The sequence below is a fragment of the Bubalus bubalis genome, chromosome 1, assembly GCF_019923935.1.
Source record: "Bubalus bubalis isolate 160015118507 breed Murrah chromosome 1, NDDB_SH_1, whole genome shotgun sequence".
Classification (NCBI taxonomy): Eukaryota; Metazoa; Chordata; class Mammalia; order Artiodactyla; family Bovidae; genus Bubalus; species Bubalus bubalis.
In genome coordinates this window covers 19,245,355-19,306,704 of record NC_059157.1, presented here as the reverse complement: position 1 = coordinate 19,306,704, position 61,350 = coordinate 19,245,355, and the positions used below count along the sequence as shown (strand labels likewise).

The 61,350-nt window shown below is 43.1% G+C and overlaps 2 protein-coding genes across 2 annotated transcripts; one reads left to right on the top strand and one right to left on the bottom strand.

The window, feature by feature from the left end:
* Positions 1-18,555: 18,555 nt before the first annotated feature.
* Positions 18,556-44,208, bottom strand: SARAF (store-operated calcium entry associated regulatory factor). Its single transcript, XM_006060712.4, has 6 exons — positions 43,928-44,208; positions 30,683-30,861; positions 26,810-27,227; positions 24,834-24,963; positions 20,596-20,747; positions 18,556-19,381 (listed from the first exon to the last, which is right to left on the bottom strand). The coding sequence occupies exons 1-6, from the start codon at positions 44,028-44,030 to the stop codon at positions 19,356-19,358; spliced, it is 1,008 nt and encodes a 335-aa protein (XP_006060774.3). The 5' UTR covers positions 44,031-44,208; the 3' UTR covers positions 18,556-19,355.
* Positions 44,209-51,282: 7,074 nt separating this feature from the next.
* On the top strand, positions 51,283-61,169 carry LEPROTL1 (leptin receptor overlapping transcript like 1). The gene is made up of 4 exons (XM_006060711.4): positions 51,283-51,439; positions 57,412-57,487; positions 59,704-59,890; positions 60,858-61,169. Exons 1-4 carry the CDS (start codon positions 51,424-51,426, stop codon positions 60,972-60,974), a joined length of 396 nt encoding a protein of 131 aa, XP_006060773.1. The 5' UTR covers positions 51,283-51,423; the 3' UTR covers positions 60,975-61,169.
* The last annotated feature ends 181 nt before the right edge of the window (positions 61,170-61,350 follow it).

Genomic DNA, 61,350 nt, shown 5'->3' with positions numbered 1-61,350 from the left:
CTCCAGGGAATCTGGTGGGACAGGTCTTCAGATAGTTGGATGTTTTTAGGAACAGATTTTATGATCCCAATCCTTGTATCTCCTCATATCTAGAGAAGCACTAAATCCCTTCATGGTGACATCAGATCCTCATGCCTAACAAAAAAACCTTTTGTAAAATGAGTGCTCCATGGTATTGAACTCCCCCTTCACCAAAACCTTATATATTGACTTTCCCCCACTACCGCTTTGGAGCAGTCTCTCAGAGCTATCTGAGCTGCTGCCTCCTGGGCTGCAGTCCTCATTTTGCCCCAAATAAAACTTAACTCACAACTCTCAAGTTGTACATCTTTTTTTAGTCAACAGAAGCCTGACTACAATAATGAAGTAAAAAATTCAGTATCATCAGTCATTAAGTAAATGCAACTCAAAACCACACTGAGATGCCACTTCACACCCAGTAGGACTGCTGTAATTTTAAAAAACTGGAACCCTCATACATTATAGGTAGAAATGTAAAATGGTGCAGCCACTATGGAAAACAGTTTGGTGGCTCTTCAAAAAGTTAGAGTCACCATACAACCAGCATATCTACTCCTAGGTATCACCTACCATCTGAGCCACCAGGGAAGCCCAGACGCTACCTAAGAGAGTTGAAAAAAAATGTACGTTGAAATAAAATCTGTACAGTGTTTAGAGAAGCATTATTTAGAGAAGTTATTATAATAGCTGAAATTTTCCACCAAAAGGCAAATCAAATATCATTAACTAATGAATGGATAAGCAAATGTGGCATACCCATACCACGGAATATTATTCTGCCATTAAAAGGCATGAAGTGCTGATCGTGCTACATGATAAGCCTTAAAAACAAATGAAAAAAGCCAGGCACAAAAGACCACATAGTGTGTGATTCTATCTTTATGAAACATTTGCATGTGCTTAGTCGCTCAGTTGTGTCTGATCTTGGCCACCCCTGGGACTGTAGCCCACCAGGCTCCTCTGTCCATGGGATTCTCCAGGCAAAAATCCTGGAGTGGGTTGCCATGCCCTCCTCCTGGGAATCTTCCCAACTCAGGATCAAATCCAGGTCTCCCGCACTGCAGGCGGATTCTTTACCATCTGAGCCACCGGGGAAGCCCAAATGAAACGTCTAGAACAGAGAAATTCACAGAAACAGAAGGACAATGGATGGTTGCAGAAAGCTGGTGGGAAGGGAAGACAGGAAGTGACTCTAATGGGCATGGAGTTTGTTTTTGCAAGGATGAAGTGGTCAGAGTTAGACAGTGGTGATGGTCACAAAGCCTTGTGAAGAGACTAAAAGCCGCTGAATAGTACACATTAAAATGGTTAAAATGGTGAATGTATGTATGTGAATTTTATCTCAATTGTTAAATGTGTGTGTGTATGTGCACACACACAACTCAAGTGGTGCTAGTGGTAAAGAACCCACCTACCTATGCGAGAGACAAAAGACGTGAGTTCCAGTCTTTTTGCCTGGAGAATCCCATGGACAGAGGAGCGTGGTGGGCTACAGCTACAGTCCATAGGATCGCAAAGAGTCGGACACCACTGAAGAGACTTAGCGCGCATGCACAACCCATAGCACACACGTGTATGTGCGCGCACCTAGCATAGAATTAAGTTACTCAAGCTCTGGTTAGTCTATAGGCTGTATTTGACACTCAGCTCTACCAGGTAGCTGAATGAAAGTGTCACACGAGTGTATGTTCCTCGGTTCTTTGTCTCGTCACAACAAAGATTTGGAGCAACGGACATTAAAGCCCTCGGAGCATCACAGCTCTCGGGTCTTGGACAAACTGTGTTACAGCTCTTAGGCAAATCAGTGTTACAGCTCCATTTTATTTATAAGATAGCAGGAGAATCCAAGACTCGAAGAGAAGAGAGTGGAGGAGTGCGTGGGGAGAGAGAAAGAGAGAGAGAGAGAGAGCGAGCGAGCACACATGCACACAGGAGAGAGAGTCCGAGAGAAAGCGCTTTGGCTCCTCCTTTTATATGTTTTTTCCTCCACCTGGGCCTGCCCTATGCAAATTGGGCTTAGCCAGGAGTGCTGTTTGTTCTGCCTGAAGTCTTCACTCTGGTCCTCGGACCTTCCTTGTCTTTTAGCCACTGCCATTTTGGACTCCTTTTCCCTATTCTACCTACCTAACATTCCCCCCTCAAGAGATGGGAGGCCCAATTCTTTGGGAATAGGGGCATCGAGGTCTTTCTGGCTACTTCCTGCTGAACTGGGGCGGCAAGGGGTATTGGGCCTCCCCCTCTTGCTAGTCTCAAGCCTCAGAGTCGTTATAGCGGTGTCCAAGGATGTGTGTGATATTTTCCGTGGTCAGCTGTAGTTTTATATCTTTGTTAAACTGGCACTGCATGTTGTAGCTGGTTGACCTGGGCAGAGACAAAACAGGTTAGACAATTGACAGTACATAGAATAATCATAAACATCATCAATATAGCATAACAAGGACTAATAGGGACATTGGTCAATTTTAAATTCACATCGCCAGGATAGCTCAAGTCCCTCCTTGTTCAGGGATCAGAAGATCTATCTCCTGTCTGTTTTCTAGTACAGTCTCTGTCAAGCTGTGTTGGCTCCTTAGAGTTATCCTGAGAAATCTTATCCCCAGAAACCAGATTTTGGCGGTGTTCATTAGAATGGCACTCATTGGTAGTTCTGAATAGGTATCTGAGATCTCCCGGGGGCTCACAGGTGTATCCTGTCCTCTTCTGTTTTCTTCCATGGCTTGACTCGTGAGTAGTGAATCCAGGAGTCATGTCCTGGTACCTTGACTGCTGTGGGGGTAGAAAGTATTACAGGGTAGGGGCCCTTCCATGTGGGCTGGAGTTGAGCCTTTGGGGACCCATCTTTCCAGACTTTAATTAGGACTTGAGTTCCTGGAGCATATAGTGGTGACTCTTTAGAATCTTTTGGGTCCTGGTTCATACCCCACAAGCATATATCCAGTTGGAATTGCCCAATGGCCATGGTATAAGACTGGAGGGTCTGAACCTCTGGATCTAGGAAGAGGTCATTGACACAAACAAAAGGTCTCCCATATAGCATCTCATAAGGACTAAGACCAACCTGTTCCTTAGGGGCAATGCGGGTGCGGAGGAGAGCTATTGGTAAAGCCTCCTTCCATCCCAGGGAGGTCTCCTGGGTTATCTTTTTTATCGCTGATTTTAAGAATTGATTGGCTTTTTCTACTTTTCCTGAAGATTGAGGCCTCCAGGCACAATGGAGATAATAAGTAATGCCCAATGCTCTCGAGACCCCTTGGGTGACCTTAGAAGTAAATGATGTCCCATTGTCACTTTGTAATGACCTGGGCAGACCAAATCTTGGGATGATTTCATGGAGCAGTTTTTTTTACCACCTCCTCAGCCTTCTCAGTCCGGGTGGGAAAGCCTTCAATCCATCCTGTGAATGTATCTATCATGACTAATAGGTATTTATACCCTTGAGAAACTGGCATCTGGGTGAAGTCCATCTGCCAGTCCTCTCCTGGGTAGGCCCCACGTCGTTGGATGGGCTGGGCCAGCTGGGGTCTTCGAGCTCCTTGGGGGTTGTTTAATTGGCAAGTGGGACAAGAGGAGACCACCTGTCTTATAGTTGTTTGGAGGCCTGTTCCTCTGAAGGACCTTTCTAGTAATATTTGGAGAGCCTTTTCTCCTAAATGAGTAGTGGCATGTAAGGAGTTAACCAACTTCCATTGGAGGTTTCCAGGCAGAAAAAGGAGTCCTTCCTTTTGGAACCACCCCATATGATCTTCTTGAAAGCCCTCGCTCTCAGCTTTAAGAGTCTCACCTTCAGTATATGAAGGAGTTTCTGGCAAATTAGTCTGTGGAACTAAGGTGGCAATCCCTATTAGGTCATGGTTCTGTAATGCTGCTCTCCTAGCTGCCTGATCAGCTGCTTGGTTCCCTCGTGCCACTTCCGTGTTCCCTTTTTGGTGTCCTTTACAGTGGGAGACTGAAACCTCAGTGGGCAGATGGACTGCCTCCAAGAGTCGAAGAATCTGATCACCATAGTTGATTGGGGACCCTCGGGTGGTCAAGTGGCCGCTTTCTTTCCAAACAGCCGCATGTGCATGTAGCACCAGAAAGGCAGACTTGGAGTCAGTGTAAATGGCTATTCTTTTTCCTTTTCCCAGCTCTAAAGCTCGAGTCAGGGCTATGAGCTCAGCTAATTGGGCTGAAGTACCTGGTGGCAGAGGCTTAGCCTCTATGGTCTCAAAATTGGAGACTACTGCATACCCGGCTCTTCTTTTTCCATCCAAGACAAAGCTGCTTCCATCAGTGTACCAGATTTCTTCAGGATTGGTCAGAGGATCTTCTGACAATCCCTCTCGGGGTTTTGTCCAGTGGTCCAAGGTTTCTAGACAAGAGTGAAACAGGAGAGCCCTCGGGGGTAGATAGGAGGGTGGCTGGGTTAAGAACCTCACAAGGGGATATAGTGAGGCCTGGATTTTCCATCAGCATTACTTGATATCTGAGGATTCTTTGATCAGACATCCATAAATGGCCTCTCCCATTTAGGAGTTGTTTTACTTGGTGGCTGGTAAAAATAGTTAGTTTGCCCCCAAAGCAGAGTTTTAAAGCATCTTCTATCATGATTGCAATAGCTGCAAGATTTCGAAGGCAGGGGAGCCAACCTCGGGAAGTTGGATCGAGCCTCTTGGATAAGTAAGCTACAGGCTGGGGCTCAGATCCCAACCTTTGAATTAACACTCCCAAGGCTATTCCCTCTCTTTCATGGACATAAAGTTGGAATGCTTTTTCTGGGTCTGGCAACCTCAAGGCAGGTGCCTGAGTTAAGGCCTGTTTTAGTGTAGCCTCTGCCTCCTTTTGAGGAGTTCGCCACATCAGTGGGATTGAATCATCTCGTCCCTTTAAGCTTTCATATAAGGGCTGGGCAATTAGACCATAGTTGGGTATCCAGATTCTACAATACCCAGTTAGCCCCAGGAAAGCCCCCAATTGTTTTCGAGTCGTGGGGGAGGGCAAATGGAGAATTCCTTGTACCCGATCAGAGGACAGCCTCCTGGACCCGTGTGTAATCTGAACTCCCAGGTAAGTGACTTTGTCTCGACCATCTGTGCCTTAGCACGGGAGACTTTATATCCCTTTTCTGCCAAGAAGTTTAGAACCTGAATTGCATGTTGTTGGGCACTTTTCTCATCTGGAGAGCAGATTAGTAGGTCATCTATGTATTGTAATATTTTCCCATTAGGTCCCAGGTCCAGATCTAGGAGATCCCAGCTAACGGCCTGTCCAAACAGGTGGGGGCTATCTCTGAACCCCTGAGGTAATACTGCCCAAGTCATCTGTTGGTATTTTTCTCCTGGGGCCTCCCACTCAAAGGCAAAAAGGTATTGGGATTCTTTAGCCAGTGGTATGCAAAAAAAATGCATCTTTGTGATCCAAGACTGTAAACCACTTGGCACTGGGTGGGATTTCTCCCAAGATTACATAGGGATTGGACACTGTGGGATGGAGGGGGACTACAGCTTCATTTATGATCTGGAGATCTTGAACCAGTCGCCAGGTTCCATCTTTTTTCTTTACTGAGAGGATTGGGGTGTTACATGGCGAACTGGTGGGGACCAATAGCCCACAAGCAAGAAATTTATTTATTAAAGGCTGTAGTCCCTCCCGAGCCTCTCTTTTGAGAGGATATTGTTTCCAGTTAGGAAACTGAGTGGGATCTCCGAGGACAATGACTGGTTCAGCTTGGTGGGCTCATCCAGGAATCCCCTGGTCCCACACCTGGGGGTTAATTTTGTCTTCCCATAGTTTTTGGTCCCCCTCTATTGAAGGTGTAATGGGTTCTTCAGTAGTAACCAGGAGCTGTAGAGCTCTAGGGGCTGAAAAACTTCCCATCACAAGGGTGGTCCCCAGTTTAGTGAGTATATCTCTTCCCAATAAGGGGGTAGGACACTCAGGGACCACCAGAAACTGGTGAGAAAATATTTGTCCATCCCAGCAACAAAGAAGTGCTCGGGTGAATCTTTTAGTAGTTGCTTTTCCTGTAGCACCCAAAATGGTACAGGTTTGGGAGGAGAAGGCTCTGGAGTAGGAGATCAAGACAGAGTAGGTAGCCCCTGTGTCAACCAAGAAATTCTTGGACCTACCTGCCACATCCAGTTGCACCCTTGGCTCCAGCCCCGTGATGGTTATCTGTGACAGGCGGGCTGGCTGGAGCGGGCCGCTTCAGTCCTCTTGAACCATCATGAGGGCAGGCTTGGCGCTTGACCTTGAGTCTCTTGGGTCCCGAGGGCAGAGTGCCACCCAATGTCCCAGTTGATGGCATTTGTGGCAAGCCGTTCTAGGAGACTTGTCACAGTTTGGACACTCTTTGGCCCAATGCCCCGCCTGTCTACAGATCAGGCATCTGTCTCTCAAGGACTCAGGGTTTGCCATAGGGTTTCTCTGGAGGGCGGCCAGCATCTGGGCATGCCTTGTCTCTTTCTTTCTCTCCTTCTCCTGGGCCTTGGCCTCCTCCTGTTCCCTGTTAGTTGCTGTAACTTAATTCTGATATCTGATGCACATTGGGACAGGAATTTGTCCTTTAAAATCACCCATGCCTCGTAAGAGTCTAAATCCAGGTTGGTAAACTTTTGGAGTGCCTTTTTTAGCCTCTCCAGAAAGGCAATGGGGTTCTCATTGGGCTCCTAAGTTATTGCTGAGACCCGGGCATAGCTAATTACTTTTTGTTGGGCTGCTTTCAGTCCTGCCTTCACACAGATTAGAAAATGATCTCTTTCCCAGATGTGCTCAGGGTCATTATAATTCCAATTAGGATCGGAGGAGGGGACTGCAGTTTCCCCTACTGGGTATCTATCACTGTACATGTGGAGCCCTGTTGCATACCTCTGGGCTTCCATTAAGACCCTGGTATGTTCAGGATCAGATAAAGTTTGACTAAATATGACCATGATGTCTTTCCACGTCAAGTCAAAGGCCAAGGTAATATGTTGGAATGTATCTATATATTTGCCTGGGTCATCTGTATAGCTTCCCAGGTCTTGTTTGATCTGCCTTAGTTCTAAGAGGGAGAAGGGCTTATGGACCTGGGTTGGTCCGAATTCTCCTCCAGTTTCAACTAAGGGACATACTCGAGCTGGCTTTTGTGGAGGAGGTGCTCCTGGATATGGGGGCACGTTTGGGTACGAGGAAGGAGCACCAGGCAACTCGGGAGCTGTGGGAGGTAAGCCTTCACGAGGGGGTTCCTTTTCTTGGTTGCCCGTGCCTAACACCATTTGCCTAGTGGGCTCACTTTTAGGGCATACTACAATCCCATACTTAAGACAGAGTCCCTTCATATCTCTTAGTCGGAAGAAAATTTGGACATAGGGGATATCTCTGTCCATTTCCCTTGTCTTTTGCAGAATAATTCTAATTGCAGGATGGTATTGTAATTTAAAGTTCCATCCTCAGGCCAGTGTTCCTCGTCCCCCAGTGGATACTGTGGCCACGCAGTGGCACAAAAGAATTTCAAACGACTTCTCCTTAGAGCTAGAGGATCGAACAGCTTCCAGTTATCAAGGATACATTTCAAGGGCGTCTGCCGGGAAGTGGATTTGTTATTTCCCATCTGAAAGACAGTCATTACAGGGAGAAAAGAAAAAGACCTCTTTCGATTTCCTTAAGGGTGAGTCTTTCTGAAGTTTATCCTACCCAGAACTGTTGCAACCTGAGAGCCAGGCATCCCCGGGTCAGGGTGCAGATCCCCAGGCAGGCTGAGGTGTGACAGCCTCCTAGAGATCGAATCCATGGGCAGGTCAAGGCGTGACGGCCTCCTGAGGATTGGGTCCCTGGGCAGGTTGAGGTGTGACGACCTCCTGGGACTAGAGGATCCCCGAACAGGTTGAGGCGTGACAACCTTTTGAAGACCGACCCCTAGGCAGGTCAAGGCGTGATGACCTCCTGGGACCCCCCGGACTGGAGTTTGGGTGTCCCCAAGATCTCCAGTGTGACCAGTATTGGGTAGGATTAGGGGTTGGATATTATAGAGTATTTCCCTCCCAAGGCCAGCTATTTTCTGGTTGTCTCTCCAGAAGATTGTAGAAACCTTGTGGGTCTGGATGGGGCTCAGGAAAAGAGCATGAAACAGGAGGGAAGGGGGCAGAGCTCAACCTTTGAAAGAATGACATAGCACAAGGGTATAATGTAAACCACTTAAAATCAATTGAGTCCAAGATGACAAGTCAACTTCAAGTAAACCTTAATCCCCAATCTATAAGCCAACAGACACACCCAGAGGTGGCAAGACAGCTCCAAGGCACAAGGTCAGAAGAGGGAGGAGTGGGTGGTTCCCCAATGGCTGGGATGATCCTCTCACTCATTAGCATATGAATTCCATCCCTTCACAAAACCTAGCCAGGCCTAATTCCAAGGTTGCAGCCCTTGCCCTCAGCAATGGTTCACACCCTGAAGGGTGGCTTCTCTCTGGATCCTAACAAATCTACCTCTCATTGCTTTGACTCTCAATTAATTTTTGCAATGAGACATCAGAGCCTGAGTTTCATTAGTTTTGGTCGGGCTTGAGTCCCGGGAAAGAGCTGAAGGACAGGAGGAAAAAGCAGTGGGGAAAACGTGCCAAGGAATCCCCTTCATAGCCCGCCAGAAAATTTGCTAAATATCTGACTGGTGCCCACAGTTTCATTGGTCTGATCTTTGGCACAGAGAAGAGAAAGGACAGAAGAACCCCCACCGGCTTGGGTAACAGCCACTGGGGCTCAGCAGATAGCACCTTTGGGACATGCTGAGGAGTAGCCTCTCCAGAGTCCCTCAATTGTGCCCCTGCTGCCCGCCTGTTCATGGGAGGCTCGAGGAAACAAGAAACGAGAGATTGTAAAGGTCCCTCCAGCCATAGGAGTGAGGACCTCTTACCTTAACTGAAGGTCTTCTGGAATCTGAGACTGGGCCGTGTGAGCTTTCTGCTGAGTTCATTTTTCACTGTCCCAGTTTCCAGCAAGATGGGCCTTCCCCTGAGCTGGGTTTCTTCGCCTTCCACTTCTAGCGCGGGAGCTTCGCTGAGTTGGTCTCCTGCTGTGCTTGGCCTCTTCCGCGTGGAGGTTGTTTCAGCCAGGTTATATCCGAGTCCCGGCACCATAGATGTCACATGAGTGTATGTTCCTCAGTTCTTTGTCTCGTCACAACAAAGATTTGGAGCAACGGACATTAAAGCCCTCGGCGCATCACAGCTCTCGGGTCTTGGACAAACCGTGTTACAGCTCCATTTTATTTATAAGATAGCAGGAGAATCCAAGACTCAAAGAGAAGAGAGTGGAGGAGTGCGTGGGGAGGGAGAAAGAGAGAGAGAGAAAAAGAGAGAGAGAGAGCACACGCATGCACGTGGGAGAGAGAGTCAGAGAGAAAGCACTTTGGCTCCTCCTTTTACATGTTTTTTCCTCCACCTGGGCCTGCCCTATGCAAATTGGGCTTAGCCAGGAGTGCTGTTTGTTCTGCCTGAAGTCTTCACTCTGGTCCTCGGACCTTCCTTGTCTTTTAGCCACTGCCATTTTGGACTCCTTTTCCCTATTCTTCCTACCTAACAAAAGCAAACCACTTAACCTCTCTAAGTCTCAGTTTCCTGTGTAAAAAATGGGGATGATAATAATGCTTGCCTCATAGAGTTGTCATGAGGATTAAATGAGCTAATGAAAGTACATATCATGGGACTAGAACATAGTAGTGAAGTGAAAGTGAAAGTCACTCAGTCGTGTCCGTCTCTTTGTGACCCCATGGACTATCCGCCCATGGAATTTTTGGAGTGGGTAGCCTTTCCGTTCTCCAGGGGATCTTCCCAACCCAGAGATTGAACCCAGGTCTCCCACATTGCAGGCAGATTCTGTACCAGCTGAGCCACAAGGGAAGCCCAGAACATAGTAAGCCCTCGGTAAACAGTGCAAAACATAACTAAATGCACAGATAATGATACCTGTACAGAGAGAGAGAGAAAGAAAGAGAAATAGACTGGGAAGAATGTGCTGATCAGCCCACAGGAACTTTCTTGTCTTGAAACTTTAGCAGTAGGAATTTGGTAATCTATCACACATTCTTTTTTAGATTTGCCTAGAATGACTCAGTCCCCTAAAGGCAAAGTACCTGATAAAATGACAAACGGAAGTCATTGAATTAAAATGTCAAGATCCTGTACACACACACACACACACACACACACACACACACCCTTGACAGCCTGTCTGACTTAACAAACTAGTTATGTTCCTCTAAATCAGCAATGACTGAAGAAAGCTATTCATTGCAAAGGAAAGCAAATGTGAATTTTCACTCTTAGATACGTTCACCAAAATTACAGCTCCACATAACTTGCAGCTTCTTTGCTCCTACAAGTCTTTCCAGAAAGTGAAAGTGAAAGTTGCTCAGTCGTGTCTGACTCTTTGTGACCCCATGCACTGTCAGAATACTGGAGTTGGTAACCTTTCCGTACTTCAGGGGATCTTCCCAACCCAGGTCTCCCACATTGCAGGTGGATTCCTTACCAGCTGAGCCACAAGGGAAGACCAAGAATACTGGAGTGGGTAGCCTATCCCTTCTCCAGTGGATCTTCCTGACCCAGAAATTGAACCAGGGTCTCCTGCATTACAAGCGGATTCTTGACCAAATGAGCTACCAGGGAAGCCCCACAAATCTTTCTAAGGCCAGCTCAAATCTCACCTCGTTAAGCCTTTCCAATCACTCCAGAAAAACTATACTTCCTCTTCCACTGAGCTTCTCAGTAAAAGGAAGGACCTGAGGAAGCAATGGAGGGAGGGAGGGAGGGAGATGAATTTAAGGCACTAATTCAAAGCTCAATCTCTTACCATAACCTTTGCCTTCACATCATTTTCTCAAGTTCCCCCCATCCCAAGACCAGAGTTCTTTGACCTCATCAATGTCACCAACGCACCGACACTTCCTAACATTTTATCAGTCGTGTCCCTCCTCATCCAGCTGCAGTTGCAGGGTCCAACACTGCATTTGCAAACACCTTCCATTCCTTGATCTTCTCCTTCCAAAGCAAAACCCTAACTATGCATGGATCCGAGACCACCTACCATCTCTGAGCCTCAACCTGAAGTCCTAGTTATTGCTGGAGAAAACCCCCAACTAGGCAGGATGCTACCAGGTCAAATTCATAGTGACCAAGCCCGAACTTATGCTCAACGATGGAGCAAATCTTCCTGCTCCTTCCTGCTTCCTTTCTGCTAAGCCCCTCTCCCATGTTTTACGATTTCTTACCTCTCCCCTCCACTGAAACTGACTTCCTCCTTCTCTCCGTTGTCAGCTGGTGCTCATTCCTGAGGACTATAGAGCACTCCATGCCAGGTCCCTCGTATTTCAGCCACTAAACCTCTATTTGCAACTACTATCTTCTTTCTCTATTACATAGAGGAAGTGTCTTTCCCTTAATGAGACTCATTTTTCTCCATGTGTACTCTGAGCTGAATCTTCTCTCCACTCAGGGTCAGACTGTCCACCCAAGGTGCTCATCAGGCCACATCTGAGTGATCATGGGGCAACCGACTCTGGTTTTTTGTTTATCTTTATCATGGAAGTTATTGCTGATGACTTGTGTAATTTTTTAAAAGAAGAATTTAAGAGAAAGTTATGAGCATTTGTCTTCTGGGAGATGTGGTAATACCCACCCTGTCATTTGAATCAACATTCAGCCCCCATTCCATTTGAGGGCAGGAATAGATACTAAATCCTGCCAGCCACGAAGATAGATGGGCCCAAGTCTTGAGGTAATTTTATTTTTTCTATTTTTTTGGCTGTGCTGCACAACATGAGGGATCTTAGTTCCCTGACCAGGGATCGAACCCATCCCCCCTGCAGTGGAGGTGTGGTGTGTTAACTGGTTACTGGTCTCTTAACTACTGAAAGTCCAGAGATCATATTCAGTTCAGTTCAGTTCAGTCGCTCAGTTGCGTCCGACTTTTTTCGACCCCATGAATCGCAGCATGCCAGGCCTCCCTGTCCATCACCAACTCCCGGAGTTCACTCACACCCACGTCCATTGAGTCAGTTCACTCAGACTCACGTCCATTGAGTCAGTGATGCCATCCAGCCATCTCATCCTCTGTCATCCCCTTCTCCTCCTGCCCCCTATCCCTCCCAGCATCAGTCTTTTCCAATGAGTCAACTCTTCGCATGAAGTGGCCAAAGTACTGGAGTTTCAGCTTTAGCATCACTGCTTCCAAAGAACACCCAGGACTGATCTCCTTTAGAATGGACTGGTTGGATCTCCTTGCAGTCCAAGGGACTTTCAAGAGTCTTCTCCAACACCACAGTACTGAATATACTAACTCAGTCTCTTCCATAGCAGATTTAATTGTCACTAATTGGGTTTCCCAGGTAGCACAGTGGTAAAGAATCCACATGCCAATGCAGGAAACCCAAGAGACTCAGGTTTGATTCCTGGGTCAGGAAGATCCCCTGGAGAAGGGAATGGCAACCCACTCCAGTATTCTTGCCCGGAAAATTCCATGGACAGAGGAGCCTGGCGGGCTACAATCCATGGGGTCGCAAAGAGTCGGACACAGCTGAATGACTGAGCACGCACACAATTTTCTAATTTACCTTAATCATAAAAACTGAGTCAGAGAGATTACCTAATTGCCAGTCTCTGAAAGAGGAGGGAATTCAAAAGGAGTCTGACAGCATGTGAGGGGCTCGAGTGTGGGAGGGTTTACCTCCGTGGAGCCACTTCTCTTGTGTCGGTGAATCACACAGTCAAATTACAGAGCAAGTGACAGGAGCTCGGCTAGACTCCAGCACCCGGTGTCAGAAGGTTATTCACCAGCCCTACAGCACTAGCTGTCTGTTTGGCAGGGGATGTTGGTTCTAATTAGGTACTGCTCCCCGTGGGCCACCTGGGAGGACCTTTATTCTCTGCACAATTATTAATCAGCTCTCCGGTGTTAACAAGATCAGATGGGGAAGTATGTAAATTCACTCTCAATTCTTTGTCCCCATCACTCGGCAGGCCACCTTACGAGCTCACTAATGAGGTCCTGGCCAACTAACTAGCAAGCTGGCCAGCTCCTGTTCCTAATGATAACTTCCAAAACGGGATTTTTACCATTTTGAATACATAAGCCAATCCAACACACTGCAATATATAATCTTTCTGCAACTTTCTGATAAAACTTTAAACTAGGTCATGTTAAAATACTGTAACTAAATTACAATAAAATTGAAGAAATGCCCAGAAATTGAAGGATTAAGGGGGCACAAATTCAACACTTGGGGACTTTTCTGTCTGTCCCCAGAGACAAAGCCCTCATCTATATTCTTTATCAAAATTTCATCCTTCTGCTGTTTCTTCCTCTCATAATTTCAAAATAGAACTTATACTCTGAAGCAAGTATTAAATGGAACCTTACAAAATTACCAATTTTTGATGATTTTTGACCTACAATCATGGCAAGTTCAACACATAATGCATGAGGCCTTGGAACGGTTTTTGAAGGGGATTGAGTTTTTCAAGCATAAAAATAAATAATCATAGGAATAAAATAGAGAGCCCAGAAATAAACCCATGCATATATGATCAATTAATCTACAAGGGAGGCAAGAATATACAATGAGGAAAAGACAGTCTATTCCATAAATAATGTTGGGAAAACTGGACTACATGTAAAAGAATGAAATTAGAATATTTTCTCATGCCATGTACAAAAGAAACTCAATATAAAGTCCTAAATGTAACACCTGAAATCATAAAACTAGAAGAAAATATAGATTGTACTCTCTTTGACATCGGTCTTAACAATATTTCTTTGGATCTGTCTCCTCAGGTAAAGGGAACAAAAAACAAAAATAAATAATTGGACCTAGTCAAACTTGAAAGCTCTGGCACAGCAAATGAAATCAATACTATAATATCCTATATATTAATAATAGTTACGTATATAATACATACATATAGATTGAATGCTGCTAAGTCGCTTCAGTCGTGTCCGACTCTGTGTGACCCCATAGATGGTAGCCCACCAGGCTCCCCCGTCCCTGGGATTCTCCAGGCAAGAACACTGGAGTGGGTTGCCATTTCCTTCTCCAATGCATGAAAGTGAAGTGAAAGTGAAGTCGCTCAGTCGTGTCCGACCCTCAGCGACCCCATGGACTGCAGCCCACCAGGCTCCTCCGTCCATGGGATTTTCCAGGCAAGAGTACTGGAGTGGGGTGCCGTTGCCTTCTCTGATAGATTGAATACATATATATATATATATAATAGATTATAATATCTATTAGATGGATAGATTGAGAGATCTGAAATAGATATGACAAAATTTTGTCATTTGGATGGTAGATACAAGGATATTTGATAAACTTTTCTCCATACTTTTCTCATACTTGATATATTCTGTAATACATTTTAAAATGAATAACTATTCATGAGAAATCCAAAACGGGCCACAGAGGCTGAATTTGCTGTTTTGATCTCTGCCGACACCTGACATGGGAGAGAGAACAAGGCCTCCAGATGTTCCACACTTCTCTTCACAAAATTTCCATGACATCACTTGCAAAACATCCTAGCGCCTGGGGTGGGGAGGAAATCGAACTAAGGAAGGTGGATATAGTATATACCAAGGCAGAGATTCTCATTCCTGTTTCCCCTACACCATATCTTGTAAAGAAAAGTCACATTTGAGACACTTTCAAGAAGAGGAACCCAGATGTTGTTTAATAGCTAAGATTAGCTATGGTTCATGAGCAGCATCATAATCGGTTGATTTGCCAGCTGTAAGTCCACTTTTCTCTTCCTCTGATCAGAGGGAACAAAACCCTGACCCAAGGTTTGAAAAAATAAGGCATTGACTTTGGATATCTGACCTTCTAACGGGATGGGACCAGAGGACCAGTCACATTCCTGGCCTGGGGCGTGGCTTGCGAGCACTGGTGATGCAGCCTCTGGGGCTTCCTGCCTGCTCCCCGTCTCGTTCCCTCCCACAGCTGCAGTTCGGAGAGTCAGTCGTCACCCCAACGCGAGTCAGGAGAGCGGGGCACATTAGGGACAAAAAAAACTGAAGGATTGAAAAAGGATGCCACTCCCCTGTGCTGGGACCAGCGGCTGACAGTGGCGGTTGGCAGTGGAGAAGGTGGAGGCGCAGCCAGAAGCGTGGTCCCGTCACCTGTCCTCTTCCTCTCACTACATCTTGTGCAGTCCTACCAGCACAGTCTCGTTACACTTCCCCAAGGCCCACTCTTTCACAGCATGAAAAGAAAGAGGAGTGGCCGCAGGCAGAATGAAGTGAGGGACCCAGAACAGAAGGCACTGCAGACAGGAGAGAAGGCCCCAGGACTGGACCTTCTCCCCAGGGGCCGTACAGTGAGCTGGGTCAGCGCAGGGTAGGGGATTATCAGACAAAACTAGTAGATAGGGAAGAATACACAGGACAGTTGTCTCAAGATACTGATGAAAACTTTATCAAATGGAGATTACATAGCAACAAGGATTTACTGCATAACACAGGGGACCACCAACATGAGTCTGAGTGAACTCCAGGAGTTGGTGATGGACAGGGAGGCCTGGCGTGCTGTGATTTATGGGGTCACAAAGAGTCGGACACGACTGAGCGACTGAACTGAACTGATACTTAATACCTTGTAATAACCTACAATGAAAAATAAACACACACACACACACACACATATATATATCTGAATCAGTTTGTTGTATACCTGAAACTAACACAATATTATAAATCAATTATACTTCAGTTTCTTTACATGGAGGTTGGAATTCATACTTTAGATGATGCTCATATATTTTTGGGCTTCCCTGGTGACTGCAGCCATGTAATTAAAAGAAGCTTACTCCTCGGAAGGAAAGTTATGTCCAACCTAGATAGCATATTCAAAAGCAGAGACATTACTTTGCCAACAAAGGTCCAGCTAGTCAAGGCTATGGTTTTTCCTGTGGTCATGTATGGATGTGAGAGTTGGACTGTGAAGAAGGCTGAGTGCCGAAGAATTGATGCTTTTGAACTGTGGTGTTGGAGAAGACTCTTGAGAATCCCTTGGACTGCAAGGAGATCCAACCAGTCCATTCTTAGGGAGATCAGCCCTGGGATTTCTTTGGAAGGAATGATGCTAAATCTGAAACTCCAGTACTTTGGCCACCTCATGTGAAGAGGTGACTCATTGGAAAAGACTCTGATGCTGGGAGGGATTGGGGGCAGGAGGAGAAGGGGACGACAGAGGATGAGATGGCTGGATGGCATCACTGACTCGATGGACATGAGTCTGAGTGAACTCCGGGAGTTGGTGATGGACAGGGAGGCCTGGCGTGCTGCGATTCATGGGGTCGCAAAGAGTCGGACACGACTGATCGACTGAACTGAAATGAACTGAGTGACTCACCGGAGAAGGCAATGGCAACCCATTCCAGCGTTCTTGCCTGGAGAATCCCAGGGACGGGGGAGCCTGGTGGGCTGCCATCTATGGGGTCGCACAGAGTCAGACACGACAAGCGACTTAGCAGCAGCAGCAGCAGTGACTCAGACCAGGGCTCAGGTAAAGAATCTGCTTACAATGAGGGAGACTCGAGTTCCATCCCTGGATTGGGAAGATCCTTTGGAGATGGGAATGGCTACCCACTCCAGTATTCTTGCCTGGGGAATTCCATGGACAGAGGAGCCTGGAGAGCTATAGTCCATGGGGTTGTAGAGTCGGACACAACTGAGTGACTGATACTTTCACTTTTCTTTTGTATATTTTTAAGTGACGCTAAATGAGGTGTCTTATTTTTAAAAAGCTTGTCCTATTGGAACTCAAAAACTTTAGTCAATAGATGTTTCTGATGTTCTTGAACAGGTGTTCATTAATTTGAGGAAATCTGGCCATTTAAGAATAGTGTGTGATTCTCCACACACCCTTCCCTCGTGACAGCCACAGCAGAACATGCCAGGAGGAGGCTCCAATCAACCAGAATCCCTGAGTAACTGTGATGAGCAGAAACCCCTACTTGTTTGATTTAAGCTAGTCAGACTTGGGGATGGTTTGTTACCGGTCTATCCTAATGGATGCAAGCCAACAGCATAGACCTCACTGAATGACAAATGATGGTGACTTGAACCTGAGTGGCAACAGTGAAAAAGATGAGACATCATCCAAACGTGGATTTACTTTCTTGTATAGAAAAGAAATCCTATGTGACTGAAAATGGGAGACCAGTGTCTCTGGTTCTTATAGGTCAGAAACATCTTGTGTGAAAAACTGTAATATAAGCAACCCTTATATTCTGGTAGCAGGCCGGGAGAAGCTTATCTCCCTAAAAGGTCTACAGCAGGTTTACAGCCTACAAAATATTCAAAGTAGAGACGTCACTCCAGTACTCTTGCCTGGAAAATCCCATGGATGGAGGAGCCTGGAAGGCTGTAGTCCATGGGGTCGCAAAGAGTTGGACATGACTGAGCGACTTCACTTTCACTTTTCACTCTCATGCATTGGAGAAGGAAATGGCAACCCACTCCAGTGTTCTTGCCTGGAGAATCCCTGGGACGGGGGAGCCTGGTGGGCTGCCATCTATGGGGTCACATAGAGTTGGACACGACTGAAGTGACTTAGCAGCAGCGGAGACAGCACTGCCCACTAACTTTGTATAGCGGAGCATTACTGCCCTCTAGTGATGAAAAGAAAAAAAGAATTTAGGAAAAGCTGCCTGGTGGGCTGCCGTCTAGGGGGTCGCACAGAGTTGGACACGACTGAAGCAACTTAGCAGCAGCAGCAGGCAGTGGCAACCAATGCTGCCAATACACATTTTGAAGTTTTAGATTCTCTGTGCCATGACAGGTGACTTCTTAACAGTTTTTGATTAGGAGACACCATGAGCCATTCTATGTCAGAAAAAATACAACCTGGCATTGCTTTCCAAAGTTATCCAGTCCATGATTTTCAAGGAAGCAAGAAGCCTGGAGGAATTTTTAAAAAGCAAGAATCCTGAAGCCCACTGGTTAAGGTACAACGACTACTGTCGATATAAAACTAGTAGTAGGCCGCCCGATGTGAAGAGGCGACGCATTAGAAAAGACCCCAATGCTGGGCAAGAGTGAAGGCAGGAGGAGAAGGGGACAACGGAGGATGAGATGGTTGGATGGCATCACTGACTCGATGGACATGAGTTTGAGCACTCTTTGGGAGTTGGTGATGGACAGGGAAGCCTGGAATGCTGCCGTCCATGGGGTCACAAAGAGTCGGACAAGACTGAGCAACTGAACAACAAAAAATAAGGGGAGTTTAACCTTTAAAAATTGTGAGTCACTATACTGTACATCAACTATTATCTCAATAAAAGAAAAACTTTTTTTTAAGAATTAGTAGCATATGTAGTGATAATAACAACACAAATCTGTTCTTGTCTTCCATAGCAAAATAATGATGTTTAATGAGTATAACTGGGAATTCCTGAACTGAGGTTTTCTGTGTGACGGGTAGCTAAGGCAAGATGACCACAGGAAAATACTGTTTAGGGAGAGAGAACTTCTGCGTGAATCCCTTTTCCTTTGGGGAAAAAAGGAACACCAACTTGTGTCGAGGCTGATAGAAAGAACAAAACCCTTTGTTTTTATTTTTTCTGTCATTTTAATGTAAGATTGAAAGAGACTGCTACACAACATTTGAGATTCCACAGAAAACTGCATGCTTCTGCTATTAGAAAACTCTGAAGCACTTGAACTTTCCTTCTTTAAAAAATGAATATGGAGGTTTCAGGCATTTTTGTCAGCACAGTCATTCATGACAACCTTCTAGATACTTATTTTCTACCTTTTCCTTAAAAAAAAGGTAATTCTCATCTACCAGAACCCCACCCACCACTGACAGATTCAAAGCTCCTGAGCTCAGAAGTGATCAAAACATACAGGAAAGTATAACTAGCAGTCCAAAGCTTGGTTTAAATGTTTGGAGAACAGCAAACACTCGATAAGACATACCAAACAGCTTATTATCATTTCTATGATATAATGAATCAACTACTAAAACCACCTAAAACTGAAAATTTCTGATTCAGCGTCTACTGGTATAAAGCCTTCATTCTTATTCTTACGGCATCACAGGTTTTAGAAATTACACGATACATTCCTAGCATTTCACAAGAGTCATCACTTTCAAATATAACACACATCTGCGTGTTACACAAACATACAGTTGTCTACAGAAGCGTTCTGTCATATGTCAATTCTTAGCCTCACTAACAGAATACAGAAAGCCATACAGGACAAAACACCACAGAACTTTTGCATACTCCCTTTCCCCAGCTGTTAGGAGGGAGCACATTTTATAAGAGAGAGTGATGAAACATCAGAACTTCTGCGTCCAGTGTTTGACCCCAACTTTTAACTTTCTTATCGTCTTCTGGTTCCACCATATCCTAGAAGGACAAGAGCCAATTTCATATTAGTTTTCTTAAATGCACTAGAACTGCTTATAAAATGACAACAGTAATACACATTTACTGTCAGCAAATGAGTAAGAGACATGAGGGGAGAAGAGAAGCCGGCTGTGGTCCAGGGCTGTGCAGGACACAGGGCATGCACCTGGCCCCCAGCAGCCCTTCCAGTCCTGCCATCAGCATCATGGTTGCTGGGAGTAACTTTTAATCAGGAAACCAAAGATGTGTTCTCTGGGGGCGAGTCTCAAAGTCTAAGCCAAACAGCAGAGAGGCCCCTGAGGCCTAGGGCAGGCCCTGCTGCCTCTCCTGACTCCAGCGGTGAACAGAAGCAACCTGGGGGGGGTTATGGGCTTCTGATGGTAAATGTTAGTCAACACGCACACGCGCATGCACACACACGCTGACACGTTACAAGACCACGAGTGTTTCCATCTGTTCTCATCCTTTTTCAGACTGTCCTGTAAGTTATTTGCTAATGTTTATCATTTTCTTCAGGTAAGAAGAAAAATTTCTTTCTAGTTGATATATATTGTTTCTTACAATTCTTGTTTCTGTGGAGAATGAGTTTTCTATTCTCCTAATTTCAAGAATTATTCACTGTTCTGTAACTTCTACCCTCTACTAAGAGAAGAAAAACCCAACCCATAGCAATCTATGACTGCTTCATCATCCACTACCCCCATTCTCTGCTAATTAGCTGGATGCTTAACCCCAACTAATTTTTTTATATATATCTCATCTCTGCTTCTTTACAGAATTTCCTCTTAGCAACTGCAATAAACATATTTTTGACAATAATGTAAATTGAAGAATGGCTCAATACATTTTTATTAAGCTTTAATTAATTGAAATGTTCAGCCTTCTACCTAGAAAATTCCCACTTTAGAGCTTAAAGGACCCCTAGAGATTTAACAGAATTAAACACAGATGAATACCAATGTTCAGGAAGGTTTAACTTAAACCCTGACTAGCAGTAGAAGTGAGTCTCTAAACCAAATTCCTGTTTGAGTTTTAAAGAAGAAAAGTGGAAGGAAAGAATGAATCTGAATTGTATTTTTATCTCAATTAATTATGCAATTAATATTTCTGGCAAGTATACCACATAAACCATAACTGCTAAATATATAATCATTGTAAGGTCCAAATTACTTCTGTACTCTACTGAACAGGAACTTACTGATTTTTGCTCTCACCTGATGCTGTTCTGGTTCTTGGCTCTGAGCTTGAACATGCTGAAGAGCTTCCAGGGCCTCCCCGAAGTGGTGAGTAAGCCCGGCTATTCCACGTGCTGGTGTATGACGGAGGATAGGACGGGTACCATGAGTCTGAAAAGGGGGTTGCTGCTCTGAAAGAAAAAAGCGGGGCAGGCGTTTTCCTTGTGACTGTGATTTTTAAATCCCTTCCTGTTCCTAAACTATCAGGAAACAATTTTTATCGAGTATTTTTTTCCATAGTGTTTCTGGTACATGAGGATTTGTTGTTGTTATTTAGTCGATAAGTTGTGTTCAACTCTTTGGTAAAGAATCTGCCTGCAATGCAGCAGAGTCCGGTTCGATTCCTGGGTCGGGAAGATCCTCTGGAGAAGGGATAGGCTACCCACTCCAGTATTCTGGCCTGGAGAATTCCATGTACTATATATAGTCCATGGGGTCACAAAGAGTGGGACACGACTGAGCAACTTTCACTTTTCACTTTTTCACTTTGCGACCCCATGGACTGTAGTCCTCCAGGCCCCTCTGTCCATGGGATTCTCCAGGCAAGAATACTGGAGTGGGTTGCCATTCCCTTCTCCAGGGGATGTTCCCAACCCAGGATCGAACTCACGTCTCCTGCATTGGAAGGGGGATTCCTTATCACTGAGCCACCAGGGAAGCCCACCATATGAGGATTAACATGAAATAAATACTGTTTCATATTTCTGCCCCTGTTATGGTCCTTGCTATGAAGGAAGAAAATGACGCAAATAAAGGCTCCTTTCTGAATTCACACTCAAATACACTATAAACTTAATCTACAGTTAACACTGAAGACATTAAAAAAATGGGTCCCCAGCTCTTTTGACCCTTGCTTCTATCATTCTTCAACTAACCAGAATGCCAGCTGTGCCCCAAATGCTGCATTCTTTCCTGCCTTCTCAGATGTCAACATCTTTCTCCTATCTCAAATCTGTAAGCATGACATGGGAAAGAAAACAAGACATATAACACTGATCGAAGAACAGACAGCATTCCTTCCCCACCCCCAGAGAATCTGATTTAACAGGGTAATGTCATCAGAATTTACTTCCTTAACAAATCCAGTCAAATTTACAAGACAAAGAAGCCTCTAAAGAAAGGCAGAATGTGGTCCACTGGAGAAGGGAATGGCAAACCACTTCAGTATTCTTGCCTTGAGAACCCCATGAACAGTATGAAAAGGCAGGACGATAGGTCACTGAAAGAGGAACTCCCTGGGTCGGTAGGTGCCCAAATTGCTACTGGAGATCAGTGGAGAAATAACTCCAGAAAGAATGAAGGGATGGAGACAAAGCAAAAACAATACCCAGCTGTGGATGTGACTGGTGATAGAAGCAAGGTCCAATGCTGTAAAGAGCAATATTGCATAGGAACCTGGAATGTCAGGTCCATGAATCAAGGCAAATTGGAAGTGGTCAAACAGGAGATGGTAAGAGTGAACGTTGACATTCTAAGAATCAGCGAACTAAAATGGACCAGAATGGGCGAATTTAACTCAGATGACCATTATATCTACTACTGCGGGCAGGAATCCCTTAGAAGAAATGGAGTAGCCATCATGGTCAACAAGAGTCCGAAATGCAGTACTTGAATGCAAACTCAAAAACAACAGAATGATCTCTGTTCATTTCCAAGGCAAACCATTCAATATCACAGTAATCCAAGTCTATGCCCCAACCAGTAACGCTGAAGCTGAAGTTGAACGGTTCTATGAAGACCTACAAGACCGTTTAGAATTAACACCCAAAAAAGATGTCCTTTTCATTACAGGTGACGAATGCAAAAGTAGGAAGTCAAGAAACACGTCGGGTAACAGGCAAATTTGGCCTTGGAATATGGAATGAAGCAGGGCAAAGGCTAATAGTTTTGCCAAGAGAACGCACTGGTTATAGCAAACACCCTCTTCCAACAGCACAAGAGAAGACTCTACACATGGACATCACCAGATGGTCAACACCGAAATCAGATTGATTATATTCTCTGCAGCCAAAGATGGAAAAGCTCTATACAGTCAGCAAAAACAAGACCAGGAGCTGACTGTGGCTCAGATCATGAACTCCTTATTGCCAAATTCAGACTTAAATTGAATAAAGTAGGAAAAACCACTAGACCACTCAGGTGTGACCTAAATCAAATCCCTTATGATTATACAGTGAAAGTGAGAAATAGATTTAAGGGACTAGATCTGATAGATAGAGTGCCTGATGAACTATGGACTGAGGTTCATGACATTGTACAGGAGACAGGGATTAAGACCATCCCCATGGAAAAGAAACGCAAAAAAGCAAAATGGCTGTCTGGGGAGGCCTTACAAATAGCTGTGAAAAGAAGAGAAGCGAAAAGCAAAGGAGAAAGGAAAGATATAAGCATCTGAATGCAGAGTTCCAAAGAATAGCAAGAAGAGATAAGAAAGCCTTCTTCAGCGATCAATGCAAAGAAATAGAGGAAAACAACAGAATGGGAAAGACTAGAGATCTCTTCAAGAAAATTAGAGATACCAAGGGAACATTTCATGCAAAGATGGGCTCGATAAAGGACAGAAATGGTAGAGCCCTAACAGAAGCACAAGATATTAAGAAGAGGTGGCAAGAATACACAGAAGAACTGTACATAAAAGATCTTCACGACCCATGATCACTCACCTAGAGCCAGGCATCCTGGAATGTGAAGTCAAGTGGGCCTTAGAAAGCATCACTACGAACAAAGCTAGTGGAGGTGATGGAATTCCAGTTGAGCTATTCCAAACCCTGAAAGATGATGCTATGAAAGTGCTGCACTCAATATGCCACCAAATTTGGAAAACTCAGCAGTGGCCACAGGACTGGAAAAGGTCAGTTTTCATTCCAATCCCAAAGAATGCTCAAACTACCACACAATTGCACTCATCTCACACGCTAGTAAAGTAATGCTCAAAATTCTCCAAGCCAGGCTTCAGCCATACGTGAACCGTGAACTTCCAGATGTTCAAGCTGGTTTTAGAAAAGGCAGAGGAACCAGACATCAAATTGCCAACATCCGCTGGGTCATCGAAAAACCAAGAGAGTTCCAGAAAAACATCTATTTCTGCTTTATTGACTATGCCAAAGCCTTTGACTGTGTGGATCACAAGAAACTGTGGAAAATCCTGAAAGAGATGGGAATACCAGATCACCTGACCTGCCTCTTGAGAAATCTGTATGCAGGTCAGGAAGCAACAGTTAGAACTGGACATGGAACAACAGACTGGTTCCAAATAGGAAAAGGAGTACATCCAGGCTGTATATTGTCACCCTGCTTATTTAACTTCTATGTAGAGTACATTATGAGAAACACTGGGCTGGAAGAAGCACAAGCTGGAATCAAGATTGCTGGGACAAATATCAATAACCTCAGATATGCTGACACCACCCTTATGGCGGAAAGTGAAGAGGAGATAAAAAGCCTCTTGATGAAAGTGAAAGAGGAGAGTGAAAAAGTTGGCTTAAAGCTCAACATTCAGAAAACGAAGATCATGGCATCTGGTCCCATCACTTCATGGGAAATAGATGGGGAAACAGTGGAAACAGTGTCAGACTTTATTTTGGTGGGCTCCAAAATCACTGCAGATAGTGACTGCAGCCATGAAATTAAAAGATGCTTACTCCTTGGAAGGAAAGTTATAACCAACCTAGATAGCATATTCAAAAGCAGAGACATTACTTGCCAACAAAGGTCCGTCTAGTCAAGGCTATGGTTTTTCCAGTGATCATGTATGGATGTAAGAGTTGGACTGTGAAGAAAGCTGAGCGCCAAAGAATTGATTCTTTTGAACTATGGTATTGGAGAAGACAATCTTGAGAGTCCCTTGGACTGCAAGGAGATCCAACCAGTCCATTCTGAAGGAGATCAGTCCTGGGTGTTCACTGGAAGGACTGATGTTAAAGCTGAAACTCCAATACTTTGGCCACCTCATGTGAAGTGTTGACTCATTAGAAAAGACTCTGATGCTGGGAGGGATTGGGGCCAGGAGGAGAAGGGGACGCCAGAGGATGAGATGGCTGGATGGATCACCGACTCGATGAACATGGGTTTGGGTGAATCCGGGAGTTGGTGATGGACAGGGAGGCCTGGCGTGCTGTGATTCATGGGGTCGCAAAGAGTTGGACACGACTGAGCAACTGATCTGAGCTGAAAGAAAGGCTGAATTAAAGAGCAGATAAGATAAATGCAAAGCCTACCTGTTGCTGCCAAACAAATATCCTAATATCCCTCCGGTGCCCAAGCCAGTCCAGAACCCAGGTCCTGAACGTTCATGTCCTTGTTGTCCGGTGAAAGCACTGCCAAAACCGGCAGCTGCACCATGCGGCCCTGGAAATAAAAATGATTTCTTATGTATCCTCTCTTAAATCATCGCCTGCAAAACTAAAGGTAAGATACGACATTTCAATTGCTTCATTGGGTGATTTAATACTTTGGTCTCAACTTATAAACAAGTTATATTCAAAAAATGTACTCATAGAACATTCTTATAACTAAGTAGTGCCTCACTTTCCCACATACATGGAGAAGGAGAGATGTGTTTTAGGACAGTGGAAGGTGGTTTCTTCCTGAAAGGTCACATCCGCCCTGCTCCAGATTAGTTACTGGAAGACGACCACACGTGTCAGAGTAACTTCCCTTCTACCTTGTGGGCGTCTCCAGGAGCGCCAGGTGAGAGCTGTACCTGAGTGTCTAGTGGAGGAATCCAAGTGGAGGGTATTTGTTAGTAGGGAAGTCAGGTCTTAAAAGAGACCCAAAAAATATCTTCTGTTCAGAGGAAGGTTTTCTTAAACTGCTGTATGATATCCATAAAAGAAGGCACTAACCCTATGTGTACAGCTCTTACAGCTAATCTGGTGTGTTTGCATATACTACCCATGCGTGTAACCACTCCCCACGTCAGTAAAACCTTTCCAGCACCCAGAGCCTCCCTCATGACAACTCCCACGTCAGAGAAAAGCCGACTCTGACTTCTTTCACTACACTTTGGTTTTACCCTGTCTTGAACTTTTTATAAATCATACAGAGATATTCTTCTGTGTCTGTTATATATTATGTTCATGAGAGTCGACCTTCACCACTGCATGTATCAGTTTTGTTTTTTCTAAATTTTTCTACAGTATTCTAATGTGTAAGAAAAAAAACCAAAACAGTTTGTCTCATCCTAATGTTTACAGACTTTCTGTTTCTAGTTTTTGGCTGCTGCGAATAAACTGCCTTGAGCATTCCTGTGCACATCTTTCCGTGCACACATGTGTGCATTTCTCTCAGGTGTGCATCTCGGAATGAAACTCCTGGGTCACTGGGTGACGTGTGTCTAGTCTCAACAGATACTGACAGTTTTCCATAGTGCTTTATCATCTCGACCTCTTCCAGCAAGTTCCAGTTAACTACAGACTTGCCATTACTTGGTAGTCTGCCCTTTTAATGTCAGCCATTATGATTAAATGGTGGTTAATTGAGAACTCAGGTTTTAATCTGCATTTTCCTGAAGATGAATGATGCTAAGAACCTTTTCAAATTTTTACTGGACATCTGGATATCTTCTTTTACTATAATAATTTTTTAAAAGAAGAGCTGTTCAAATCTTTTGTCCACTAAAAAAATTCAGTTGTCTTTTTCTCTGATTTATGGGAGTTCTTTATTGTAGACACACATCCTTTGTTGGAAATATGTTTTACAAATACCTTCTCCCAGTCTGTGGCTTGCCTTTTCACTCTCTCAAAGTTGTTTTTAGATGACTAGACATTCTTAATTTAAATTAATCTAGTTTACCCATCTTTTCTTTTTTGCTGGCATTTTTTGTACTCAAAGACATTTTTGCCTAGCGTGACAAATATTTCCCTATGTTTCCTTCTGGAAACCTAATTGTTGTACCTTTTATGTTGAACTCTGTAATATTTAATAAATAAAATTTTGTGGATGGTATGAAACCGAGTTCAAGGTTATTACCAAATCTAATCAAGTCGACTAGATAATTTATACTTTAATCACACATCCTTAAAATAGAAATCACAATTGACTTAAAAGAGAAAACCGAAGCGGTAAAAGAAGTCAAAAGTAAAAAATAAGAAGACAAATCTGCTTTGGTGAGCAATTTTCTACTTCAGAAACCCGCACAGGATTCACTGCCTGACTTCTACCTTATTTACTGCCATTGCCTAGGGAAACATACCTGTGAACTCAGACTTGAAGCCTGCAGGAGTAGGCCCGGCTGAGCTGCTGAATCTCTGATAACGATGGGAATATGGAGGATCCTCAGAATATGGTGGAGGTGACTCATGACCATCACTGAGGAAGAATTTATAAACTCCAAAGGCAATAGCAAGCAGCACCACGATGGTAACCACCCCACTGAGGCTAGAAGACTCTGGGGAGTACAACTTATTATAATAGTTTGAGAATGAGTTAAAGCCATGCTCTTTTCCAGACTCTCTCAGTTTCTTCAGGCCAAGTTCCGTGTAATCTAACTGATACTCCAAGCCACAGGAACCTCTAAGTACATACTGGTCTTCAGAGGATTCATAGCCTTCGCAGCTCACCACAGTTTTTCCAAATTTGTATGCGACATCTAAATCGGTCTTACATTCCCACTGTAAAGAAAAAGTAGAAATAGGTTGTTAGAATCATAAGATTTTTTTTCACTCAATATACATTATTTGAGCTGTATGAGTGAGTGAAAGTCTCACAGTCATGTCCGACTCTGAGACCCCATGGACTTCTCCATGGACTCCACGGAATTCTCAGGGTGAGAATACTGGCGGGGGTAGCCTTTCCGTTCTTCAGGGGATCTTCCCAACCCAGAGATCGAACTCAGGTCTCCCGCATTGCAGGCGGATTCTTTACCAGCTGAGTCACAAGTGAAGCCCAAGAATACTGGAGCGGGTAGCCTATACCTTCTCCAGCAGATCTTCCCAACCCAGGAATCAAACCAGGGTCTCCCACATTACAGGTGGATTCTTTACCAACTGAGCTATCAGGGAAGCCAGAAAACAAAATGAAGCAAGGGAATGATTAACAAAATTCAGAATGAGTATTTCTGTGCTGGGGGAGGGCAAACCAGGGGCTTCAAAGATATTGGTGATGTTCACAATATACTGAAGCTAGGTGGTGGGTACAGGAGTGCTCATTTATTCCTTATTTCTTAAATACAGATGTGAAGAATTCTTTTGTACATATTAAGCCTTCCCTAATTTACAAATTTTAAGCAAATTTTTTTAAATGTTGACTTTTTAATCACTGTTGCTGAACAAGTTTTCTTTAAAAACAGAGGTTTTTTTAAACATTAAGGTTCAATAATTAGCATCATATACGAGTATCTGGTAGCTCCATACAGCATTAGAGATAGTATATAACCTTCGGAGAAGAACTTTCCATACAAATTCTATAAAAACCATGTACTACCATTCCCAAGGTCCAATCCAAGAAGCAATTGCTTAATGCTTTTTCTAAAGATACTTAGAAAAACGCAAAAAGAATCTATGCTAGCCTCAAAAGTTTCCAGCTTAAAAAAGAAAAAGCCCAGGCCTAGTTTGAATTTTATAACTATTTCCAGCCGAAAGCTTCTCTAACAACTTTTTTTAAAAGGTAAGCTAAAACAGATCTGACTGGTTCTGTTGCTTTTCTCTTTTTTAGGACAATATCTTCCTCTCTCAAACTTCAGATACATTGTGACAGCTTTATTAATATATAATTCACATACTATACATTCACTCATTTCATTGGGTTGTAGTATATTCACAGAGCTGTGCAGCTATCACCACAACCAATTTTGGAACAGTCTCATCACCCCCAAAAGAAATCTCATTTCCATGAGCAGTCACTCCATTTCCCCGCAACTTTAGGCAACTGCCCATCTGGCTGCAAGGATTCCCCGATTCTGAACATTTCACATAAATGGAAACATACACTGTGTGGTCCCACGTGACTGGCTTCTCACTCGGCAGAATGTTTTTAAGGTTCACTCACGTAGCATGAATCAGCACTTCATTCCTTTTTGAGGCTCAAAAATACTCCATCGTATGGAAATACCACACTTTGTTTCTTCATTCATCACCGATGGGCATCTGGGCTGTTTCTACTTTCTGGCTTTTGTGAATAATGCTGCGGCAAACATTTAGTACGTTTCTGTGTGGACGCGCGTTTCCAGTTCTCTTGGGTGAACACCTAGGCGTGGAATGACTGGGGCATAGAGTAACTCTATGTTTTAAACTTTTGAGAAAGTGCCAGTTTTTCAAAGTGGCTATATCAGTTCACATGCCCAACAACAGGGTATGAGTCTCACATCCTCACTGACATTTGTTATTATGTCTTTCTGATGGCAGGCATCCTGTTGGGTATGAACTGGTGTTTTATTGAGGTTTTAATTTCTATTTCCCTGACAGCTAATGATGTGGAACATTTTTTTTTTCATATGTTTATTGACTGTCTATGTATCTTCTTCAGAGAAATGTCTACTTAAATGCCTTATCCACTTTTAAATTTGGTTATCTGTCTTCTGAGTTGTAAGTTCTTCACATGCTCTGGACACAAGTTCCCAATCAGATATATGACTGCAAAAAGCTTTCTCCTTTTGCATACATCCTTTTCACTTTCTGGAAGACTAAAAATTTTTAATTTGGTTAATATAATATATAATTTTTCTATTGTACTGTTGTTGCTACCACTATTCCATTTTTTAAATAATTTTATTTGGAGGAAGATTTAAAAGCTTGTTGATTTAGGTAAATAAGACAAACTCAATCTCTATTGGTATTTCATGTTAATTGTCATTTCCTTAATATCATATACTAAAAGTGGCTTTTAATTATTATATTTAAACTCTCAGAGTTAAACAAGGCTCTCTCCCGCTACTAAACATAAGTCAATGTATGACGGCCTCTAGATTTCTTTGCTCTGCCATTTATTCCCTTCTCCATCTCTTCAGCTCTAAAAATCTTATCATTCCTTGCTAACACAGTACATCATAGATTTCCTCTTGAAGTCTTTCACAACCCCCCCAACAACACATGACTTTACAATGCTTTGCTGGCACCTAGATGTAATGTGAGCACTTGTCTCATCTTTTCTACTAGGAAGAGAGCTCGGGGGTTGTGACTCCATCATTCATTTTTGTATTATACTATTTAATATCCATTTAGTGAATGACTTTACTGATAGTATCTTTTTTCCATCAAGACTGAAAGTAATACAAAAATAATTTCAGCTTTAACCTGAAGATTCCATGGTTCAGTGAGCAAGACTATAAAAAAGTATTGTGAAGCAAGTATCACCAAACAAATAAGAACCCTCTCCCTGAATTGCATAAACTTGGCTAAAGATTATATCAAATAAGACTATCACTCTGACAGAACAGTAAACTGTCAACATAAGTTTCTTGCCAGATGACCAACCATCTTAGGTCCTTTTTGAAAGCAGGACACAAAGGAGAATCTAGTAGTATTGATTTAAACTGAATTCAGTTAATAAAATCTATTCCATTTCTAAAGGACAGTAAATTTTGGAACTTCAAGGAGATGGTCAAGCCTAAGAACAAAATACCTGAGACTTAAAGACAATAAACAAAGCCCAGTGAAATGTTTTCATTCAGAAGTAACCATCCTCAGTTCAAAAACAACTTTAAAAAAATTAAACATTTGAAGCATAATAGCGACACATGTAACCACACTACTTAACATCTACAATGCCTTAATAATCATTGTTATTTTTTAAGAGTAGGTTGTTATTCTTTGAGGAATGACAGAAAAGTAACAACCAGAAGAAATCGTCCCCCTACCCTCCAAGTATATGAAAAGTTTTAAGAACTTACTAATGACTTAGAAAAAAGTTATGGCATAAAAATTACAATGATTATTTCCAGGCTTTAAAAGCAGTTCATGTCTTTTGTAGAAGCTTTCTTCCAGAGAATGGATGACTGATTTATATTTATATATTTTAGTGTAACCTTAGATTTTTCTATATGTGCTTCCCAAAAATACTGAACAACATCTCAATAAACAGTTTTATGAAAAAAATTCAATTTAGACTGGCATCGACATAACAGTATTACCTGTACATCGTAACCATCCCAGCCTCTGTTCTGACACTGTATGACTTTAGGGGTGTAAGAGTCGCATCCAGCTGTACCTCCCACGCATTTCAACTGTGGGATGGGCTCCAACCTCCGGGAAGTGGTATAGCGGTCATAGTAGAGGGTAAGAGCTTTTATGTCCCGCAACAGTATTCTGTCTGAAACAGTAAGAACACAGATAAACAGATGGTAATTATCTTGTTCTATAAAAGATTCGTTCTAGTCAAACTCCTGTGGTAGGACATACTTTCAAAAGTCAGTCTTTCCTGCCTTTTGAGGATGACCACAGAAGAGTAGACGAAGGAGTTTCCCAAATCCCAAAGCCACCACAACATCCTTCAGGTCTTTTGCACAAAATTCAGAAAGTCACACCTCTGAGGCCTCCCTTCATTTCAGGATGCATGCCCCCGAAACAGCTTCTCTATCGTAAGTTCTACATAATTTTTGCAAATCAGAGGCAAAAGTACATTACCCTGAAATAATGTACTACAGTAGTACAATAATTGATCTACTGTATGACAACATTGATGGTTAATTTAAAAAGCAAAAAATATACACGAATGCTCCTGGAGCGTATTTAATGACTTGAATGTCTGTCAACAGGTAAATGGTTTAATACAATTTTGGCCAAGTCCCAAAATCTACAGCAGTTAAAATGAGTGAACTAGAATACATGTATCACAATAGAAACAGTAAAACATCTCAAGCAAAATGTACGTTGTAGAATGTTTAGCAGGATAGCTTTACATGAACCTTGAAAACTGGCAACACAGCACTACTTACTGTTAAAGTCTATACATGTATATAATAATATATGAAAACCACATGCTGCTGCTGCTGCTAAGTCGCTTCAGTCGTGTCCGACTCTGTGCGACCCCATAGATGGCAGCCCACCAGGCTCCCCCGTCCCTGGGGTTCTCCAGGCAAGAACACTGGAGTGGGTTGCCATTTCCTTCTCCAATGCATGAAAGGAAAAGTGAAAGTGAAGCTCAGTCGCGCCCGACGCTTAGCAATATGAAAAAGCAAAGTCGTTCAGTCGTGTCCAGCTCTTTGTGACCCCATGGACTGTAGCCTACCAGGCTCCTCCATCCATGGGATTTTCCAGGCAAGAGTACTGGAGTGGGTGCCATTGCCTTCTCCAATGAAAACCACATAGGAATGACTAAATAGCAGAGTATCTCTGAGGAGAGAGGGAGATAAGAGACTTCAGCTCTCTATTTCTAATGTTTTATTACTTTGCAGGTGGGAAGAGACTTGCTGCAAATACAGTAAAATGTGAAGACTCAATAAAACTGGCTGGTGAGGATATGGGATTTTCCTGTATACTTCTGTGCATTTAAATATTTTAAATATTTCAAAATTTTAAAAGGTTAGAAACAGTTACATTATCTTACAAATTAAAAATCACACTGACAAAGCAGTTTAAAAAGAAGACGTCAAAACAAGGAAATTAAGTCCAGCATTGATGTACATAAATTAGTTTTAAAGTGTTACTGGAAAATGAAAAATCTTCCTACTTATCATCCTCGGATTATGATATAAGAGACTGTGGACTGGTTCACTCAACATCCATTTTTCCCTCAAACTGGTACTAACTTCTTGCAAAGCTAAAAGACTCCTAAAACCTCTTAAAGCTACAGTTCCTGAAAGTGATCTAGGTTCTGTCAACCAGGGGGACTCAAGCAAGACCCGGAGGGCAGAGCTTCACCTCAGACCACGCTCTGGCTAGCAGACAGGTACGGGGCTCAGAGTTTTTCTGACACTGTCCACTGCCTCATAATTAGCTTTGTGGATGCCAGGAGGCTTGATGGAAGCCACCTATTGTTCACTGTTACAGATGAAGCTGCTGCTGCTGCTGCTAAGTCACTTCAGTCGTGTCCAACTCTGTGTGACCCCACAGACGGCAGCCCACCAGGCTCCCCTGTCCCTGGGATTCTCCAGGCAAGAACACTGGAGTGGGTTGCCATTTCCTTCTCCAATGCATGAAAGTGAAAAGTGAAAGTGAAGTCGCTCAGTCATGTCTGACTCCCAGTGACCCCATGGACTGCAGCCTACCAGGCTCCTCCATCCATGGGATTTTCCAGGCAAGAGTACTGGAGTGGGGTGCCATTGCCTTCTCCGACAGATGAAGCAGGCATCACTTTCTACCATTTTGTTAGCAAGAAGCAGGCATCACTTTCTACCATTTTGTTAGCACCCAATTCCCTATAATCAACCTGTCAAATTAGCAGAATATGCTGCCTCTCAAATGCCACCGGAAGTACAATAAACGAATTGTCTTGATGATGTGAATAAACAAGGTGAAGAAAAACAGAAAAGGAGATGGCAACAGAATTCTGGAAGGTGAAAGCAGACTAGTGAAAGTGAAAGTCGCTCAGTGGTGCCCAACTCTTTGTGACCCCCATGGACTATAATATACAGTCCATGAAATTCTCCAGGCCAGAATACTGGAGTGAGTAGCCTTTCCCAAGTCTCCCGCACTGCAGGCAGATTCTCTACCAGCTGAGCCAAAAGGGAAAGCCCAAGAATACTGTAGTGGGTAGTTTATCCCTTCTCCAGTGGATCTTCTCAACCCAGGAATTGAACTGGGGTCTCTTGCATTGCAGGTGGATTCTTTTCCAACTGAGCTATGAGGGAAGCCCCGGACTAGTAGTTAGTCCTAAAGTGAAAGTGAAAGTGAAGTCCCTCAGTCGTGTCCGACTCTTTGCAACCCCATGGACTGTAACCTACCAGGCTCCTCCCTCCATGGGATTCTCCAGGCAAGAGTATTGGAGTGGGGTGCCATTTCCTTCTCCAGGGGATCTTCCCGACCCAGGGATCGAACCCGGGTCTTCCACATTCCAGGCAGATGCTTTAACCTCTGAGCCACCAGGGTCCTAAGTATAAGCCAAATACCAAACCAGCAGGAGAGAAAACGGAGAACCAACCTGACGCACATAATGGAATCCTTAAAGGAACAGGAAATGGCAGCTCTTGAATAGCAGTCCATGGAAACTTGAGACGAAGCTACATCCCTAGATCAGCTCCCCAACTCATACACAGTTGTGAAATATATATATGTATTTTATAGTTTTTTAAAGTCTAAAAGTAACTCGTTTTCCCTTTAAAATGAGAGATCCACTCTTCCTCCAACTTCATATTTCTATGATAACCAAAACTAGCAGCCTGGTAAGTAGCTTCTTGATCACACAAACAGATACATATACAGAGGCTGTTTTGATTCTTGTTTATTTTTATATAACTGAATCATACAGTGCACATGAGTCTTCCCATGATTTTCCACCTAATCATAGATATTCCCTGACATCAGCAAATACATATCCTATTTATACTTATTTACCAAAAAAAACTTAATAAATTAGAAAGCAGAGACATTTCTTTGCCAACAAAGGTCCATCTAGTCAAGGCTATGGTTTTTCCTGTGGTCATGTATGGATGTGAGAGTTGGACTGTGAAGAAGGCTGAGCGCTGAAGAATTGATGCTTTTGAACTGTGGTGTTGGAGAAGACTCTTGAGAGTCCCTTGGACTGCAAGGAGATCCAACCAGTCCATCCTAAAGGAGATCAGTCCTGGGTGTTCATTGGAAGGACTGATGCTGAGGCTGAAACTCCAATACTTTGGCCACCTCATGAGAAGAGTTGACTCATTGGAAAAGACTCTGATGCTGGGATGGATTGTGGGCAGGAGGAGAAAGGGACAACAGAGATGAGATGGCTGGATGGCATCACTGAGTCAATGGATGTGAGTCTGAGTGAACTCCGGGAGTTGGTGATGGACAGGAAGGCCAGGCGTGCTGCAATTCATGGGGTCGCAAAGAGTCGGACATGACAGAGTGACTGGACTGAACTGAGACTTATTGGCCATATTCTGTTAACAAAACAAAACTAAAAATAATATAAAATAATAACATATAGAACAAGAGTAAAAGACAGCCGAAAACCAGTAACAAAGAAAGGAAAACTGGACTAAAGCTAACAAAATTTATGTAATCAAACCTATATGGTGGTTTAGTCACTAAGTTGTGTCCCACTCTTTGTGACCCCATGGCTATAGCCCACCAGGCTCCTCTGTCCATGGGATTCTCCAGGCCAGAATACTGGAGTGGGTTGCCACTCCCTTCTCCAGGGGATCTTCCCACCCAGAGAACGAACATGGGTCTCTTGCATTGCAGGCAGATTCTTTACCAATTGAGCCACCAGGGAAGCCCCAATTAAACCTGTTAAGCCTATAGTAACACTATCACAGGATTAGGAAAATTGATCATCCTGAGCACAACATATAAAAATTAATCCCTGACAGTTAAACACTCACCATAAAACATACAACCAATTAAAAATACTGGAAGAAAGCATAACAGAATATGTTTATGATCCTGGGATTAGAAAGATCTTAAGACACCGAAAGCAAGACGGACCAGCAAGACAGTGACTGTACTTGGCAAATCATGTTCAATCTATAAAAACCCAAGAATCCATAATAATACTCAAAGAGAAAGCCAAAAACTCATTTTTCTATACTTAAAGTGAGTACCAATCAATCACCTCCTTAATTTGAAAACTAGTAATTAAAGATTTTAAATTAAATGTTTATCCTGACTCTCTAGCCAGAACTATAATCTGCAACAACAGATAATCTCAACTTTACTGAAGAATATCAGTTAATAAAAACAGAGGAAATAGAAAAAAATCATCATTTTACAACCCACTAAAGAAACAGATTCAGATTCGGACTAACTAGTTTTAAAATCATTAAGCAAATGGATACTGGTATGGTGCCAGTAACATTACACAAGTGCTTTCCAGTCACAAGAGGGGGAAATGTAACTTCACAAGGGAGAAACAGAACCACTGCAATCCACTAGTCAAACTTAGCACTGCCAAAGGTAGAACAGATTGTATTACACCATCTCCAGTGATGTAACCTGCCCAAGTATTTAATACGAATCTAATCAATCCTTTGAACCTAGCATTCAGTTTACTAGCTAAAACAATGCCATGAGAAAACAGAATCTAGAAGGTAGGATATTCTGAAGAACAACTGGCCCAATCCCTTCAGCAAAGCAGGGCCATGGAAAAAAAGAGACCCTTCTACATTTTCAAAAGACTTAAGGGATAATTCAATCATATGTGATGCATGGTCCTAGACTGGGCCCAGGTTTGAACAGACTAGCTTAGTCATTTTAGGGACAACTGTGGTATCTGAATATGGAGTAAGAAATCAGTTGATATTAAGAAATTAGGCTTAATTTTGTTAGATGTAATGTTATTTTTACTATATAGGAAAAGTTCATTTAAAAAAGGTTTATACTGAAGGATTTACTTATGGCCTGTAATTGATATTAAAGTATTTCGTCATTTTCAAAAAGAGAGGGTTGAAAGAAAACAGAGAAATAAGATTAATAATTTTCCATCAAAACTTAAAGATACTTCCCCCAGAATTCCTCCAGTAGATTGACAAGATCACTTAGTGTCAAGAGATTCAAGTAAAATGAGTATTTGACTTTTTCAATATGTACATGGAGAAAGACAAGGAGAAGAAAGAAGAAAACAGCTTCTGAATAATCATCAAACACTGTCTGTCATGTTTGGTACAGAGAGTAGAAAAAATAACATTTTATTTAGAGCTGTTGAACCTACAAAATCCAAGAGAACTTCCCAAAAGACAACTCTGTTACATTAGGAGAATTGGACAAGACGGTTGGATATTTTGTCAGATAACCAAAAGGCCAAAGCTCTTCTTATAACTGTAATGTCTAGTTACAGATGAAAATTTAAAGCCTTTCTCAAATTATTGACAAATTACTATATTTTTATATGACAAATTACATATATATACTATACATATATATATAATTACTATATACATTCATAAACAAACTTAAGGTCAATATGTGATCTATATAAGAAAATATATATATAAATAAAACCTAAATAAATTTAAGGCACTTCCAACTGGGCTTCCTTGGAACTAGAAAGAAATTATGTTAAAGGCTTTTGGAAAATTAATGTCTACAAATAGCCAAAAAATTTTCTGAAAAATACTTTGCTTAAATAAGCTAAAAGGATAGACTACACAGCACAAGGAAATACAGCCATTATTTTGTAACAACTTTAAATGGAAAACAATCTAAAAAAAAATACCAAACATATGTTGACACCTAAAACAAACATTGTCAGTCAGTACATCAAAAAAAAAAGAAGGCATTGCTTTACCAGGTGACAAAGCTTACTATAAACTTAAAATAATCAAAATAACAGTAATAGAAATAGACTAGTGAATTGTGAAACAAAAGAAAGTCTAGAAATAAATCCAGATAAATGTGGAAATTCAATACAAGATAAAGTGGGCTTTTTAATTTAGTAGAAAAAGGATGCCTTCTTTAATAAATGTTTTGTCATAACTGACTATACAATTAGAATAAAACCCACCTACAGAAAGAGAAATAGAAATTTTCACTCAATCGTGTCTGATTCTTTGTGATCCCATGGACTGTAGCCCACCAGGCTCTTTGTCTATGGAAATTTCCAGGCAAGGATACCAAGGATACCATTCCCTTCTCCAGGGGATCTTTCTGACACAGGGACTGAACCCAGGTCTCCTACATTGCAAGCAGACTCTACCATTTGAGCCATCAGGGAAGCCCCAGAATAAAATCCACCTAAGACTATACAAAAACTTAATTCCACGTGAGCCAAAGATCTAAATTTCTCAGAATTACACTAAAATAAAATATTGTATATTAAACCCATACTGCTGCTACAGCTGCTGCTAAGTCGCTTCAGTCGTGTCTGACTCTGTGCGACCTCATAGACGGCAGCCCACCAGGCTCCTCCATCCCTGGGATTCTCCAGGCAAGAACACTGGAGTGGGTTGCCATTTCCTTCGCCAATGCATGAAAGTGAAAAGTGAAAGTGAAGTCGCTCAGTCGTGTCCAACTCTTAGCGACCCCATGGACTGCAGCCTACCAGGCTCCTCCATCCATGGGATTTTCCAGCAAGAGTGATGGAGTGGGGTGCTATCGCCTTCTCCAGCGACCCCATACTACCTCCTACTAAATAAAAAATTGTAACAATGAAAATGCTCAATGGTTTAAAAAATTACAAAGTATTATGAAATAACAAGAATGATAACAACTTGACTTTGTTGCACAAGGGTTGAGATAATGCAAGGAACACTGAACTAAATTCACACCACCAACTTGCTATGTGACTTTGGCCATGTCACTTTACTTACCTGTATAGAAATTATCAGTAAAGGTAAGATGAGATTAACCAAAAACCTGGTTATGAAGCTTAGATATGATTTACTAAAATTATCTAGCAGAGTGCTTGACACATAATAGGAGATCAAGTATGAAAAATATTAGCCTTCCCAGGTGGCACTGCTGCTGCTAAGTCGCTTCAGTCGTGTCTAACTCTGTGCGACCTCATAGACGGCAGCCCACCAGGCTCCCCCGTCCCTGGGATTCTCCAGGCAAGAACACTGGAGTGGGTTGCCATTTCCTTCTCCAATGCATGAAAGTGAAAAGTGAAAGCGAAGTCACTCAGTCATGTCCAACTCTTAGCGACCCCGTGGACTGCAGCCTACCAGGCTCCCCCGTCCATGGGATTTTCCAGGCAAGAGTACTGGAGTGGGGTGCCACTGCCTTCTCCACAGGCGGCACTAGTGGTAAAAAAAAAAAAAAAAAAAAAAAAAAAAAAACAACAACAAAAAAAACCCCCCCCACACACACACACAACTATCCTGCCAATGCAGATGTAAGAGATGCAGCAGGTTCGATCCCTAGGTTGGGAGGATCCCCTGGAGGAGGACACGGCAACCCACTCCAGCATTCTTGCCTGGAAAACCCCCATGAACAGAGGAGCCTGGCCTGCTGCAGTCCATAGTGTGGCACAGAGTCGACACGACTGAAGCAACTTAGCATGCACGTGCATACCTATGGGTTTTCATTACCATAACTCCACAGCATCTTTCCTCCTAGAGATCCTAAACGTTGCTACGTTTTGTGTCCCCCAAAATTTGTGTGTGAAGCCCTAATTCCCAACAGATGGCATTTGGAGACAGGGCCTTTGAGGGGCAATTAGTTTTATATGAGGTCATGAGTATTGAGCCCCAGTGATGGGATCGGTGCTCTTGTAAGAATAGGAAGAGACCAGGGCTCCCCCATCTCCCCACCCTCGCTCTGTAATGTGAGAACAAGACAGCCATCTGCAGAGCAGGAAGAGGGGCTTCAATTCAATTCAGTTCAGTCGCTCAGTTGTGTCCAACTCTTTGTGACCCCATGAATTTCAGCATGCCAGGCCTCCCTGTCCATCACCAACTCCCGGAGTTCACTGAGACTCACGTCCATCGAGTCAGTGATGCCATCCAGCCATCTCATCCTCTGTCATCCCCTTCTCCTCCTGCCCCCAATCCCTCCCAGCATCAGAGTCTTTTCCAATGAGTCAACTCTTCTCATGAGGTGGCCAAAGTACTGGAGTTTCAGCTTTAGCATCATTCCTTCCAAAGAAATCCCAGGGCTGATCTCCTTCAGAATGGACTGGTTGGATCTCCTTGCAGTCCAAGGGACTCTCAAGAGTCTTCTCCAACACCACAGTTCAAAAGCATCATTTCTTCGGCACTCAGCCTTCTTCACAGTCCAACTCTCACATCCATACATGACCACTGGAAAAACCATAGCCTTGATTAGACAAACCTTTGTTGGCAAAGTAATGTCTCTGCTTTTGAATATGCTATCTAGGTTGGTCATAACTTTCCTTCCAAGGAGTAAGTGTCTTTTAATTTCATGGCTGCAGTCACCATCTGCAGTGATTTTGGAGCCCAGAAAAATAAAGTCTGACACTGTTTCCCCATCTATTTGCCATGAAGAGATGGGACCAGATGCCATGATCTTCATTTTCTGAATGTTGAGCTTTAAGCCAACATTTTCACTCTCCTCTTTCACTTTCATCAAGAGGCTTTTTAGTTCTTCACTTTCTGCCATAAGGGTGGTGTCACCTGCATATCTGAGGTGATTGATATTTCTCCCGGCAATCTTGATTCCAGCTTGTGCTTCTTCCAGCCCAGCGTTTCTCATGATGTACTCTGCGTAGAAGTTAAATAAGCAGGGTGACAATATACAGCCTTGACGTACTCCTTTTCCTATTTGGAACCAGTCTGTTGTTCCATGTCCAGTTCTAACTGTTGCTTCCTGACCTGCATACAGATTTCTCAAGAGGCAGGTCAGGTGGTCTGGTATTCCCATCTCTTTCAGAATTTTCCACAGTTTATTGTGATCCACAGAGTCAAAGGCTTTGGCATAGTCAATAAAGCAGAAATAGATGTTTTTCTGGAACTCTCTTGCTTTTTCCATGATCCAGCACATGTTGGCAATTTGATCTCTGGTTCCTTCACCAGACACCAAATATGATGGCACCTTGATCTTGGACTCCTCAGCCTCCAGAAATTGAGGAATAAATGCTGCTCCCAGTCTATGCTATTTTGTTACAGAAGCTTGAACTAAGACAAGGTCTAAGAACAAAATGCTCACAACCTTACTCCACATCAGTCAAGGGTCTCACAGAGTTCCCTGAAATCCAGACTCACCAATCGAAATTTACTCATAGGAGGTCTCAAGCTTAAGGTGAACAAAACCAAACTCCCCCAAACCTGATTCTCCCACAATCCCCCATCTCAGAAAATGGTAATTCCGTCCTTCTAGCCACTCAGACCAAAAACCATGAAGTCATCTTTGTCTTTTCTCTTCCTTCCACCCCTATGTCTAATCCAGCAGAATTATCTTGTCATTTCTACATTCAAAACAAGTGAGAAGCCAACCACTCTCATCAACTACTGCTTCTCCCCTGGCCCAAACCATCACCTCTCTTGAAACTTCACTGGCCTCCCAGCATCCCCCACACCCTCACCCGCTATGGTTTTCCAAGGAGCAGGCAGAATGAGCCTCTAAAATACAGGTCGTATTAGATATATATGTAAATACACACACACACATATACACACACATATGTGTGTGGTGTGTGCTTAGTTGCTCAGTTTGTCCTATTCTTTGTGATCCCATGGATTGTAGCCCGCCAGGCTCCTCTGTTCATGGGGATTCTCCAGGTAAGAATACTGAAGTGGACTGCCATGCCCTCCCCTCCAGGGGATCTTCCCAACCTAGCGATGGGTCTTCCACATTGCAGGAAGATTCTTTATCATCTGAGATATCAGGAAGCCCATGAATAATGGAGTGGGTAGCCTAACCCTTCTCCAAGGGTTCCTCCTGATACAACTAGATAGAATAGAGTAGAATAAAATAAAACACAGGTCATAGCACACCTGTCCATTCAGATTTCTCATCAATTATCACCTTAAATGTGACTTCGTCCCTGACTAAGGTATATTTTGAAACTCCCTGCTTCTACCTACACACTCTGTCCTCCTTATCCTATTTTTATCAACGTCCACACCACTGTTCAGGCTTTCCCAGTGGCGCTAGTGGTAAAGAACCTGCCTGCCAATGCAGGAGATGCAAGTTCGATGCCTTGGGTCAGGAAGTAGCAACCCACTCCAGTATTCTTGTCTGGAAAATTCCACGGACAGAGGAACCTGGGAATCCACAGTCCATGGGGTTGCAGAGTCAGACACGACTGAGCAACTGAGTACACATACACATTCCACTATTTACAATACAACACTTTTTCTTACCTGATTTGTTTATTGTCTATTTGTCAACAGATGTAAACTCCTTCAGGGCAAAACACTGTTTGTTCACTGCTATGTATCCAACACCCAGAAGAATAACAAATACAATGTAGCTCAATAAAGAATTTTTTAAAATGTTAGGTATTCTCTTTAGAACTGGTACGATTTTTCTTTTCTGGGCACATTATTGCTTTGTGTTAGCTAAGGACAAAGTAAGCGCATGCAAAGTCAAACAACAGACAAACAGTTCCTCAAAAGAGAGTGAAGGCCAAGTAGTTAAGACTGTGTTTACTCTGAAAATATTTCAGTGCCTTTTGTTCCAGAACAATAGTTTTATAGAGCAGACAGACTAAGAGCTACCAGGAAGCAGTTCACCATTGATTTAAATTTGGTTCCTTTTTTTCATTCCCTTGACTCATCTGTAAACCTCACTTCTTTATTTAAGAAAGGATTGACGGTTCAACTAATTAATGTTTTAACCCAGTTTATAAATTATAATTCTGATCAAAGTCTCCTATCTATATAAAACTTTCTAGAAATACATACGTAAAATGTACATTTAAATCCAACTTGACTTTCTAGTAAAACAACATCAAAGGAGTAATCAAAGTCAAGTACTTACAAATAACATCTTCTCTTTTTAGCATTTAAAACAGAAATAAGAAGCTAAAAAAATTAATCTGTTGCTTAAGTTCAAAAACAGTCATTTCCCATCATCAAATCACTACTGCAATACTGGTACACTTTCCATGCTTTAACATCTTTACTCCGCAAAGCAAAAATGATATTTTCATTGTTTGAAAATCATTTTTTACATCACTCCAATTTAACAGCATGCATCACTTACTAATCGGAAAAACTGTCTGTCTGTATATATCAGATCAGATCAGATCAGTCGCTCAGTCATGTCCGCTCTTTGCGACCCCATGAATCGCAGCACGCCAGGCCTCCCTGTCCATCACCAACTCCCGGAGTTCACTCAGACTCACGTCCATCGAGTCAGTGATGCCATCCAGCCATCTCATCCTCTGTCATCCCCTTCTCCTCCTGCCCCCAATCCCTCCCAGCATCAGAGTCTTTTCCAATGAGTCAACTCTTCACATGAGGTGGCCAAAGTATTGGAGTTTCAGCTTTAGCATCATTCCTTCCAAAGAAATCCCAGGGCTGATCTCCTTCAGAATGGACTGGTTGGATCTCCTTGCAGTCCAAGGGACTCTCAAGGGTTTTCTCCAACACCACAGTTCAAAAGCATCATTTCTTGGGCGCTCAGCTTTCTTCACAGTCCAACTCTCACATCCATACATGACCACTGGAAAAACCATAGCCTTGACTAGACGGACCTTTGTTGGCAAAGTAATGTCTCTGCTTTTGAATATGCTATCTAGGTTGGTCATAACTTTCCTTCCAAGGAGTAAGTGTCTTTTAATTTCATGGCTGCAGTCACCATCTGCAGTGATTTTGGAGCCCAGAAAAATAAAGTCTGACACTGTTTCCACTGTTTCCCCATCTATTTCCCATGAAGTGATGGGTCTGTATATATACACACATACATATTAATTATATGGGGTATTACCGTTCCCATAAAACGTCGTTAGAAAATTCTAATAACACAGTGATATAAAATAACTTTTTCTGAAAAATCACTTATTATGTATCATCACCAAAATAATGTATTTTTTTCAATTCAATGAGAAAAGCTTATGTAACGCAATGGACTTCACTTTAATAGTCAGAAGCAGCAGCATGAGTTGTCCTCACATAAAGAGTACAGTCTATGTCTCTGCTAACCTTGAGAGCCCCCTGGACAGCAAGGAGATCAAACCAGTCCATCCTAAAGGAAATCAACCCTGAATATTCACTGGAAGGACTGATGCTGAAGCTTCAATACTGTGGTCACCTGATGCAAAGAATCGACTCAATGAAAACGACCCTGATACTGGGAAAGACTGAAGGCAGGAGGAGAAGGGGCAACAGAGGATGAGTTGGTTGGATGCAACATCGACTCAATGGACATGAGCTTGAGCAAACTCCGGGAGATGGAAGAACAGGGAAGCCTGGCGTGCTTCAGTCCATGGGTTCGCAAAGAGTCAGACACTACTGAGCGACTGAACAACAACAACAACAATCTACCTCCAAGGTTTGCGGCCTGTCCACTAAGTGTGACTCAGACACTGCGGGTGCTGTGGCAACCTCCAGGTATAGCAACAGGCAGCCAAGACAAGAGCCAGCGACGATGACGTCAGACAGTCGACAACAAAGCAGGACGCGCAGGCGAGGGTCGAGCTTGCCAGCCAGACTCGGGCGACAAGGGCTGGCCGAGAAAGGAGAAGGTGGGCCAATTCCGGGAGTCCAAGGAGGGGAGAAGGGAATGGTAACCAAGCCAGCATCGACCCGTCCCGGAGGACGTCGGGGAAGCGCAAGCACGACAGGCAGGAGGACGGAAAGGAGAAACTACGGCGGAAGGGCTCAAGGGGCGGCGAGCGAAGATGGTCCTCCGCTAGCTGAAGGCAGCGGGAAAGGGGGAGTGTGAGCGGCACTCACCGCGCTCGTCCCAGCACTGGGCTGTGCCCACGACCAGCAGGAGCAAAAGGAGCCTGGACGGAGCGCAGCGTCCGGCCGCTGCCGGCCCGCCGGCCGCCGCCATGTCGCTGGACGAAGATGGCGCGCGGCAGCCGGGCACTCGCGGCCCAGAACCTGGGCTGCAGGTGTCTACGCGCCGCTACGCACTGAAGCCGGTGGCTCGGGCCGCCGAGAAAGGCAGATCTGCCGCAGAGCCGCTGCCGCAGGAACGGCCCGTGCGCCACTCTGACGTCACTGCCGCTGCGCCGCGTGTGAGGACCCGAGTGGCCGCCGCTGTGGGCGGGGCGCCGCCGTAGGGGCGGAGCCAAGGGCGGGCGCACAGGCTGTGAGCCGGGAGGACAGCCGGCCACCTGAGGGTTTAGCGCAAAGGTGCTGTGGTTGAAGAATGAAACCATTATTAGGCAAAGTCTTTGGGTTCTGCTATGCTTAGTCGCTCAGTCGTGTCCGACTCTTTTCGAGTCTGTTTTGACTGTAGCCTGCCAGGTTTCTCTGTCCGTGGGGATTCTTCAAGCAAGAATACTGGAGTGGGTTGCCGTGCCCTCCTCCAGGGGATCTTCCCAACCCAGGGATCAAACCCAGGTCTCCCGCATTACAGGCGGATTCTTTTCCGTCTGAGCCACCAGGGAAGCCCAAGAATACTGGAGTGGGTAGCTTATCCTTTCTCCAGGAGATCTTCCCTTTCCGGGAAAGGAACCCGGGTCTCCTGCATGGCAGGCGGATTGTTTTACCAGCTGAGCTACTAGGGAAGCCACAGGCAAAGTCTAACTGTCGTCAATTATGTATTTATAAAATCTCAATAACCTTCCCGACAGACGTTACTGTGCCTTACTCAACTTTATATCTTCAGCCCCTAGTATGATATCTGGCACAAGATTTGTGTTCCATTAACTGTGGAAAATTCTGAAACAGATGGGAATACCAGACCACCTGACCTGCCTCTGAAGCAACAGTTAGAACTGGACATGGAACAACAGACTGGTTCCAAATAGGAAAAGGAGTACGTCAAGGCTGTATATTGTCACCCTGCTTATTTAACTTCTACGCAGAGTACATCATGAGAAACGCTGGGCTGGAAGAAGCACAAGCTGGAATCAAGATTGCCGGGAGAAATATCAATAACCTCAGATATGCAGATGACACCACCCTTATGGCAGAAAGTGAAGAACTAAAAAGCCTCTTGATGAAAGTGAAAGTGGAGAGTGAAAAAGTTGGCTTAAAGCTGAACATTCAGAAAACGAAGATCATGGCATCTGGTCCCATCACTTCATGGCAAATAGATGGGGAAACAGTGGTTGACTTTATTTTTCTGGGCTCCAGAATCACTGCAGTTGGTGATTGCAGCCATGAAATTAAAAGCTTCCTCCTTGGAAGGAAAGTTATGACCAACCTAGATAGCATATTCAAAAGCAGAGACATTACTTTGCCAACAAAGGTCTGTCTAGTCAAGGCTATGGTTTTTCCAGTGGTCATGTATGGATGTGAGAGTTGGATGGTGAAGAAAGCTGAGCGCTGAAGAATTGATGCTTTTGAACTGTGGTGTTGGAGAAAACCCTTGAGAGTCCCTTGGACTGCAAGGAGATCCAACCAGTCCACCCTAAAGGAGATCAGTCCTGGGTGTTCATTGGAAGGAATGATGCTAAAGCTGAAACTCCAATACTTTGGCCACCTGATGCGAAGAGCTGACTCACTGGAAAAGACTCTGATGTTGGGAGGGATTGGGGGCAGGAGGAGAAGGGGATGACAGAGGATGAGATGGCTGGATGGCATCACCGACTCGATGGACATGAGTTTGAGTGAACTCCGGGAGTTGGTGATGGACAGGGAGGCCTGGGGTGCTGCGATTCATGGGGTCGCAAAGAGTCAGACACGACTGAGCCGTTGAACTGAACTGAAGTGTTAGTAGCACAGTCCAACTCTTTGCGACACCATTCAGTTCAGTTCAGTTCAGTGGCTCAGTCGTGTCTGACTCTGCGACCACATGGACCTCAGCACACCATGCTTACTGTCCATCACCAACTCCCAGAGCTTGCCCAAGCTCATGTCTATCAAGTCGGTGATGCCATCTAACCATTCAGTCCTCTGTCATCCCTTTCTCCTCCTGCCTTCAATCTTTCCCAGAATCAGGGTCTTTTACAATGAGTGTGACACCATTACTGTTTGCTAAATACAGAGTGGATTTGAGACAGAGGTGGCATGGAAATATAGTCTGGTTTCCAAAGCTCAGAACTTTTACATATTTCCTTCTATGTGGAGGCAGTGGGAATTTACAAGATATCTGGAGGAGAAACTACCACCTAAATAAAGAACCAGCCAGAGAAAACGGTTATGTGCATAGGCATTATCTTTGAGGTTTGAGAGGCCTGGGTTTCTCTCCATTCATTCATTCAACAAACATAGGTTGAGGGCCTAATACGTATCTGATGCTGTTTTAGGCTTAGAGGACGCAAAGTCCCTGTTCTCATCGAGTTTACACTGATAAGAAATGGGACAAACAGAATTAAATAATAAACTAATAAACAAAGGTAACAGTGATAGTGCATTGATGAAAATAAAACAGTAATGCAATAGAGACTGGGACCTCCCTGGTGGCTCAGCAGTAAAGAATCTGCCTGCCAATACAGGAGACCGAGGTTTAATCCGTAGGTCAGCAAGAGCCCCTGGAGGAGGACATGGCAACCCACTCCAGTATTCTTGCCTGGGAAATCCCATGGACAGAGGATCGTGGTAGGCTACAGTCCCTGGGGTCACAAAAGAGTCGGACACTTAACAACAGCACTAGAGACCTGGGAGGCAACTTCAGGGAGAGCCTTGCTGAGGAAGTGATTTTGAAGCTTTGAGCTGTGAATGATGAGAAAATATGAATATCAGGGAAGAGCCTTCACCGTGTGGGGAACAGCAGATGCAAAAGCCCTAGCTTTGTGTTTTGAGGCACATCCCTCACTAATTTGATGAGTACCTTCATATATTTAGCACCTACTAGTATCTAACAGTACCTGCAAGGCAGTGTTCTAGGCACTGGGGATATACAGTGAATAAAACAAAACTTGGAGGGTGGGAGAGGCAAACAAAGGAAGTGCGACTGAAGGAAAGTAGGTTTGAGAAAGAAAGGAACAAGAGGAGGCATAACAGTGGTAGCATGCAGTAGGACCAAGCAGGACTGGAATAAAGATAATAGAGAATTCTGGTCTCTGCATATTAGGCTTTTTTTTGGGTGGTGGGGGGGTGGGGGTGAAGTAGAAAAGGACAGCTTTATTGCTTTGTCAGAAAAGGGGAACACAGGGAGCTCATGCCCTTAGAATCATGTCTCTCCACATGGTAGGTTTGAGGTGACTGTTAGGAACCCAGATAGACATGTTAAATAGACACTTGGACAGACAAGTCTAAATTTCCAAGCTAAGGTGAACTGTGGACTTATATTATCAAAACGAAAACAGTATTTAATGTCACAGGAAGAGATACAATTCATACGGAGAGCATTTCGATATAGCAAAGACAGTCCAAGTGTGTTGGTTGCTCAGTCGTTTCCAACTCTTTGTGACCCCATGGACTGTAGTCTGCCAGGCTCCTCTATCCATGGAATTGTCCAGGCAAGAATACTGGAGTGCAGTGCCATTCCCTTGTCCAGGGGATCTTCCCGGTCCAGGGATTGAACCCGGGTCTCCTACACTGCAGGCAGATTATTTACTGTGTGAGCCACCAGGGAAGCCCAACAAAGACACGGGCCCAGGACCAAATTAAGAGAATACTAACATTTGAACTTCTAGCATAAGATCCAGGAAAGAGTCTGAAAAGTAATCTCTGGTGAGATATAAGAAACAAACGAGAGTAGTGGTGTGGTAGTTCAGAGAAAAGAATGGTCACCAGCGTCCACTGTTGTTGAAAGGTTGTGTCAGAAAGTGACCTTTGGATTTTGCAATGTAGAGGTCACTAATTACCTTAAGAGAATTTCTGTTATTTGAGGTCCCATCAAAGGCCATGTACACTTCTAGACAGTAGTAAACAAAACATAAAGGACTGTACTAATTTACATTCTAGTGGGAGAGACAGCCAACAAATAATATAGTTCAGATAAATAATAAGTGCCTTCAAGAAGAAAACAGGGTAATATGAAGTGAAATGCTAAAATAAAGAGGATGTCCAGGAAAGGTTCTGAAGAGTTACCATTCAACTGAGAGCTATGAGATAAAAAGCAGTTTTTAAAAACATCTCTGAATCATAGCAATAGCAATATATGAAATCAATTTGGACCTTGATTCAAATAAACTATAAGAGACACTTATGAGGTATGGAAATGTAAGCACTGACTAGATATATAAAAATATTAAAGAATTATTGTTTAGGTGTGATAAATGTATTGTTTTGTTAAGAATCATTTTCAAAACATTGAGCTATTAAAATCATATCTGGAATTTTCTTCAAAATAACATGGGGAAAAATACTGTGGGAGGTAAAGGAAAGTGGATGTGAATATAGATAAAACAACATTGTGTGTTAATTGTTGAAGGCAGCTGATGGTACATGAGAGTTCATTAGACACTTCTGATTACTTTTTTATATATTAAATTTTTTCTATAATAAATTTTTTTAAACTTCTCTGAGATGTCTCTGACTTGATCTGTAAGAGTTAAGAATCCCAAGTTTACAAAAGTGTGGAGAGGATTAAATTAGATCAGTGTTTAAAGCAACAGATAAATGTTTATAGCAGCTGCTCGATAAAAAATAGCTCTCCCTGGAGAGGGTGTGGAGAAAAGGGAACCCTCTTACACTGTTGGTGGGAATGCAAACTAGTACAGCCACTATGGAGAACAGTGTGGAGATTCCTTAAAAAACTGGAAATAGACATGCCTTATGATCCAGCAATCCCACTGCTGGGCATACACACTGAAAAAACCAGAAGGGAAAGAGACACGAGTACCCCAATGTTCATCGCAGCACTGTTTATAATAGCCAGGACATGGAAGCAACCTAGATGTCCATCAGCAGATGAATGGATAAGAAAGCTGTGGTACATATACACAATGGAGTATTATTCAGCCATTAAAAAGAATACATTTGAATCAGTTCTAATGAGGTGGATGAAACTGGAGCCTATTATACAGAGTGAAGTAAGCCAGAAAGAAAAACACCAATACAGTATACTAACGCATATATATGGAATTTAGAAAGATGGTAACAATAACCCTGTGTACGAGACAGCAAAAGAGACACTGATGTATAGAACAGTCTTATGGACTCTGTGGGAGAGGGAGAGGGTGGGAAGATTTGGGAGAATGGCATTGAAACATGTAAAATATCATGTATGAAATGAGTTGCCAGTCCAGGTTCGATGCACGATACTGGATGCTTGGGGCTGGTGCACTGGGACGACCCAGAGGGATGGAATGGGGAGGGAGGAGGGAGGAGGGTTCAGGATGGGGAACACATGTAAACCTGTGGCGGATTCATTTTGATATTTGGCAAATCTAATACAGTTATGTAAAGTTTAAAAATAAAATAAAATTAAAAAAAAAAAAAAAAAAAAGAAAAAAAAAAAAATAGCTCTCCCTCTCATCCCCATCTTTGCAAGTTGACTTTGGAAGATAGGAAGCTATCTGAAGGAAAAGTTTTTGAACTAGGAATTTATGTAAGAATATTTAGAGAACATTCAAAGGATGTAATATTAATGCTTGAAGTGAAGTGTGAAAGTCTCTCAGTCGTGTCCAACTCTTTGTGACCCCAAGGACTGTAGCATGCCAGGCTCCTCTATGTCCATGTAACTCTCCAGGCAAGAATACTGGAGAGGGTAGCGGTTCCCTCCTCCAGGGCATCTTCTCACCCAGGGATGAACCCAGGCCTCCGCAGATTCTTTACCATCTGAGCCACCAGGGAAGCCCTATTAATGCTTAGGATTCGCTTGGAAAACTGATGACAAGAAAACTCCTGACATTCCACCTTCTTCAGACAATTATTTTCAAGCTTTACTTTGCATAGGAATCCTTTGGGATGCTGGTTAAAATTCAGATTTCTGGGCTCTGCCCACAAAAGTTCTGAGCCAGAATGTCTGAAGTGGAGCTTAGGAACGTGCCTTTTTAAAAAGCATCCCAAAGAATTCTGTTGTAAGTGGTCTTTGAAATACAACACTTGGAAATACTCTTTTTAAGGTCTCAACTGACTCTAAACAACATCTATTGTTCAAAAAAATAGTCCTATGTTCAAAAAAATAGTCCTTAGGGTAGTGCTTTTTTTTTTTTTTAAAGCTGGAAACACTGGGTCTCATGGGAAAAATCAGAGCATATTCACTTAGGATTTCTTCATGACCACGGATGCAAAAGAATATAGACCCTTCTAATCTGCAGAATAATCCCAGTTGCCCACTAATGTCATGAAGAACAAATGTCTGCAATGCCCAACCCTTTTGTATTCACAAGAGCAAATTAGGGGAGATGCACTTTACTCAGCCACCAGGGCTTGCGCCCCCAAAGGATTCTCAAATGTGCTCTTTCCCTTCCCCACCCCTGCAAACACTATCTTCTCCCCAGTTTGGCTTTTCCCTTTTCTCTCCTACTTACCCACCTGTCCATCCTGCTGTTGTCCCTCAGGGAAATAGTTATCTGATGGATCTAAATCAGACTTTCATTGGACTAGTTATCCACTTTGCTAACAATTGTCCTCGTTGTAATTTTACACCTTTTCGTGTCTGTGTCACTAAACTGCAAGTTCCTTGAGGACAGAAACTGTATCTAGTTTTTCATCACTTCATACATGGTAAATGTTCAATCGCTTTGCAGGACGACTTAACTAAATGTATTTGTACCTCTGCTTTCTCCTTTTCTCCTAGCCCTGTTACAAAAACAAAACCGACTCTCACAGATTCCCAAGAGCTCGGATTTGTATTAAATCCCGTTTGTATTGGTATTAAATCCCACCTGTTACTGGGTTCCGCCGCTCCTACTTCGGGAGGTGGGTCTCACCAGAACCCCGGTTCTGTGTCAGTAAGTGAGGAGCCAAGTGCAGGCCACCCAACTGGCCTTACAGCTCCTTTATTACCGGATGGAGGGGAAAAAGAACTGGGTGCCCTCTGAAGAACGCTAAAGGACTCCCCCAGAGGCATCACACCACGCGTCCCAAGGGGACGGCTTCCAGTCGCGTTCCTTCTCCTCAAAGGACGTGGGAGGTTGCGGGATGCCCGTTGGGGGCTTCGGGATGAAGCTGGTGTTTCCATCGCCCCTGAACCGGGACGGGGGCGGAAAGCCTTGAATAGCGATGATCCCACAACAGCGCAGCTGAGGAGTAAGGAGCCTGAAGCCACGGTTCCCCAGTCCGGCGCGCCCCCCGCGCCCCCGCGCGAGCGCGAGCCGCCGGCGGAAGTGCTGCATCGCGCACTTCCGGGTGTTGTCTGGCCGCCGCCGCCGCGCGTCTACGGTCTCCAGGCCGCCGCCGCCGCCTCGGGTCCCGGAGGCAGGAGCGACGTCACCACCATGGCCGGCATCAAAGGTGGGCCTGGGGCGCTGAGCCCTGGCGGGCTGGGCCGCCGCCCCGAGAGAGGGGACGGGGGGCCCACGCGAGGCCCACACGCCGTCTCCCGGGACCCGGCGCGCGCCGCGGGGCTCCCTGCGTTGGCGGCTGACTCCCGGCTCCCCCCGACCGCGACCCCAGTCTCCGGCCTCTGGGCCGCGGTGGGCGCGGCGGCCTCCCGGAAAGGACTGGGCAGGGTCGGCGGTTCCCGCGTCAGCCCCCGCCCGGTGCTGAGCTCGGCCGCCTAGCTCCCGCCCGTCGCCCCCCGGTGCGAAGAATTGAAGTGGCCCCGCCGGGCGTTCGGAGTCCCGCAGCCGCTCGGCTCCACACACACGCGTTTTGCAGGAGTTTGCGGCCGAGGGTTTTGCACCGTGTGGTTTTGAGGGGGTTGAGGCCGCCAGAGATGCCAGTTATGGAAAATCGGTGTCATTCCCCATTTAAAGGCACAAGTGCGATCTTTTCGGATGCTGAGCCGAACCGAGCCCCCAGGAATGCGCTGGAAGGGCTTTAGGGATGGTTCTTTCCCAAACCTTGGCGATCACATCCGCGTCAGGACCGATCTGAGCTTCACGCTCCTAAAACGGATGCGTTTTGATTTGTGGTGTTGGTCTGACTATGTAAAGCCCGTGAGCGACCCCAAAGGGCTCCTTTCCCCTCCCCTCTCCACAGTTGGACCCTGAGGCTTTTTCACATTTCAATGTTTTTATTAAGTTAGGTTTGTTTTTTTTTTAAGGTAAAAGAGTTTTTTATTAAAACTCAATGAAAAAGTTCTCGTTTTGTCTATTTCCTTTAAAAAAGAATGTTGGATTTTTTTTTTCTCCAGCTGTTTGGTAGTTTTGTTAGGTTAGAAGCAAATAACCATCAACAACGTTTTCAACTTAATTCTTGACAACGAATTACATTGATTTCCTGACCTGCGGCTTTGTTTGAAGAGCAGGCAAGCAGGAAGTGAAGAACTTCAGTAACAGTGTTTTTTCTGTGTTTTTTTATTTTCTTCAAGGACAGCTTTTGCTGAGCTTCTTCCCCAGAGTCACATGTTTACTGTTTCTTGTTTGTTTATAATGTCTGGAAACATTTCCGGTAGAAAACTTTGTCAGTTGAGCAGCTGGGATAACTTTCCTGTCTCCTTTTGAACTATAACACACCTTTTAAAATACCTGTGTGAAAGGTAGTCATGGTAGAAATGTTGTGATTTTTAGGATGTTGTCAGTTTCCCAGTTCTTCCCCATTTCTGTACTGTCAATTAATACAGGAGTCTCTCTTCCAAGAAAATAACTTTGTAATTATGGGGAGGTGAGTCTTAATCAGCAGAAAGTATCTCAAACGGAATTGTACTTACACTTTGGTTTCAGTACAGTTTTCTGATTGTTGTGATTGTTATCAGGATGTTTTCTTCCTGTGGACCTATCTTTATGTTAGTGAAAATCACTCAGTCCAACTCTTTGTGATCCTGTGGACTATACAGTCCATGGAATTCTCCAGGCCAGAATACTGGAGTGGGTTGCCGTTCCCCTCTCCGGGGGATCTTCCCAGCCCAGGGATCGAACCCAGGTCTCCTGCATTGCAAGTGGATACTTTACCAATTGAATCCTGGACTGACTTCTCAAGTCATTTGTCTATTAAGTGAAGTCGCTCAGTCGTGTCCAACTCTTTGTGACCCCATGGACTGTAGCCTACCAGGCTCCTCTGTCCATGGGATTCTCCAGGCAGTAGTCCTGGAGTGAATTGCCATTTCCTTCTCCAGGGGACCTTCCCAACCCAGGGCCCGAACCCAGGTCTCCCGCATTGTTTACAGACTCTTTACAGTCTGAGCCACCAGGGAATCCATTTGTCTATTACTTTGTTACATATTGGATTTTTCTGGTAACTCCCAGTTTAGGTCCCTTCTCCTATTCCAATCTTATTGTAATCACAGAAACCGCACCCAGTGTCTTGAGAGTTGATAATTGACCTGTTCCACCCCTAACCTGGAGGCTTTGGGAGTAGAAACCAGACTCAGCTAAGCTTTGCCTTCTGAATGTTGCATCACTTAATTACAGTGTAAAATTTTGCCTTGTTGATTTGTCATCTAGGACAACCGTTTATACATAGATGGCAAGATTTGTATATACATCAACCTGGTTGTTGATTCCTAAGACTGGAGGAACTTTACACTTTTGAGAACTCTTTTTGAGCAGTTTATCTAACCCCATTAGTATTTATCTTATCCAGTATGACCCGGAGGTAAGATGTCACACAAAGTAATCTTTTGATACCTGAATCTTATCTCAAAAGTTTCTTGTTTATTTTTTCTAATAAGTCATCATTAACTTTTTAAGAGCACACTAAAAAGAATTTAGACTCTTTTTTGATGATAAGAATGTAAGTAATTTTTCTCTGTCATAGAACAGTGTTAACCACAGCAACCAAGTTCTAAGGTTACTAATCTCCTGGCCAAGATTATCACAAATCTGGTATGCTTTTTGAGATTTTTTATGCCTGATTTAACTGGATTTTTTTTTTTTCCAGTTTCTTCCCTCCAATCAGAGGGCAGTTCTTGTCCACAGCTCTCCCTCCTGTTTCTCATCATTTTCAATATGGGAATCAAAATAAGCTTACAAAATTTTGTGCTCAAATGATACAGATAACAGTAATTGCTTCCAGGAAAGGAAGGTTACTTTTCACTTAACTTTGTTCTGGGTACATGAATTGCCTATTGAAATATATATGTATAAGTGAGCATAGGTGATTCTTTAAAATAAAAGGTTTCATTCCAACATACAACAACTGTCAGAAAAATCAAATAAATAACTTCTGAATAAGAGGGTAAAGAATGTTAGCTTTAACGTGGGTTTTGTGACATCTGTGTGGTCTCTCTGTTTCCTCCAGGTTTGTAAGCTATAATCTGCATAAATGGCTTTTGTATACATAAAGTGTTACTATAGTTATGAACTGAGCTGTTAGGCAGTTACCTTTCAAAAAACTGAGTTGGTTTTGTTTATTTTTATTTTTTTTCTTATTCAGCATGTCTTGTAACAAGTATCTTAGTGTTCAGAGAATTATTTGCATTTTAGGTTTAGTCCAACCCTTATTTTATAGAAGAAAGAACTGATGCTCAGATGACTTTCATAGTCAGATGGTAAGTGGCTGAAGGAGCTGGGCCCCACTGCCTCTTGACTCTCACTTACAACTGTTTCTGCTCAGCTGCACTGGGCTCCCTTCTCCTGTCTTCTTTTTTTCCATCTCCCCACCCTGTCTCTTTTCCTTCAGCCTCCTTTCGTTCATTCCACACATAATTATTATGGAGTGTTAAGAGCTGAGGCCTGAGAATCAGTAGAAAACCTCTGTTCTCTGCTCTCTTGGCGTAAACAGCTTAGAAGGAAAGAGAAACAAATCTGTATAGCATTGCATAAACGTTTATACTGAACTGTTTTCATGTCTGGTTGTCCAAATGTCATGGTAATTCGATAGCTTAAATGTATTCAAAATCGGTTACTCTACTAATCTTTGTTTACCAAGCATGTATTTTACGCTTCAGTTTAAGGAAATTATTAATTGGTGATGACACATAAAATTGTATTTTTTTCTGAGAACAAACAAAAAACCTAGCTGCTGTGATAAATGATCACAGAGGAGGCACGCCAGAGCAAAGAGGGCCTCTTCATGTGTGCCCCAGCCTGAAATGTGCCCCCGCATAGCCACAAGGTTGATTCACTTCTTCATTTCACATAGATCTCTGCCCAGATGTCTGCTCATCAGAGATGGCTTCCAGGTCAATATATCTAGAATAGCACTCTTACGCCCTTGGGTTTTGGTTGTTTTTTTTTTAATAACGTTTGACATTTGTTTACTTTTAAAAAAAAAAATCAATTTATTCTCCCACTAGAACGTAAGCATGAGAGCAAGAGTTTTAATTTCTTTTCATTGCCCTGTCTCCAGTGTTAAGAACAGTGTGCAGTGCTCAGGAGGCACTCAGTAGATATTTGCAGAGTGAAGGAATAAATAAACATAATAGGGGGAATGGGTCTAGTCAGGGGCTTTTCGAAAACTTTACTGATTCAGAGGTAATTGGGCTGAGATCTAAAGGAAAAGCAGGAGCTCATGTGGCGGAAAGAGGCCAGAGCTGGGATAAGAATGCAAGCTCCTAAGTTGTTCACAGCCTTGCCTTGTTCGTTAACACCACCCCAGCACCTGTTAGGTATTTGGCTCTCTGTAGACATTTCTTGAATGAAATGAGTGAATGAAAAATTATCTGAGGTAGAAAGGATAGCATATGCAAAGGGCCTGTGGTTGAGAGAGCCGCTGACTTCCAGGAGGGGAAAGAAGGCCAGTACAGATGCAGAGGCCAAGGGGTGCGGCCTGGGGTGAATACATGTCCTCACAAGCAAGCAAGACCAGCTTCCGAGGACCTGTCTTGAACTGAACAAAACATGGTAAACTCGGTATTTACCTCACTGTTGACGTCGCATTCCCTTGGAAAGTTAAAGCTCCTCCTTTGCCACAAATTAAAGTGCAGATATTTTTATTTTTATTTTCCTTGTGCAACTGAAAATCTAATGGCATTAAGGACGAAGTAAATGTGTTCAGGGTTGACATGACCTACATCAGTGATCGGAATGAAAATTAAATCTGCTCAGCTCCCATGTCTGTGGGTGTCCTTGATTATGACCATTTTAATTCAGAGAAGTATATCTAAATCTGAGCAGCATTTAACCCCTTAAGTGTTAATTTTGGTTTATGTATGTTGAGTCTTGTTTTGCTAACTTGTAGACTTTTGACAGCTGTTTTGAATTTTAATGTTTCTGTTAAGGTTAATAGACTGCATCGTTGGACAAAAAAAGAAAGTTATTCTTTTAGCCACTATTAGTTGCGGAAATAGAGGTTATGTGGAGCTCCAATTGATCATTTATTTCTTTGCTTAATTCTAGACTGTTGATTAACTATACTTTTTCAAGAACATTGTTTCTACTCACTGATATATGTGAAAACACTTTCTAAAATATATGTTTTGTATCGGGGTGTGTGTGTGTTGTTTGTGTGTGACCTCAGAAACTGTATTTCGCCTACAGAATGCATCTATGGCTTGTGATGACGTCTTAAAATGGTGATACAACTGAAGGATTGTACCTGTAATCCTGAATATTTTCTGATGCGTGGCAGCTTAGGGAAAGAAATCTGGCTGTAGTTTTGCAAGCTATTTAAAGATCTGTAACAAAATTAATTGAGATTATTGACTACTGGTACCCTTGAACACTTTTCATCTGTACACGCCAGGGGCGTATGTGCAAGAAGCAGTCGCTGATCAGGAGAGGTTTTCCCATAGATGAGGCCTCTAAAGTCCAGTAAAGCTGATTGCAGAGTTTCTCCACAGACTGCTTTTGGAAACTGTAGAGATCTGTGGAGTAAATGGCATATCACACTGGGCTTCCCCCATGCCTCAGCAGTAAAGAGTCTGCCTGCAATCAGGAGACTCGGGTTCAGTCCCTTGGGGAAGATCCCCTGGAGAAGAGAATGGCAACTCACTCCAGTGTTCTTGCCTGGAGAATCCCACAGACAGGGAAGCCTGGGGGGCTACAGTCCATGGGGTCACAAAGAGCTGGACACGACTTAGTGACTAGACAACAAATACCATACTAAAGGGTGGAGAAGCATTGATCTTGCAGACTGGGATGGGACTCCTTTGACATGGGACCATTAATTTGGGAATGTGGTAATATGCCGGCCATCTGTCAGGGCTTTGAAAATCAGTATCACTGTATTTTGCTTTGAAGATGCTTCAAATAGCTTATTCCCAGACAAGATAACTCCAGCTTTTAAAGATGAGTCACTAATACATTTGCTTTTTTGTTGTGTTTTTTCCTGCTTTTTGCTTCTGGGATTTCAGGGAATATTCTGACTGCTAATAGTAATGTTAATAAAAATAAATGTTGATTTAATTGCTGTTTCTGTTTGACTTTTTATTTACTCTGCAGCTTTGATTAGCTTGTCCTTTGGAGGAGCAATTGGACTGATGTTTTTAATGCTTGGATGTGCCCTCCCAATATACAAGTATGTAACATTTTTGTCTTTTTGTGTTTTAGTGTAACATTTTTCTACTTTTACCCACTGAGCCACCAGGGAAGCCCTACTTTTAAAATTAAAACAGGTTTTTTTTTTGGTTTTTTTTTGTTGTTTTTTTTTACTGCAATAGAAGTAAACCTGAGAAATGGTCATTTGTTAAGGATAAACTTTTAAGTCTTCACTTAAAATTTGTTTGAAAGTATTTTAGGACAGCAGCATGTAGAAGAGACTTTGGCTGTTGTTCCTTGACTACTGCTGAGTTTTTAATGGCCAGATAGTGAAATGCTAACCCATCACTACTGCTTTATCTGGAGAACCAATTGATTAAGTTATAGACAAGAAAATGTAAAATGTCTTTTTCAACACAAAAAACTGTAAGCAGAGTCAAGAGCAACTGACAAAAAGTAAGTTATGTAAACAATTACTCTATAAGACAGAGAATTTTTTAAATTAATAGGATAAATTAGTAAGAAAAATACAGATAGCACAATAGAAAAACGAACAACAAATACGTAAAAAGGACTGCCGTTTGCTAATAAGAACATGAAAATATACTCAACCTCACTCAAAATTAGGACTTCCCTAGTGGCTCAGCGATGAAGAATCCTCCTGCCAATGCAGGAGATCAATCCCTGATCCAGGAAGATCCCACATGCTGCAGAGCAACTAAGCCCATGTGCCACCACGACTGTTGAGCCTATGCTCCGCCAGAGAAGCCATGGCACTAGAGAGTGGTCCCCGATTGCCACTAAGGGAGAAAGCCTGTGCGCAGCAAGGAAGACCCGGCACAGCCATAAATAAATAACACAAAAACTTTTTTAAGTTACATGAAATCAATGGGCAAAGGTAAAAGATATGACAGACAAGCATTGTCACGTACTCTGGGTGGAAGTTCAGACAGGTGCAAGTCTCCTGGGTGACCAGTTTGCCTGTAGCTCTCAAAACGTATCCTTCCACTTCTTAGAATTACTCATACAAATCTACTTGCAGATGTTTACAAAGATATGTGTAGTTGGGAGAGTATGGATGTTCATGGTGGCCTTGTTTATAATACCAACAACAACAGGAAAACTGGAAGCATCTAAAGGTCTATCAAAAGAAAAATGATAAATTAGTACATCCACTGATGGAAATACCAGGTCGTCTTATAAGGGACAAGAAAGAGCTGTGATTGCTAATCTGTTAAACAGGCTGTCTTGTTAAATTTAAAAGTGCAGTGATTCATTCGTATCGCTAAAGTTTATCCATATGAGAATCTGGAAAGACCCCACCAGTAGAACTGGGAAAGAGAAGATGGGGAAGACATGGGTAACCTTGATTTTTCACTTGTCCTTTTGTATTTTTTGCGTGTGTTTTTCCTTAAACTTAAGCCCATTTGTAATTTTTGGTTGTCGTTCTCAAAATATTCAGCAAAAGATTTCTAGGAGAAACACAGATAAATCTTTGCTTATCATGAGCCTCTAAGTACAAGCACATTTCCATTATGATATGTATTTTATGGCAGTTTTAAAAGCCATGTATTTCATTTAAACATTTTATTTTGAAATGATAATGGACTGTCAAGAAGCTGCAAAAATAGCATGGAGAAGTTCCCGGCACCCTTCACCCATCTTCTCCCAGTGGTAATACCTTACATAAGTGTTTTATATCATCCAGACCAGGAAAGGACATGGCACAATACAATAGCTAGATGATTTTTATTGTGATAAAGTTGACATTCTGATTGAAAGTCTTCAGTATTACTTTCAGTTCATTTTCTGTATGCAGTATTTTGGGAGTTCCTAGTGAACTAAGGAAAATTTGGGGGTGTTCCAGCTTCATGCCAAAGCAGGATTTTAGAAGTCAAGGTTATGAATCTTGAATTTTAAGAATTACTGTGTTAACAATCCCATTTTTCATATGCCTTTTTATTTATAACCTAAAAATATTTTTAATTTGGGGCCTTAATTCCAACTGTTACAAATCATAAAGCATTTTCTTTTCATTTAATAAATATTTAATCAATGTATCATAGTTGACTTTAGGAATACTGTGACTCAAAATGTTTCTCTTTTTCGGTGTTCAGCTTATAGCTTATATTTAAACTATGTCATATTTGTACCTTGCAGTATACCTTGGTCCTTATTTTTAAAAAGAGTATATTCTGTGTGTAGGAAAATGACAAAGATAGCAAAAACTACATTAACTTATTTTTCCTTTTCTAGCCAATACTGGCCCCTCTTTGTTCTGTTCTTCTATGTCCTTTCGCCTATTCCATACTGCATAGCGAGAAGACTAGTAGACGATACGGATGCTATGAGTAACGCCTGTAAGGAACTCGCCATATTTCTTACAACAGGCATTGTGGTCTCAGCTTTTGGCCTCCCTATCGTATTTGCCAGAGCAAATTTGGTAAGTGACAGCATTCTTCTACTTACGATTTTGCAGTAGACTAGGTTCAGTTTTTCTCAGGGAAAAAAGTCTGTTAAATAACATGAAAAAGAGATGAGAGACATAGGAACCTCGAAGATGAGAGAGAAAAATCTTAGTTTTGTTGTTGTTAATTGGTAAAAATACTCGAATGCATTGGCAGCAGCGGTTGGCATGCCAGTACTTCACTCTCAGAATTGGGCACATGGGGACTTCCCTGGTGGTCCAGTGGTTAAGGCTCCATGCTCCCAATACAGAGGCCCAGGTTCAGTGCCTGGTCAGGGAACTAGGATCCCACATGCCACGTGGTGCAGCCAAGAATTTAAATAGATAGCTAACAGTTGGAGGCATGGACTCGCCCAGTGCTGCACAACCCCAGGCCTACCCTGTACAGCTTACAACATTGAAGACCCGAGGAAATCTCTGCAGGTGGGAAGGTACCAAAGAATAGAAGAGACCTCCCTGACTCACCAGTCAGATTCGCTCCTCCGAGTCTGGGAAGATGGAGACAGCAAAGAAGACAGGCTGGCCACCCTTCCACACACACAGGGCATTGACTCCCCCTGCCTCTCTAATAGACCATACACGAGCACATGTGCATCTCTGATGCTTATAGTCTGCTCTCTAGGTGAAATTTTTAGATTCACTAAGGAAGATTTGAAGCAAACTTCTCTGAAAACAGAAAATCGTAGAATTCTGTGCTGCCTCTTCATAACCCAGAAGTCAAGCTTGCTTTTCAAAAATGATTATCTTCCATGCCTTTCTGTCTCTTTAAAGGAATCACAGGTCTACAGGAGCAGCCATTACGAGTTCAGCAGTGTCAGAGTCATTATTACAAGTCATCTTTGTTTTGGATCGTGGTTGGCGTACAACTGGAGCCTTGAGCGCTTTTCGTTTCCTTGTTGTTTTTCACGTCTGTTAACTGAACATTTCTATCTTACATCCGTAGATCGAGTGGGGAGCTTGTGCACTCGTCCTCACAGGAAACACTGTCATCTTTGCAACTATCCTGGGCTTTTTCTTGGTCTTTGGAAGCAATGATGACTTCAGCTGGCAGCAGTGGTGAAAGGAATCACTGAACTCTTGTCACATGGACTTCTTGTCATTTCTCGGCCGTCCGCGCACACAGGAGACAGGGCAGTGATGCTGAGCAGTGGAGCAGGCCTCTCGGGGGTGTTCCAGGTGCTCCCTTCTCACTTGTATTGTAAGCATACTATTTTCACAGAGACTTGCTGAAGGATTAAAAGGATTTTCTCTTTTGGAGGAGCTTGACTGATTTCACACTTATCTCTAGTATGCTTTTTGTGGTGTCCTGCTGATTTTAAAATATTTATGTTTTTCCTGTTCAGTTTTTTTTTTTAATCAATATGCAATGTTAAACATTTTTTAAATGTAATAACCATTTGCATTGGTTAGGCATTAGAGTTCTGCTGGCTATTACT

Bases quoted from the DNA above. Each gene is read 5' to 3' on its own strand.
- SARAF (XM_006060712.4), bottom strand. From the start codon at position 44,030: ATGGCGGCGGCCGGCGGGCCGGCAGCGGCCGGACGCTGCGCTCCGTCC. The intron at 20,748-24,833 runs GTAGGCTTTGCA...TTTTTCTTTCAG, and splicing joins TATTTGTTTGGCAGCAACAG to AGCAGCAACCCCCTTTTCAG. The intron at 19,382-20,595 runs GTGAGAGCAAAA...TTGTCCTTCTAG, and splicing joins AAGAACCAGAACAGCATCAG to GATATGGTGGAACCAGAAGA.
- LEPROTL1 (XM_006060711.4), top strand. The intron at 57,488-59,703 runs GTATGTAACATT...TTCCTTTTCTAG, and splicing joins TGTGCCCTCCCAATATACAA to CCAATACTGGCCCCTCTTTG. The intron at 59,891-60,857 runs GTAAGTGACAGC...TTACATCCGTAG, and splicing joins TATTTGCCAGAGCAAATTTG to ATCGAGTGGGGAGCTTGTGC.